Genomic DNA, 70339 nt, shown 5'->3' with positions numbered 1-70339 from the left:
GGAGGGGAGTCCGGCCCGTGGCTGTCCGTGTGAGAGGAGGGGAGTCCGGCCCGTGGCTGTCCGTGTGAGAGGAGGGGAGTCCGGCCCGTGGCTGTCCGTGTGAGAGGAGGGGAGTCCGGCCCGTGGCTGTCCGTGTGAGAGGAGGGGAGTCCTGCCCGTGCCTGTCCGTGTGAGAGGAGGGGAGTCTGGCCCGTGTGAGAGGAGGGGAGTCCGGCCCGTGGCTGTCCGTGTGAGAGGAGGGGAGTCTGGCCGGGGGGAGGGGAGTGTCAGGAAAAACACTTGGTCAGACCTTGCAGCCCTCTGGGGCCCCCTTATCCTGCTGGTCAAACACGGTATTGACCGAGGATAAGCACGGGTGCAGCTGCTCTAATTTATGTTGACTATTGTGGCACGTGATGTGACAGGACGTATATGTACCACCAGTTCCTTCCAGGAACGTATATATACCTCCGTCCAGCCACCCTCAAACCACAATATCACATAAATACTGGTATACTGCCACCACCGATCGCTTAACAGGTGGATCGGGTACCTGGTAGGTAACGTGAATTAGCGGGTGAGGAACGTGTTTGCTCGACATAGGACAAGAAGAACGAAGCTGGTAAATAATAATGATTTACTCCCTAAAGTGGGCAGTGTTTACAAAAGATATAAAAGAGACAATTTACATGTATGCATAAAACAGTTATTAAAATAAAAGGGATAAGTAATAGCAAAACCTGCGCCACAAGGTGATGGTCTCAGATTCTGTGGGGGGGACGGCTCCCCGGAAATTAGATGTGATTCCTCCACACAGCGAGGAGTGCATGCGTCTGACGTCCCGGAGTAAGAATGAAGTAAAATGACCGTTCTGGTTTTTAGTAAGGGGCCAAAACCCTAGGAGACACCCATGTTTACCTCACATGGGGGCTCGGTTTTGTGAACCCACCCAGCTGCCTAAGACCTAAAAATCCTTCAGATTTCATATCTTGGTATGTGGGGGTCCCACATCCAAGATGGAGACATCATGTTTGCCATCACCAATATTCATGAAGATGGATATCAAATATGATATCTCTATGACGCTCAGAACCCATTTCCCAGGTTCCTGATGGTCTTCCAGCCACGAAAACCACACCATCACAATTGGAAAAAGGTGAACATCTCAAAAATGTGGTCCCTGTGTTTGTGACAGTCATGGGCATTATTAAAATCGACATTAAAAGTTTGTACAGTTAGACAATAGGATTTTGGAGGGAATTTCCAGTTTGCACCAGCATGCTTGCTCTAGCTGAGGTTTTATGGCGGTAATAAAAATTCCTAGTTTGGCGGAAAGCAAGAGTGAGTTCTATGTAGCCTCTTCCAAATGAGCAGGGGGTGGAGATTTAAGACATCTCTCATTTTTAAAACTAGGACAAAAATACATTTTGCCTGACAGGGAGTCCGGCCTGTGGCTGTCCGTGTGAGAGGAGGGGAGTCTGGCCCATGTGAGAGGAGGGGAGTCTGGCCTGTGGCTGCCCGTGGGAGAGGAGGGGGTCTGGCCCGTGGGAGAGGAGGGGGGTCTGGCCCGTGTGAGAGTTGGGGGGTCTGGCCCATGGGAGAGGAGCGGGGTCTGGCCCGTGGGAGAGGAGGGGGGTCCGGCCCGTGGGAGAGGAGGGGGGGGTTCGGCCCGTGGGAGAGGAGGGGGAGTCCGGCCCGTGGCTGCCCGTGTGAGAGGAGGGGAGTCCGGCCCGTGGCTGCCCGTGGGAGAGGAGAGGGGTCTGGCCTGTGTGAGAGGAGGGGAGTCCGGCCCATAGCTGTCCGTGTGAGAGGAGGGGAGTCTGGCCTGGGGGAGGGGAGTGTCAGGAAAAACACTTGGTCAGACCTTGCAGCCCTCTGGCGCCCCCTTATCCTGCTGGTCAAACACGGTATTGACGGAGGATAAGCACGGGTGCAGCTGCTCTAATTTATGTCGACTATTGTGGCCCGTGATGTGACAGGACGTATATGTACCACCAGTTCCTTCCAGGAACGTATATATACCTCCGTCCAGCCACCCTCAAACCACAATATCACATAAATACTGGTATACTGCCACCACCGATCGCTTAACAGGTGGATCGGGTACCCGTTAGGTAACGTGAATTAGCGGGTGAGGAACGTGTTTGCTCGACATAGGACAAGAAGAACGAAGCTGGTAAATAATAATGATTTACTTCAGAAAGTGGGCAGTGTTTACAAAAGATATACAAGATATTATAAAAGAGACTATTTACATATATGTATGAAACAGTTATTAAAATAAAAGGGATAAGTAATAGCAAAACCTGCGCCACGAGGTTATGGTATCAGATTCTGTGGGGGGGGGGGCGGCTCCCCGGAAATTAGATGTGATTCCTCCACGCAGCGAGGAGTGCATGCGTCTGACGTACCGGGGTAAGAATGAAGTAAAATGACCGTTCTGGGTTTTAGTAAGGGGCCAAAACCCTAGGAGACACCCATGTTTACCTCACATGGGGGCTCGGTTTTGTTAACCCACCCAGCTGCCTAAGACCTAAAAATACTTCAGATTTCATATCTTGGTATGGGGGGGTCCCACATCCAAGATGGAGACATCATGTTTGCCATCACCAATATTCATGAAGATGGATATCAAATATGATATCTCTATGACGCTCAGAAGCTCAGAACCCATTTCCCAGGTTTCTGATGGTCTTCCAGCCACGAAAACCACACCATCACAATTGGAAAAAGGTGAACATCTCAAAAATGTGGTCCCTGTGTTTGTGACAGTCATGGGCATTATTAAAATTGACATTAAAAGTTTGTACAGTTAGACAATAGGATTTTGGAGGGAATTTCCAGTTTGCACCAGCATGCTTGCTCTAGCTGAGGTTTTATGGCGGTAATAAAAATTCCTAGTTTGGCGGAAAGCAAGAGTGAGTTCTATGTAGCCTCTTCCAAATGAGCAGGGGGTGGAAATTTAAGACATCTCTCATTTTTAAAACTAGGACAAAAATACATTTTGCCTGACAGGGAGTCCGGCCTGTGGCTGTCCGTGTGAGAGGAGGGGAGTCTGGCCTGTGTGAGAGGAGAGGAGTCTGGCCCGTGTGAGAGGAGTGGATTCTGGCCCGTGTGAGAGGAGGGGAGTCCGGCCTGTGGCTGCCCGTGGGAGAGGAGGGGGGTCTGGCCCGTGGGAAAGGAGGGGGGTCTGGCCCGTGTGAGAGGTGGGGGGTCTGGCCCGTGGGAGAGGAGGGGGGTCTGGCCTGTGGGAGAGGAGGGGGGTCTGGCCTGTGGGAGAGGAGGGGGGTCTGGCCTGTGGGAGAGGAGGGGGGTCTGGCCCGTGGGAGAGGAGGGGGGGTTCTGCCCGTGGGAGAGGAGGGGGGGTTCTGCCCGTGGGAGAGGAGGGGGGGTCCGGCCCGTGGGAGAGGAGGGGGGGTCTGGCCCGTGGGAGAGGAGGGGGGGTCTGGCCTGTGGGAGCAGAGGGGGGTCTGGCCTGTGGGAGCTGAGGGGGGTCTGGCCCGTGGGAGCGGAGGGGAGTCCGGCCCGTGGCTGCCCGTGTGAGAGGAGGGGAGTCCGGCCCGTGGCTGTCGGTGGGACAGGAGGGGAGTCTGGCCCGTGGCTGTCGGTGGGACAGGAGGGGAGTCTTGCCCGTGGCTGTCCGTGGGAGAGGAGGGGAGTCTGGCCCGTGGCTGTCCGTGGGAGAGGAGGGGACTCTGGCCCGTGGCTGTCCGTGGGAGAGGAGGGGGAGTCCGGCCCGTGGCTGTCCTTGTGGGAGGAGGGGAGTCTGGCCCGTGTGAGAGGAGGGGAATCCGGCCCGTGGCTGTCCGTGTGAGAGGAGGGGAGTCCGGCCCGTGGCTGTCCGTGTGAGAGGAGGGGAGTCCGGCCCGTGGCTGTCCGTGTGAGAGGAGGGGAGTCCGGCCCGTGGCTGTCCGTGTGAGAGGAGGGGAGTCCGGCCCGTGGCTGTCCGTGTGAGAGGAGGGGAGTCCGGCCCGTGGCTGTCCGTGTGAGAGGAGGGGAGTCCGGCCCGTGGCTGTCCGTGTGAGAGGAGGGGAGTCCGGCCCGTGGCTGTCCGTGTGAGAGGAGGGGAGTCCGGCCCGTGGCTGTCCGTGTGAGAGGAGGGGAGTCCGGCCCGTGGCTGTCCGTGTGAGAGGAGGGGAGTCCGGCCCGTGGCTGTCCGTGTGAGAGGAGGGGAGTCCGGCCCGTGGCTGTCCGTGTGAGAGGAGGGGAGTCCGGCCCGTGGCTGTCCGTGTGAGAGGAGGGGAGTCCGGCCCGTGGCTGTCCGTGTGAGAGGAGGGGAGTCCGGCCCGTGGCTGTCCGTGTGAGAGGAGGGGAGTCCGGCCCGTGGCTGTCCGTGTGAGAGGAGGGGAGTCCGGCCCGTGGCTGTCCGTGTGAGAGGAGGGGAGTCCGGCCCGTGGCTGTCCGTGTGAGAGGAGGGGAGTCCGGCCCGTGGCTGTCCGTGTGAGAGGAGGGGAGTCCGGCCCGTGGCTGTCCGTGTGAGAGGAGGGGAGTCCGGCCCGTGGCTGTCCGTGTGAGAGGAGGGGAGTCCGGCCCGTGGCTGTCCGTGTGAGAGGAGGGGAGTCCGGCCCGTGGCTGTCCGTGTGAGAGGAGGGGAGTCCGGCCCGTGGCTGTCCGTGTGAGAGGAGGGGAGTCCGGCCCGTGGCTGTCCGTGTGAGAGGAGGGGAGTCCGGCCCGTGGCTGTCCGTGTGAGAGGAGGGGAGTCCGGCCCGTGGCTGTCCGTGTGAGAGGAGGGGAGTCCGGCCCGTGGCTGTCCGTGTGAGAGGAGGGGAGTCCGGCCCGTGGCTGTCCGTGTGAGAGGAGGGGAGTCCGGCCCGTGGCTGTCTGTGTGAGAGGAGGGGAGTCCGGCCCGTGTGAGAGGAGGGGAGTCCGGCCCGTGGCTGTCCGTGTGAGAGGAGGGGAGTCCGGCCCGTGGCTGTCCGTGTGAGAGGAGGGGAGTCCGGCCCGTGGCTGTCCGTGTGAGAGGAGGGGAGTCTGGCCCGTGGCTGTCCGTGTGAGAGGAGGGGAGTCTGGCCCATGGCTGTCCGTGTGAGAGGTGGGGGGTCCGGCCTGTGGGAGAGGAGGGGGGGTTCGGCCCGTGGTAGAGGAGGGGGGGTCCGGCCCGTGGGAGAGGAGGGGGGTCTGGCCCGTGGGAGCGGAGGGGTGTCTGGCCCGTGGGAGCGGAGGGGAGTCCGGCCCGTGGCGGCCCATGTGAGAGGAGGGGAGTCTGGCCCGTGGCTGTCGGTGGGACAGGAGGGGAGTCTGGCCCGTGGCTGTCGGTGGGACAGGAGGGGAGTCTTGCCCGTGGCTGTCGGTGGGACAGGAGGGGAGTCTTGCCCGTGGCTGTCCGTGGGACAGGAGGGGAGTCTGGCCCGTGGCTGTCGGTGGGACAGGAGGGGAGTCTTGCCCGTGGCTGTCCGTGGGAGAGGAGGGGAGTCTGGCCCGTGGCTGTCCGTGGGAGAGGAGGGGACTCTGGCCCGTGGCTGTCCGTGGGAGAGGAGGGGGAGTCCGGCCCGTGGCTGTCCTTGTGGGAGTCCGGCCCGTGGCTGTCTGTGTGAGAGGGGGGAGTCCGGCCCGTGTGAGAGGAGGGGAGTCCGGCCCGTGGCTGTCCGTGTGAGAGGAGGGGAGTCCGGCCCGTGGCTGTCCGTGTGAGAGGAGGGGAGTCTGGCCCGTGGCTGTCCGTGTGAGATGAGGGGAGTCTGGCCCGTGGCTGTCCGTGTGAGAGGAGGGGAGTCTGGCCCATGGCTGTCCGTGTGAGAGGTGGGGGGTCCGGCCTGTGGGAGAGGAGGGGGGGTTCGGCCCGTGGGAGAGGAGGGGGGGTCCGGCCCGTGGGAGAGGAGGGGGGTCTGGCCCGTTGGAGCGGAGGGGTGTCTGGCCCGTGGGAGCGGAGGGGAGTCCGGCCCGTGGCGGCCCATGTGAGAGGAGGGGAGTCTGGCCCGTGGCTGTCGGTGGGACAGGAGGGGAGTCTGGCCCGTGGCTGTCGGTGGGACAGGAGGGGAGTCTGGCCCGTGGCTGTCGGTGGGACAGGAGGGGAGTCTGGCCCGTGGCTGTCGGTGGGACAGGAGGGGAGTCTGGCCCGTGGCTGTCGGTGGGACAGGAGGGAAGTCTGGCCCGTGGCTGTCGGTGGGACAGGAGGGGAGTCTGGCCCGTGGCTGTCCGTGGGAGAGGAGGGGAGTCTGGCCCGTGGCGGCCCATGTGAGAGGAGGGGAGTCTGGCCCGTGGCTGTCGGTGGGACAGGAGGGGAGTCTGGCCCGTGGCTGTCGGTGGGACAGGAGGGGAGTCTGGCCCGTGGCTGTCCGTGGGAGAGGAGGGGAGTCTGGCCTGTGGCTGTCCGTGGGAGAGGAGGGGAGTCTGGCCCGTGGCTGTCCGTGGGAGAGGAGGGGAGTCTGGCCCGTGGCTGTCCGTGTGAGAGGAGGGGAGTCTGGCCCGTGGCTGTCCGTGGGAGAGGATGGGAGTCTGGTCTGTGGGAGAGGAGTGGAGTCTGGCACGTGGCTGTCCGTGGGAGGGGAGTCTGGTCCATGGGAGAGGAGGGGACTCTGGCCCGTGGCTGTCCGTGAGAGAGGAGGGGAGTCTGGCCTGTGGCTGTCCATGGGAGAGGAGGGGACTCTGGCCCGTGTGAGAGGAGGGGAGTCTGGCCCGTGTGAGAGGAGGGGAGTCTGGCCCGTGTGAGAGGAGGGGAGTCTGGCCCGTGTGAGAGGAGGGGAGTCTGGCCCGTGTGAGAGGAGGGGAGTCTGGCCCGTGTGAGAGGAGGGGAGTCTGGCCCGTGTGAGAGGAGGGGAGTCTGGCCCGTGTGAGAGGAGGGGAGTCTGGCCCGTGTGAGAGGAGGGGAGTCTAGCCCGTGTGAGAGGAGGGGAGTCTGGCCCGTGTGAGAGGAGGGGAGTCCGGCCTGTGGCTGCCCGTGTGAGAGGAGGGGAGTCTGGCCCGTGTGAGAGGAGGGGAGTCTGGCTCGTGTGAGAGGAGGGGAGTCTGGCCCGTTTGAGAGGAGGGGAGTCCGGCCTGTGGCTGCCCGTGTGAGAGGAGGGGAGTCTGGCCCATGTGAGAGGAGGGGAGTCTGGCCCGTGTGAGAGGAGGAGGGGGTCTGGCCCGTGGGAGAGGAGGGGGTTTGGTCCGTGGGAGAGGAGGGGGGTCTGGCCCGTGGGAGAGGAGGCGGTCCGGCCCGTGTGAGAGGAGGGGGGGTTCAGCCCGTGGGAGAGGAGGGGAGTCCGGCCGTAGCTGCCCGTGTGAGAAGAGGGGAGTCTGGCCCATCACTGTCGGTGGGACAAGAGGGGAGTCTGGCCCGTGGCTGTTGGTGGGACAGGAGGGGAGTCTGGCCCGTGGCTGTCGGTGGGACAGGAGGGGAGTCTGGCCCGAGGCTGTCGGTGGGACAGGAGGGGAGTCTGGCCCGTGGCTGTCGGTGGGACAGGAGGGGAGTCTGGCCCGTGGCTGTCGGTGGGACAGGAGAGGAGTCTGGCCCGTGGCTGTCGGTGGGACAGGAGAGGAGTCTGGCCCGTGGCTGTCGGTGGGACAGGAGGGGAGTCTGGCCCGTGGCTGTCGGTGGGACAGGAGGGGAGTCTGGCCCGTGGCTGTCCGTGGGAGAGGAGGGGAGTCTGGCCCGTGGCTGTCCGTGGGAGAGGAGGGGAGTCTGGCCCGTGGCTGTCCGTGGGAGAGGAGGGGACTGTGGCCCGTGGGAGAGGAGGGGACTCTGGCCCGTGGCTGTCCGTGGGAGAGGAGGGGGACTCTGGCCCGTGGGAGAGAAGGGGAGTCCGGCCCATGGCTGTCCTTGTGGGAGGAGGGGAGTCTGGCCCGTGTGAGAGGAGGGGAGTCCGGCCCGTGGCTGTCCGTGTGAGAGGAGGGGAGTCCGGCCCGTGGCTGTCCGTGTGAGAGGAGGGGAGTCCGGCCCGTGGCTGTCCGTGTGAGAGGAGGGGAGTCCGGCCCGTGGCTGTCCGTGTGAGAGGAGGGGAGTCTGGCCCGTGGCTGTCCGTGTGAGAGGAGGGGAGTCTGGCCCATGGCTGTCCGTGTGAGAGGTGGGGGGTCCGGCCTGTGGGAGAGGAGGGGGGGTTCGGCCCGTGGGAGAGGAGGGGGGGTCCGGCCCGTGGGAGAGGAGGGGGGGTCCGGCCCGTGGGAGAGGAGGGGGGTCTGGCCCGTGGGAGCGGAGGGGTGTCTGGCCCGTGGGAGCGGAGGGGAGTCCGGCCCGTGGCGGCCCATGTGAGAGGAGGGGAGTCTGGCCCGTGGCTGTCGGTGGGACAGGAGGGGAGTCTGGCCCGTGGCTGTCGGTGGGACAGGAGGGGAGTCTTGCCCGTGGCTGTCCGTGGGAGAGGAGGGGAGTCTGGCCCGTGGCTGTCCGTGGGAGAGGAGGGGACTCTGGCCCGTGGCTGTCCGTGGGAGAGGAGGGGGAGTCCGGCCCGTGGCTGTCCTTGTGGGAGGAGGGGAGTCTGGCCCGTGTGAGAGGAGGGGAGTCCGGCCCGTGGCTGTCCGTGTGAGAGGAGGGGAGTCCGGCCCGTGGCTGTCCGTGTGAGAGGAGGGGAGTCCGGCCCGTGGCTGTCCGTGTGAGAGGAGGGGAGTCCGGCCCGTGGCTGTCCGTGTGAGAGGAGGGGAGTCCGGCCCGTGGCTGTCCGTGTGAGAGGAGGGGAGTCCGGCCCGTGGCTGTCCGTGTGAGAGGAGGGGAGTCCGGCCCGTGGCTGTCCGTGTGAGAGGAGGGGAGTCCGGCCCGTGGCTGTCCGTGTGAGAGGAGGGGAGTCCGGCCCGTGGCTGTCCGTGTGAGAGGAGGGGAGTCCGGCCCGTGGCTGTCCGTGTGAGAGGAGGGGAGTCCGGCCCGTGGCTGTCCGTGTGAGAGGAGGGGAGTCCGGCCCGTGGCTGTCCGTGTGAGAGGAGGGGAGTCCGGCCCGTGGCTGTCCGTGTGAGAGGAGGGGAGTCCGGCCCGTGTGAGAGGAGGGGAGTCCGGCCCGTGGCTGTCCGTGTGAGAGGAGGGGAGTCCGGCCCGTGTGAGAGGAGGGGAGTCCGGCCCGTGGCTGTCCGTGTGAGAGGAGGGGAGTCTGGCCCGTGGCTGTCCGTGTGAGAGGAGGGGAGTCTGGCCCATGGCTGTCCGTGTGAGAGGTGGGGGGTCCGGCCTGTGGGAGAGGAGGGGGGGTTCGGCCCGTGGGAGAGGAGGGGGGGTCCGGCCCGTGGGAGAGGAGGGGGGTCTGGCCCGTTGGAGCGGAGGGGTGTCTGGCCCGTGGGAGCGGAGGGGAGTCCGGCCCGTGGCGGCCCATGTGAAAGGAGGGGAGTCTGGCCCGTGGCTGTCGGTGGGACAGGAGGGAGTCTGGCCCGTGGCTGTCGGTGGGACAGGAGGGGAGTCTGGCCCGTGGCTGTCGGTGGGACAGGAGGGGAGTCTGGCCCGTGGCTGTCGGTGGGACAGGAGGGGAGTCTGGCCCGTGGCTGTCGGTGGGACAGGAGGGAAGTCTGGCCCGTGGCTGTCGGTGGGACAGGAGGGGAGTCTGGCCCGTGGCGGCCCATGTGAGAGGAGGGGAGTCTGGCCCGTGGCTGTCGGTGGGACAGGAGGGGAGTCTGGCCCGTGGCTGTCCGTGGGAGAGGAGGGGAGTCTGGCCTGTGGCTGTCCGTGGGAGAGGAGGGGAGTCTGGCCCGTGGCTGTCCGTGTGAGAGGAGGGGAGTCTGGCCCGTGGCTGTCCGTGGGAGAGGAGGGGAGTCTGGCCCGTGGCTGTCCGTGGGAGAGGAGGGGAGTCTGGCCCGTGGCTGTCCGTGGGAGAGGAGGGGAGTCTGGCCCGTGGCTGTCCGTGGGAGAGGAGGGGAGTCTGGCCCGTGGCTGTCCGTGTGAGAGGAGGGGAGTCTGGCCCGTGGCTGTCCGTGGGAGAGGATGGGAGTCTGGTCTGTGGGAGAGGAGTGGAGTCTGGCACGTGGCTGTCCGTGGGAGGGGAGTCTGGCACGTGGCTGTCCGTGGGAGGGGAGTCTGGCCCGTGGGAGAGGAGGGGAGTCTGGTCCATGGGAGAGGAGGGGACTCTGGCCCGTGGCTGTCCGTGAGAGAGGAGGGGAGTCTGGCCTGTGGCTGTCCATGGGAGAGGAGGGGACTCTGGCCCGTGTGAGAGGAGGGGAGTCTGGCCCGTGTCAGAGGAGGGGAGTCTGGCCCGTGTCAGAGGAGGGGAGTCTGGCCCGTGTCAGAGGAGGGGAGTCTGGCCCGTGTCAGAGGAGGGGAGTCTGGCCCGTGTCAGAGGAGGGGAGTCTGGCCCGTGTGAGAGGAGGGGAGTCCGGCCTGTGGCTGCCCGTGTGAGAGGAGGGGAGTCTGGCCCGTGTGAGAGGAGGGGAGTCTGGCTCGTGTGAGAGGAGGGGAGTCTGGCCCGTTTGAGAGGAGGGGAGTCCGGCCTGTGGCTGCCCGTGTGAGAGGAGGGGAGTCTGGCCCATGTGAGAGGAGGGGAGTCTGGCCCGTGTGAGAGGAGGAGGGGGTTTGGCCCGTGGGAGAGGAGGGGGTTTGGCCCGTGGGAGAGGAGGGGGGTCTGGCCCGTGGGAGAGGAGGCGGTCCGGCCCGTGTGAGAGGAGGGGGGGTTCAGCCCGTGGGAGAGGAGGGGAGTCCGGCCGTAGCTGCCCGTGTGAGAAGAGGGGAGTCTGGCCCATCACTGTCGGTGGGACAAGAGGGGAGTCTGGCCCGTGGCTGTTGGTGGGACAGGAGGGGAGTCTGGCCCGTGGCTGTCGGTGGGACAGGAGGGGAGTCTGGCCCGAGGCTGTCGGTGGGACAGGAGGGGAGTCTGGCCCGTGGCTGTCGGTGGGACAGGAGAGGAGTCTGGCCCGTGGCTGTCGGTGGGACAGGAGGGGAGTCTGGCCCGTGGCTGTCGGTGGGACAGGAGGGGAGTCTGGCCCGTGGCTGTCGGTGGGACAGGAGGGGAGTCTGGCCCGTGGCTGTCCGTGGGACAGGAGGGGAGTCTGGCCCGTGGCTGTCCGTGGGACAGGAGGGGAGTCTGGCCCGTGGCTGTCCGTGGGACAGGAGGGGAGTCTGGCCCGTGGCTGTCGGTGGGACAGGAGGGGAGTCTGGCCCGTGGCTGTCGGTGGGACAGGAGGGGAGTCTGGCCCGTGGCTGTCGGTGGGACAGGAGGGGAGTCTGGCCCGAGGCTGTCGGTGGGACAGGAGGGGAGTCTGGCCCGAGGCTGTCGGTGGGACAGGAGGGGAGTCTGGCCCGTGGCTGTCGGTGGGACAGGAGAGGAGTCTGGCCCGTGGCTGTCGGTGGGACAGGAGGGGAGTCTGGCCCGTGGCTGTCGGTGGGACAGGAGGGGAGTCTGGCCCGTGGCTGTCCGTGGGACAGGAGGGGAGTCTGGCCCGTGGCTGTCCGTGGGACAGGAGGGGAGTCTGGCCCGTGGCTGTCGGTGGGACAGGAGGGGAGTCTGGCCCGTGGCTGTCGGTGGGACAGGAGGGGAGTCTGGCCCGTGGCTGTCCGTGGGAGAGGAGGGGAGTCTGGCCCGTGGCTGTCCGTGGGAGAGGAGGGGAGTCTGGCCCGTGGCTGTCCGTGGGAGAGGAGGGGACTGTGGCCCGTGGGAGAGGAGGGGACTCTGGCCCGTGGCTGTCCGTGGGAGAGGAGGGGGACTCTGGCCCGTGGGAGAGAAGGGGAGTCCGGCCCGTGGCTGTCCTTGTGGGAGGAGGGGAGTCTGGCCCGTGTGAGAGGAGGGGAGTCCGGCCCGTGGCTGTCCGTGTGAGAGGAGGGGAGTCCGGCCCGTGGCTGTCCGTGTGAGAGGAGGGGAGTCCGGCCCGTGGCTGTCCGTGTGAGAGGAGGGGAGTCCGGCCCGTGGCTGTCCGTGTGAGAGGAGGGGAGTCTGGCCCGTGGCTGTCCGTGTGAGAGGAGGGGAGTCTGGCCCATGGCTGTCCGTGTGAGAGGTGGGGGGTCCGGCCTGTGGGAGAGGAGGGGGGGTTCGGCCCGTGGGAGAGGAGGGGGGGTCCGGCCCGTGGGAGAGGAGGGGGGGTCCGGCCCGTGGGAGAGGAGGGGGAGTCTGGCCCGTGGGAGCGGAGGGGGGTCTGGCCCGTGGGAGTGGAGGGGGGTCTGGCCCGTGGGAGCGGAGGGGAGTCCGGCCCGTGGCGGCCCATGTGAGAGGAGGGGAGTCTGGCCCGTGGCTGTCGGTGGGACAGGAGGGGAGTCTGGCCCGTGGCTGTCGTTGGGACAGGAGGGGAGTCTGGCCCGTGGCTGTCGGTGGGACAGGAGGGAAGTCTGGCCCGTGGCTGTCGGTGGGACAGGAGGGGAGTCTGGCCCGTGGCTGTCGGTGGGAGAGGAGGGGAGTCTGGCCCGTGGCTGTCCGTGGGAGAGGAGGGGAGTCTGGCCCGTGGCTGTCCGTGGGAGAGGAGGGGAGTCTGGCCCGTGGCTGTCCGTGGGAGAGGAGGGGAGTCTGGCCCGTGGCTGTCCGTGGGAGAGGAGGGGAGTCTGGCCCGTGGCTGTCCGTGTGAGAGGAGGGGAGTCTGGCCCGTGGCTGTCCGTGTGAGGAGGGGAGTCTGGCCCGTGGCTGTCCGTGGGAGAGGAGGGGAGTCTGGCCCGTGGCTGTCCGTGGGAGAGGAGGGGAGTCTGGTCTGTGGGAGAGGAGGGGAGTCTGGCACGTGGCTGTCCGTGGGAGAGGAGGGGAGTCTGGCCCATGGGAGAGGAGGGGAGTCTGGTCCATGGGAGAGGAGGGGACTCTGGCCCGTGGCTGTCCGTGAGAGAGGAGGGGAGTCTGGCCCGTGGCTGTCCGTGGGAGAGGAGGGGACTCTGGCCCGTGGCTGTCCGTGGGAGAGGAGGAGACTCTGGCCCGTGGCTGTCCGTGGGAGAGGAGGGGACTCTGGCCCGTGGCTGTCCGTGTGAGAGGAGGGGGGTCTGGCCAGTGGCTGTCCGTGTGAGAGGAGGGTACTCTGGGCCATGGGAGAGGACGGGAGTCCGGCCCGTGGCTGTCCGTGTGAGAGGACGGGAATCCGGCCCGTGGCTGTCCGTGTGAGAGGACGGGAGTCCGGCCCGTCGCTGTCCGTGTGAGAGGAGGGGGACTCTGGCCCGTGGCTGTCCGTGGGAGAGGAGGGAGTCTGGCCCGTGGCTGTCCGTGGGAGAGGAGGGGACTCTGGCCCATGGGAGAGGAGGGGAGTCCGGCCCCTGGCTGTCCGTGTGAGAGGACGAGAGTCCGGCCCGTGGCTGTCCATGTGAGAGGACGAGAGTCCGACCCGTGGCTGTCCGTGTGAGAGGAGGGGGACTCTGGCCCGTGGGAGAGGAGGGAGGTCCGGCCCGTGGCTGTCCGTGTGAGAGGAGGGGAGTCCGGCCCGTGGCTGTCTGTGAGAGAGGAGGGGAGTCCGGCCCGTGGCTGTCTGTGAGAGAGGAGGGGAGTCCAGCCCGTGGCTGTCTGTGAGAGAGGAGGGGAGTCCGGCCCGTGGCTGTCCATGAGAGAGGAGGGGACTCTGGCCCGTGGGAGAGGAGGGGAGTCCGGCCCGTGGCTGTCCGTGTGAGAGGAGGGGGTCTGGCCGGGGGGAGGGGAGTGTCAGGAAAAACACTTGGTCAGACCTTGCAGCCCTCTGGCGCCCCCTTATCCTGCTGGTTAAACACGGTATTGACGGAGGATAAGCACGGGTGCAGCTGCTCTAATTTATGTTGACTATTGTGGCACGTGATGTGACAGGACGTATATGTACCACCAGTTCCTTCCAGGAACGTATATATACCTCCGTCCAGCCACCCTCAAACCACAATATCACATAAATACTGGTATACTGCCACCACCGATCGCTTAACAGGTGGATCGGGTACCCGTTAGGTAACGTGAATTAGCGGGTGAGGAACGTGTTTGCTCGACATAGGACAAGAAGAACGAAGCTGGTAAATAATAATGATTTACTCCAGAAAGTGGGCAGTGTTTACAAAAGATATAGAAGAGATTATAAAAGAGACAATTTACATATATGCATAAAACAGTTATTAAAATAAAAGGGATAAGTAATAGCAAAACCTGCGCCACGAGGTTATGGTCTCAGATTCTGTGGGGGGGACGGCTCCCCGGAAATTAGATGTGATTTCTCCACGCAGCGAGGAGTGCATGCGTCTGACGTCCCGGGGTAAGAATAAAGTAAAATGACCGTTCTGGTTTTTAGTAAGGGGCCAAAACCCTAGGAGGCACCCATGTTTACCTCACATGGGGGCTCGGTTTTGTGAACCCACCCAGCTGCCTAAGACATAAAAATCCTTCAGATTTCATATCTTGGTATGGGGGGTCCCACATCCAAGATGGAGACATCATGTTTGCAGTCACCAATATTCATGAAGATGGATATCAAATATGATATCTCTATGACGCTCAGAACCCATTTCCCAGGTTCCTGATGGTCTTCCAGCCGCGAAAACCACACCATCACAATTGGAAAAAGGTTAACATCTCAAAAATGTGGTCCCTGTGTTTGTGACAGTCATGGGCATTATTAAAATCGACATTAAAAGTTTGTACAGTTAGACAATAGGATTTTGGAGGGAATTTCCAGTTTACACCAGCATGCTTGCTCTAGCTGAGGTTTTATGGCGGTAATAAAAATTCCTAGTTTGGCGGAAAGCAAGAGTGAGTTCTATGTAGCCTCTTCCAAATGAGCAGGGGGTGGAGATTTAAGACATCTCTCATTTTTAAAACTAGGACAAAAATACATTTTGCCTGACAGGGAGTCCGGCCTGTGGCTGTCCGTGTGAGAGGAGGGGAGTCTGGCCCGTGTGAGAGGAGGGGAGTCTGGCCCGTGTGAGAGGTGGGGAGTCCGGCCTGTGGCTGCCTGTGGGAGAGGAGGGGAGTCTGGCCCGTGGCTGTCCGTGGGAGAGGAGGGGAGTCCGGCCCGTGGCTGTCCGTGGGAGAGGAGGGGAGTCCGGCCCGTGGCTGTCCGTGGGAGAGGAGGGGAGTCCGGCCCGTGGCTGTCCGTGGGAGAGGAGGGGAGTCTGGCCCATGGGAGAGGAGGGGAGTCTGGCCCGTGTGAGAGGAGGGGGGTCTGGCCCATGAGAGCGGAGGTGGGTCTGGCCCGTGGGAGAGGAGGGGGGTCTGGCCCGTGGGAGAGGAGGGGAGTCTGGCCCGTGTGAGTGGAGGGGAGTCCGGCCCGTGGCTGCCCGTGTGAGAGGAGGGGGGGTCTGGCCCGTGGGAGAGGAGGGGGGATCTGGCCCGTGGGAGAGGAGGGGGGGTCTGGCCCGTGGGTGCGGAGGGGGGGTCTGGCCCGTGGGAGAGGAGGGGAGTCCGGCCCGTGTGAGAGGAGGGGAGTCTGGCCCGTGGCTGCCCGTGTGAGAGGAAGGGGGTCTGGCCCGTGGGAGAGGAGGGGGGGTCTGGCCCGTGGGAAAGGAGGGGGGGTCTGGCCCGTGGGAGCGGAGGGGGTCTGGCCCGTGGGAGCGGAGGGGGGTCTGGCCCGTGGGAGCGGAGGGGAGTCTGGCCAATGGGAGCGGAGGGGTTCTGGCCCGTGGAAGAGGAGAGGGGTCTGGCCCGTGGGAGCGGAGAGGGGTCTGGTCCGTGGAAGAGGAGGGGGGTCTGGTCCGTGTCAGAGGAGGGGGGTCTGGCCCGTGGCTGTCCGTGTGAGAGGAGGGGGGTCTGGCCAGTGGCTGTCCGTGTGAGAGGAGGGTAGTCTGGCACGTGGGAGAGGACGGGAGTCCGGCCCGTGGCTGTCCGTGTGAGAGGACGGGAATCCGGCCCGTGGCTGTCCGTGTGAGAGGACGGGAGTCCGGCCCGTGGCTGTCCGTGTGAGAGGAGGGGGACTCTGGCCCGTGGCTGTCCGTGGGAGAGGAGGGGACTCTGGCCCATGGGAGAGGAGGGGAGTCCGGCCCGTGGCTGTCCGTGTGAGAGGACGAGAGTCCGGCCCGTGGCTGTCCATGTGAGAGGACGAGAGTCCGACCCGTGGATGTCCGTGTGAGAGGAGGGGGACTCTGGCCCGTGGGAGAGGAGGGAGGTCCGGCCCGTGGCTGTCCGTGTGAGAGGAGGGGAGTCCGGCCCGTGGCTGTCTGTGAGAGAGGAGGGGAGTCCGGCCCGTGGCTGTCTGTGAGAGAGGAGGGGAGTCCGGCCCGTGGCTGTCTGTGAGAGAGGAGGGGAGTCCGGCCTGTGGCTGTCCATGAGAGAGGAGGGGACTCTGGCCCGTGGGAGAGGAGGGGAGTCCGGCCCGTGGCTGTCCGTGTGAGAGGAGGGGAGTCTGGCCGGGGGGAGGGGAGTGTCAGGAAAAACACTTGGTCAGACCTTGCAGCCCTCTGGCGCCCCCTTATCCTGCTGGTTAAACACGGTATTGACGGAGGATAAGCACGGGTGCAGCTGCTCTAATTTATGTTGACTATTGTGGCACGTGATGTGACAGGACGTATATGTACCACCAGTTCCTTCCCGGAACGTATATATACCTCCGTCCAGCCACCCTCAAACCACAATATCACATAAATACTGGTATACTGCCACCACCGATCGCTTAACAGGTGGATCGGGTACCCGTTAGGTAACGTGAATTAGCGGGTGAGGAACGTGTTTGCTCGACATAGGACAAGAAGAACGAAGCTGGTAAATAATAATGATTTACTCCAGAAAGTGGGCAGTGTTTACAAAAGATATAGAAGAGATTATAAAAGAGACAATTTACATATATGCATAAAACAGTTATTAAAATAAAAGGGATAAGTAATAGCAAAACCTGCGCCACGAGGTTATGGTCTCAGATTCTGTGGGGGGGACGGCTCCCCGGAAATTAGATGTGATTTCTCCACGCAGCGAGGAGTGCATGCGTCTGACGTCCCGGGGTAAGAATAAAGTAAAATGACCGTTCTGGTTTTTAGTAAGGGGCCAAAACCCTAGGAGGCACCCATGTTTACCTCACATGGGGGCTCGGTTTTGTGAACCCACCCAGCTGCCTAAGACATAAAAATCCTTCAGATTTCATATCTTGGTATGGGGGGGTCCCACATCCAAGATGGAGACATCATGTTTGCAGTCACCAATATTCATGAAGATGGATATCAAATATGATATCTCTATGACGCTCAGAACCCATTTCCCAGGTTCCTGATGGTCTTCCAGCCACGAAAACCACACCATCACAATTGGAAAAAGGTGAACATCTCAAAAATGTGGTCCCTGTGTTTGTGACAGTCATGGGCATTATTAAAATCGACATTAAAAGTTTGTACAGTTAGACAATAGGATTTTGGAGGGAATTTCCAGTTTACACCAGCATGCTTGCTCTAGCTGAGGTTTTATGGCGGTAATAAAAATTCCTAGTTTGGCGGAAAGCAAGAGTGAGTTCTATGTAGCCTCTTCCAAATGAGCAGGGGGTGGAGATTTAAGACATCTCTCATTTTTAAAACTAGGACAAAAATACATTTTGCCTGACAGGGAGTCCGGCCTGTGGCTGTCCGTGTGAGAGGAGGGGAGTCTGGCCCATGTGAGAGGAGGGGAGTCTGGCCCGTGTGAGAGGTGGGGAGTCCGGCCTGTGGCTGCCTGTGGGAGAGGAGGGGAGTCTGGCCCGTGTGAGAGGAGGGGAGTCTGGCCCGTGTGAGAGGAGGGGAGTCCGGCCCGTGGCTGCCAGTGGGAGAGGAGGGGGGTCCGGCCCGTAGAAGAGGAGGGGGGTCCGGCCCGTGGGAGAGGAGGGGGTCCGGCCCGTAGGAGAGGAGGGGGGTCTGGCCCGTGTGAGAGGTGGGGGGTCTGGCCCGTGGGAGAGGAGGGGAGTCTGGCCCATGGGAGAGGAGGGGAGTCTGGCCCGCGTGAGAGGAGGGGAGTGTGGCCCGTGGGAGAGGAGGGGGGTCTGGCCGGTGGGAGCGGAGGTGGGTCTGGCCCGTGGGAGAGGAGGGGAGTCTGGCCCGTGTGAGAGGAGGGGAGTCCGGCCCGTGGCTGCCCGTGTGAGAGGAGGGGGGTCTGGCCCGTGGGAGAGGAGGGGGGTCTGGCCCGTGGGAGAGGAGGGGGGACCTGGCCCGTGGGAGAGGAGGGGGGACCTGGCCCGTGGGAGCGGAGGGGAGTCTGGCCAATGGGAGTGGAGGGGGGTCTGGCCCGTGGAAGCGGAGATGGGTCTGGCCCGTGGGAGCGGAGAGGGGTCTGGTCCGTGGGAGAGGAGGGGAGTCCGGCCCGTGGCTGTCCGTGTGAGAGGAGGGGAGTCTGGCCGGGGGGAGGGGAGTGTCAGGAAAAACACTTGGTCAGACCTTGCAGCCCTCTGGCGCCCCCTTATCCTGCTGGTTAAACACGGTATTGACGGAGGATAAGCACGGGTGCAGCTGCTCTAATTTATGTTGACTATTGTGGCACGTGATGTGACAGGACGTATATGTACCACCAGTTCCTTCCCGGAACGTATATATACCTCCGTCCAGCCACCCTCAAACCACAATATCACATAAATACTGGTATACTGCCACCACCGATCGCTTAACAGGTGGATCGGGTACCCGTTAGGTAACGTGAATTAGCGGGTGAGGAACGTGTTTGCTCGACATAGGACAAGAAGAACGAAGCTGGTAAATAATAATGATTTACTCCAGAAAGTGGGCAGTGTTTACAAAAGATATACAAGAGATTATAAAAGAGACAATTTACATATATGCATAAAACAGTTATTAAAATAAAAGGGATAAGTAATAGCAAAACCTGCGCCACGAGGTTATGGTCTCAGATTCTGTGGGGGGGACGGCTCCCCGGAAATTAGATGTGATTTCTCCACACAGCGAAGAGTGCATGCGTCTGACGTCCCGGGGTAAGAATGAAGTAAAATGACCGTTCTGGTTTTTAGTAAGGGGCCAAAACCCTAGGAGGCACCCATGTTTACCTCACATGGGGGCTCGGTTTTGTGAACCCACCCAGCTGCCTAAGACATAAAAATCCTTCAGATTTCATATCTTGGTATGGGGGGGTCCCACATCCAAGATGGAGACATCATGTTTGCAGTCACCAATATTCATGAAGATGGATATCAAATATGATATCTCTATGACGCTCAGAACCCATTTCCCAGGTTCCTGATGGTCTTCCAGCCACGAAAACCACACCATCACAATTGGAAAAAGGTGAACATCTCAAAAATGTGGTCCCTGTGTTTGTGACAGTCATGGGCATTATTAAAATCGACATTAAAAGTTTGTACAGTTAGACAATAGGATTTTGGAGGGAATTTCCAGTTTACACCAGCATGCTTGCTCTAGCTGAGGTTTTATGGCGGTAATAAAAATTCCTAGTTTGGCGGAAAGCAAGAGTGAGTTCTATGTAGCCTCTTCCAAATGAGCAGGGGGTGGAGATTTAAGACATCTCTCATTTTTAAAACTAGGACAAAAATACATTTTGCCTGACAGGGAGTCCGGCCTGTGGCTGTCCGTGTGAGAGGAGGGGAGTCTGGCCCGTGTGAGAGGAGGGGAGTCTGGCCTGTGTGAGAGGAGGGGAGTCCGGCCTGTGGCTGCCTGTGGGAGAGGAGGGGAGTCTGGCCCGTGTGAGAGGAGGGGAGTCTGGCCCGTGTGAGAGGAGGGGAGTCCGGCCCGTGACTGCCAGTGGGAGAGGAGGGGGGTCTGGCCCGTGGGAGAGGAGGGCAGTCTGGCCCGTGTGAGAGGAGGGGAGTCTGGCCTGTGTGAGAGGAGGGGAGTCCGGCCTGTGGCTGCCTGTGGGAGAGGAGGGGAGTCTGGCCCGTGTGAGAGGAGGGGAGTCTGGCCCGTGTGAGAGGAGGGGAGTCCGGCCCGTGACTGCCAGTGGGAGAGGAGGGGGGTCTGGCCCGTGGGAGAGGAGGGGAGTCCGGCCCGTAGAAGAGGAGGGGGGTCCGGCCCATGGGAGAGGAGGGGTCCGGCCCGTAGGAGAGGAGGGGGGTCTGGCCCGTGTGAGAGGTGGTGGGTCTGGCCCGTGGGAGAGGAGGGGAGTCTGGCCCGTGGGAGAGGAGGGGAGTGTGGCCCGTGGGAGAGGAGGGGAGTCTGGCCCGTGGGAGAGGAGGGGGGTCTGGCCGGTGGGAGCAGAGGTGGGTCTGGCCCGTGGGAGAGGAGGGGAGTCTGGCCCGTGTGAGAGGAGGGGAGTCCGGCCCGTGGCTGCCCGTGTGAGAGGAGGGGGGTCTGGCCCGTGGGAGAGGAGGGGGGTCTGGCCCGTGGGAAAGGAGGGGGGTCTGGCCCGTGGGAGCGGAGGGGGGGTCTGGCCCGTGGGAGCGGAGGGGGGTCTGGCCCGTGGGAGCGGAGGGGGGTCTGGCCCGTGGGAGCGGAGGGGGGTCTGGCCCGTGGGAGCGGAGGGGAGTCTGGCCAATGGGAGCGGAGGGGTTCTGGCCCGTGGAAGAGGAGAGGGGTCTGGCCCGTGGGAGCGGAGAGGGGTCTGGTCCGTGGAAGAGGAGGGGGGTCTGGTCCGTGTGAGAGGAGGGGGGTCTGGCCCGTGGCTGTCCGTGTGAGAGGAGGGGGGTCTGGCCAGTGGCTGTCCGTGTGAGAGGAGGGGGGTCTGGCCCGTGGGAGAGGAGGGGAGTTCGGCCCGTGGCTGTCCGTGTGGGAGGAGGGGAGTCTGGCCGGGGGGAGGGGAGTGTCAGGAAAAACACTTGGTCAGACCTTGCAGCCCTCTGGCGCCCCCTTATCCTGCTGGTTAAACACGGTATTGACGGAGGATAAGCACGGGTGCAGCTGCTCTAATTTATGTTGACTATTGTGGCACGTGATGTGACAGGACGTATATGTACCACCAGTTCCTTCCCGGAACGTATATATACCTCCGTCCAGCCACCCTCAAACCACAATATCACATAAATACTGGTATACTGCCACCACCGATCGCTTAACAGGTGGATCGGGTACCCGTTAGGTAACGTGAATTAGCGGGTGAGGAACGTGTTTGCTCGACATAGGACAAGAAGAACGAAGCTGGTAAATAATAATGATTTACTCCAGAAAGTGGGCAGTGTTTACAAAAGATATACAAGAGATTATAAAAGAGACAATTTACATATATGCATAAAACAGTTATTAAAATAAAAGGGATAAGTAATAGCAAAACCTGCGCCACGAGGTTATGGTCTCAGATTCTGTGGGGGGGACGGCTCCCCGGAAATTAGATGTGATTTCTCCACGCAGCGAGGAGTGCATGCGTCTGACGTCCCGGGGTAAGAATAAAGTAAAATGACCGTTCTGGTTTTTAGTAAGGGGCCAAAACCCTAGGAGGCACCCATGTTTACCTCACATGGGGGCTCGGTTTTGTGAACCCACCCAGCTGCCTAAGACATAAAAATCCTTCAGATTTCATATCTTGGTATGGGGGGGTCCCACATCCAAGATGGAGACATCATGTTTGCAGTCACCAATATTCATGAAGATGGATATCAAATATGATATCTCTATGACGCTCAGAACCCATTTCCCAGGTTCCTGATGGTCTTCCAGCCACGAAAACCACACCATCACAATTGGAAAAAGGTGAACATCTCAAAAATGTGGTCCCTGTGTTTGTGACAGTCATGGGCATTATTAAAATCGACATTAAAAGTTTGTACAGTTAGACAATAGGATTTTGGAGGGAATTTCCAGTTTACACCAGCATGCTTGCTCTAGCTGAGGTTTTATGGCGGTAATAAAAATTCCTAGTTTGGCGGAAAGCAAGAGTGAGTTCTATGTAGCCTCTTCCAAATGAGCAGGGGGTGGAGATTTAAGACATCTCTCATTTTTAAAACTAGGACAAAAATACATTTTGCCTGACAGGGAGTCCGGCCTGTGGCTGTCCGTGTGAGAGGAGGGGAGTCTGGCCCATGTGAGAGGAGGGGAGTCTGGCCCGTGTGAGAGGTGGGGAGTCCGGCCTGTGGCTGCCTGTGGGAGAGGAGGGGAGTCTGGCCCGTGTGAGAGGAGGGGAGTCTGGCCCGTGTGAGAGGAGGGGAGTCCGGCCCGTGGCTGCCAGTGGGAGAGGAGGGGGGTCCGGCCCGTAGAAGAGGAGGGGGGTCCGGCCCGTGGGAGAGGAGGGGGTCCGGCCCGTAGGAGAGGAGGGGGGTCTGGCCCGTGTGAGAGGTGGGGGGTCTGGCCCGTGGGAGAGGAGGGGAGTCTGGCCCATGGGAGAGGAGGGGAGTCTGGCCCGCGTGAGAGGAGGGGAGTGTGGCCCGTGGGAGAGGAGGGGGGTCTGGCCGGTGGGAGCGGAGGTGGGTCTGGCCCGTGGGAGAGGAGGGGAGTCTGGCCCGCGTGAGAGGAGGGGAGTGTGGCCCGTGGGAGAGGAGGGGGGTCTGGCCGGTGGGAGCGGAGGTGGGTCTGGCCCGTGGGAGAGGAGGGGAGTCTGGCCCGTGTGAGAGGAGGGGAGTCCGGCCCGTGGCTGCCCGTGTGAGAGGAGGGGGGTCTGGCCCGTGGGAGAGGAGGGGGGTCTGGCCCGTGGGAGAGGAGGGGGGACCTGGCCCGTGGGAGAGGAGGGGGGACCTGGCCCGTGGGAGCGGAGGGGAGTCTGGCCAATGGGAGTGGAGGGGGGTCTGGCCCGTGGAAGCGGAGATGGGTCTGGCCCGTGGGAGCGGAGAGGGGTCTGGTCCGTGGGAGAGGAGGGGAGTCCGGCCCGTGGCTGTCCGTGTGAGAGGAGGGGAGTCTGGCCGGGGGGAGGGGAGTGTCAGGAAAAACACTTGGTCAGACCTTGCAGCCCTCTGGCGCCCCCTTATCCTGCTGGTTAAACACGGTATTGACGGAGGATAAGCACGGGTGCAGCTGCTCTAATTTATGTTGACTATTGTGGCACGTGATGTGACAGGACGTATATGTACCACCAGTTCCTTCCCGGAACGTATATATACCTCCGTCCAGCCACCCTCAAACCACAATATCACATAAATACTGGTATACTGCCACCACCGATCGCTTAACAGGTGGATCGGGTACCCGTTAGGTAACGTGAATTAGCGGGTGAGGAACGTGTTTGCTCGACATAGGACAAGAAGAACGAAGCTGGTAAATAATAATGATTTACTCCAGAAAGTGGGCAGTGTTTACAAAAGATATACAAGAGATTATAAAAGAGACAATTTACATATATGCATAAAACAGTTATTAAAATAAAAGGGATAAGTAATAGCAAAACCTGCGCCACGAGGTTATGGTCTCAGATTCTGTGGGGGGGACGGCTCCCCGGAAATTAGATGTGATTTCTCCACACAGCGAAGAGTGCATGCGTCTGACGTCCCGGGGTAAGAATGAAGTAAAATGACCGTTCTGGTTTTTAGTAAGGGGCCAAAACCCTAGGAGGCACCCATGTTTACCTCACATGGGGGCTCGGTTTTGTGAACCCACCCAGCTGCCTAAGACATAAAAATCCTTCAGATTTCATATCTTGGTATGGGGGGGTCCCACATCCAAGATGGAGACATCATGTTTGCAGTCACCAATATTCATGAAGATGGATATCAAATATGATATCTCTATGACGCTCAGAACCCATTTCCCAGGTTCCTGATGGTCTTCCAGCCACGAAAACCACACCATCACAATTGGAAAAAGGTGAACATCTCAAAAATGTGGTCCCTGTGTTTGTGACAGTCATGGGCATTATTAAAATCGACATTAAAAGTTTGTACAGTTAGACAATAGGATTTTGGAGGGAATTTCCAGTTTACACCAGCATGCTTGCTCTAGCTGAGGTTTTATGGCGGTAATAAAAATTCCTAGTTTGGCGGAAAGCAAGAGTGAGTTCTATGTAGCCTCTTCCAAATGAGCAGGGGGTGGAGATTTAAGACATCTCTCATTTTTAAAACTAGGACAAAAATACATTTTGCCTGACAGGGAGTCCGGCCTGTGGCTGTCCGTGTGAGAGGAGGGGAGTCTGGCCCGTGTGAGAGGAGGGGAGTCTGGCCTGTGTGAGAGGAGGGGAGTCCGGCCTGTGGCTGCCTGTGGGAGAGGAGGGGAGTCTGGCCCGTGTGAGAGGAGGGGAGTCTGGCCCGTGTGAGAGGAGGGGAGTCCGGCCCGTGACTGCCAGTGGGAGAGGAGGGGGGTCTGGCCCGTGGGAGAGGAGGGGAGTCTGGCCCGTGTGAGAGGAGGGGAGTCTGGCCTGTGTGAGAGGAGGGGAGTCCGGCCTGTGGCTGCCTGTGGGAGAGGAGGGGAGTCTGGCCCGTGTGAGAGGAGGGGAGTCTGGCCCGTGTGAGAGGAGGGGAGTCCGGCCCGTGACTGCCAGTGGGAGAGGAGGGGGGTCTGGCCCGTGGGAGAGGAGGGGAGTCCGGCCCGTAGAAGAGGAGGGGGGTCCGGCCCATGGGAGAGGAGGGGTCCGGCCCGTAGGAGAGGAGGGGGGTCTGGCCCGTGTGAGAGGTGGTGGGTCTGGCCCGTGGGAGAGGAGGGGAGTCTGGCCCGTGGGAGAGGAGGGGAGTGTGGCCCGTGTGAGACGAGGGGAGTGTGGCCCGTGGGAGAGGAGGGGAGTCTGGCCCGTGGGAGAGGAGGGGGGTCTGGCCGGTGGGAGCAGAGGTGGGTCTGGCCCGTGGGAGAGGAGGGGAGTCTGGCCCGTGTGAGAGGAGGGGAGTCCGGCCCGTGGCTGCCCGTGTGAGAGGAGGGGGGTCTGGCCCGTGGGAGAGGAGGGGGGTCTGGCCCGTGGGAAAGGAGGGGGGTCTGGCCCGTGGGAGCGGAGGGGGGGTCTGGCCCGTGGGAGCGGAGGGGGGGTCTGGCCCGTGGGAGCGGAGGGGGGTCTGGCCCGTGGGAGCGGAGGGGGGTCTGGCCCGTGGGAGCGGAGGGGGGTCTGGCCCGTGGGAGCGGAGGGGAGTCTGGCCAATGGGAGCGGAGGGGTTCTGGCCCGTGGAAGAGGAGAGGGGTCTGGCCCGTGGGAGCGGAGAGGGGTCTGGTCCGTGGAAGAGGAGGGGGGTCTGGTCCGTGTGAGAGGAGGGGGGTCTGGCCCGTGGCTGTCCGTGTGAGAGGAGGGGGGTCTGGCCAGTGGCTGTCCGTGTGAGAGGAGGGGGGTCTGGCCCGTGGGAGAGGAGGGGAGTTCGGCCCGTGGCTGTCCGTGTGGGAGGAGGGGAGTCCGGCCCGTGGGAGAGGAGGGGGGTCTGGCCCGTGGGAGAGGAGGGGGGTCCGGCCCGTGGGAGAGGAGGGGGGTCTGGCCCGTGGGAGAGGAGGGGGGTCCGGCCCGTGGGAGAGGAGGGGGGTCTGGCCCGTGGGAGAGGAGGGGAGTCCGGCCCGTGGGAGAGGAGGGGGGTCCGGCCCGTGGGAGAGGAGGGGGGTCTGGCCCGTGGGAGCGGAGGGGGGTCTGGCCCGTAGGAGCGGAGGGGGGTCTGGCCCGTGGGTGAGGAGGGAGTCCGGCCCGTGGCTGTCCGTTGAATACTAACGCACGGCACAATGATCAGATTTATATTTGTATAATAATTAGTACACCCTGAGTCATTTCCTTTACTCGTCACTAATACTCGTTACTTTGTGTCACAGAAAATCCCAATGACATTTAAGTTTGTGGCTGTAACGTGAAAAATGTGGAGAAGGAGACGGGGTGTGAAGACTTTTTCCAGGCCGTGTAAATCTCTCTGGGCCTCTTCTCAGATTGCAGGGTCTGGATTCATTACTACGAGGCAGAAAACTTGATTTATTTTCTTTATTATGTATAAAAACATTGTGTAGAGCACAACGAGAGATACAAATATACAGTCACAAGGTGACGACGAGACCACAGTGTCACAAACACCATCTATACAACCAGCAGGGGGCAGTATGGACACTTCCCCATCACAGGATTCTGGCAGGGGCTTGTCCCTGGATTGCACCGGTAGGGTGGTATTCTGACACCTCGTCCCTTGAGACCCTCCTCAGATACATTGGTGATGTGGAGCCACGTTTTGCTCTTTGGCCCTTGTGGTCACAGCACAATCACCAGTAATGTCCCGATGTTTCCGGAGAACGTTACATTGTATCACGTGATTACCGCGAGCGATCCCATAATAAATCCCCTCCAACCTCGCATTGTTTCACATCATTGTGACAGACATTACATCGCGTCCACCACCATCATCATCGCAGGGCAGCAGCCATTCATTTTACATATGATGAGCCCCCCGCTGCTCCAGAAAATGAGTTTCTCCATCACCCCTGCCAGCAGCCTGCACGGAGAAGGGGGGTTCATATACTTACAAGGGTTATCTGATATTAGGAAGCTGGGTCTCGGCCATATTTCCAGACACAGCCAAGGTTTAAGGGGGCACCGAGTCCTCCATCTAATCTCACACAACCCCAGGAAGCCCCCCGGCAGTAACATGAAGGACAAAGTACACACTGAGATAGACCAGAGACACACAAGACACGACACTGGACATTGTGCAGACGAAATCCAGACCCCACCACTGCCGAGCCCCCCGAAGAGCTGACAATCACAGCCTAGCCATAGACTTTGTGGGCTCGTGTTACTGCGTCACTCCGCTCCTGATTTACTATCCTCCGAGCGTCACAAACTGAAAGCAGGATGTATGCGGGGATGGGGAAAGGGTTAAATGCGATATGTCCGACAAGACGCTAAGAAGTGACTCTGGCGACTCTGCGGCTTGTAGCGTTCTCTTACCTTCTGAGCCAGGAGCGGTCACTATATGTCTTCACCCAACAGAGGCCAAAATAGTGACTTGTTGGTCAGACCACCATTGTAAAGAGACTATAATCCTGGAATAAATATATCCTCCAATTTATTCCAGCAGACGACAGATGGCACTGACTGCGATGGGTGCTACCGGACACCGATGCTGCCAATAACAATGGACGATGAATGCTGTCGCATACTTTGGCCGATGGATGCCACCAATAACAATGGACGATGAATGCTGTCGCATACTATGGCCGATGGATGCTGTCAATAACCGTGAGCGATGGGTGCCACCCATAACCATGGGCGATAGATGCCACCGCATACGATGGATGCTGTCAATAAACATGGGCTATGGATGCCACCGCATATGATGGGTGCCACCAATAACCATGGGCGATGGATGTCACCGCATACGATGGATGCTGTCAGTAACCATGGGCTATGGATGCCACCGCATACAATGGACGATGAATGCTGCCGCATATTATGGCCGATGGATGCGGTCAATAACCGTGGGCAATGGATGCCTATATATAATTGGGGATGGATGCCGTCAATAACCGTGGGCGATGGATGCCGTCAATAACCGTGGGCGATGGATGCCGATATATATAATTGGCGATAGATGCCACTTCATACAATGGGCGATGGATGCCACCGCATACGATGAGTGCCACCAATAACAATGGGCGATGGATGGCAATATATATAATTGGCGATAGATGCCAGCAATAATGATGGGCGATGGATGCCACCAATAACAATGGGCGATGGATGCCGCCGATAACAATGGGTGATGGATGCCATCTCATACAATGGGCGATGGATGCCGCCGTTTACAATAGGCGACGGATGCCGCCGCATACAATGGGCGATGGATGCCACCGCATACGATGGGTGCCACCAATAACAATGGGTGATGGATTCCACCATATATAATGGGCGATAGATGCCACCAAATACAATGGGTGACGGATGCAACTTCATATAATGGGTGATGGATGCAGCCACATACAATGGACGATGGATGCTGCCATACATAATGGGCGATAAATGCCGCCAATAACAATGGGCAACAGATACCGCCACGTACAATGGGCGACGAATGCCGCCACATACAATGGGCGATGGATGCCGCCAATAACAATGGATGCTGCCAATAACAATGGGGATGGATGCCGCCGCATACAATGGGTGATGTATGCCGCCATATATAATGCCGCCAATAACAATGGGCGACGGATGACGCTGCATACAACGGGCGATGGATGTCGCTGCATACAATGGATGATGGATGTCGCCACATACAATGGGCGATGGATTCCTCCAATAACAATGGGCGATGGATTCCTCCAATAACAATGGGCGATGGGTGCAGTCCCATACAATGGGCGATGGATGTCGCCACATATGATGGGCGATGGATTCCTCCAATAACAATGGGCGATGGATTCCTCCAATAACAATGGGCGATGGATGCCACCGTATACGATGGGTGATGGATGCCGCTCTGTACTACCTGTCAGGTATACCCTCAAACCGAGTGAAAAACCCTAAAAACTATCCGTTTAATTGATGCGTCTGCGGTCCGATCTCGTCTTAGCGGCTGTACCGAGGTGCAATGTGGTGGACAATCGATTGTCTACATTGGGATTGCGTCAGCCTGTTTAACCCCTTAAAGACGGGGGTCATATGACTGCTTGTTCATAGCAGGACGAGTCGTAGTTTTCATTGACGCCAGTCATTTTATCAAGTGTGGTGAAATGGGGGAAAAAGAAAAACCGCAAGTCTTCCTTGTTTTTCGGGTTTTGTTTTTCCGATGGTCATTCTGCAGGAACAATCGCCTGGTAGCGAGATTCTCCAGGTCCGTACGATTACGGGGATAAGAAACCAAAGGGTTTTACTTTATATTTAAGAAAATCTCTTGTATCCATTTTCTTGTACCTTTTAACATTTTTTTTTTCCCGAGCTGAGGGTTTGCTTTTTTGAGCGTCGTGCCGTTTATCTTGATATTATCTTTGGGGTACATACAGTATTTTGATATCTTTTTATTTTTTCTATCATTCAGGACGGCTGATCGATGAGGAGCCGCAGATGGCGGCAGGTGAGAAGCGCCTCTCAGGGTTGCCGTCCAGCGGCCACAGATTACTGATGTGACCGCTGGGCCGGCTCCTGCAAATCAATTCACATCATCTCTGCTGATAATTAGTTTTATACTTTACATTTTGCCATTTACATTTGGGGAAAAGAGGAGGCGATTGCATCACTTTTATATTTTGGTTTTTTTTTTCAGAAAAAAAACAATTAAATGTTGATTGGAACTCTCTCTGTAACGCAGCTCTTGAGCCCGCTCTACATCGTGATAGCACACGGCCGCCGTACATAGACGGCATCATCGCTAAAGGGCTCATTAATTTTCCATGCAAACATTTTTAGAGATGGTCCGGCTTATCGACTTGCAGCTCCGGCATTCAGGACTTCGTCACTATGACAAACCGTCCGATTCTGACATCTGGGGCCTGAAACGTGTTATGTATCCCGAGTGATCAGTTCTGCTCTACACCGGAGCAGAGTACATCTACAACCTGCTGGTAGAGCAGAATTTGGAATTTCCTTGTGAACATTGCTCCCCCGTGCCGATTAGCTTACAGCTCGTCCTATTCTGTTTTTACAGATCAGACTCGGCCATTCAAGTCTATAGAGATTGGTCGAACATGGATGCAAAATGGAAGACGTCAATTTTCCATCTCTATTTCATTTGTTTTTAACTGATTCGTTGCAAAGTGTCAATGGGAAAAAAATAATTCCGGCAGTTTCTACCGCCTTCAGTTTTTAAAAGCATAAACTCGGCACATTTTTGATGGATGAATGTAGGCTGCGTGCTTTCCTGACGAGACCCGCCGATGCTGAGAGTTTCCTCTGCAGCTCAGGACTTAAGACTAGTTGGTATTTTTGGCTGCTGGACCCACACATGCGGCTCTGTGGGGTGGCAGTCAGCCTGTGGGGTGGCAGTCAGTCTGTGGGGTGTGGATTTCGGTCACACTCGGAAAGACTCTTGTAAACACAATCTTTCATCACAACATGTAGGAGGTGGCTGCCGGTGTGGAGATGACCTCCGTGCCTACAGCAATGGAAGTAACCGTTCCCCCCGTGTCATCATTGAGTGGCCGGCGCTGGCGTTAATTTTAGGCCAAACCAATATTTAGGATCAACAGTTCACATTGAACAATTATTACACACGACACAAATAATTTAACAATGAGCAACGATCATCCCAGACTACAGAAGTGGGACATCTCTTTATGAATCCTCCCATCTACGACCTCCACATTACATGAAGGGTCAACAAACACGCTCCGACCATCGTAAATATGAAAAGGAAGTCATCAGGACATGGTTTGGTCATTGCCATCAGCCAGATTGGTATAACCAGAACTTCCTCACTGCAAATCCTCACCCAAGACCTCGAATCAGCACCATGAGGTGCTAAGGACTGAGAGGAGCAGGACATTATTAAAAGCCCATTCCCAAGTGATTGGGAGAATTGTAGCCCAATTGTCCTACGTGAACTCAGCCTTGGAGCTTAGGTTTATTCCTTTCTGGCATCCGGTCACAGCAATACAAACCATCTTCATGAGACTCGTTCCTCAAATTTATGGCCAGGAAAGACCAGAGTCTTCTCAAAGAGGCCAACGTCAAACCTTCAGGAGACTGAGGGACCTGGAGCCCGACATCTTCTAATCTGCACCCAAAATTATGAGGCACGAGCATGAAGTATTGAGCAGTATTACAGTCTTCCATGCCACCCTCCTCGCATTCTCGTCTCAGCCTTGGCTTCTGTTTCTGAATCTTACATTCGGTATAATGTTGGAGTCCAGTTACCACTGGGTGACGCTCGGCCTGCAGAGGTCACATCACAGCCGGCAGTCAGGCTCACACACGCACGCATACGACAGACGTCACATTAAAGCTCTCACATCACATGACACAATAGATTGCACAACATCTGACCAAGGAGGGAGCTCACATTATATGGCGTCACAGCGGTGATGGGACATCACGCTTCACTTTGGAATGTTGGCAGAACGCTGCATAGGTGAAGTGGAAGGTGGAACCAGAAGTGGAACCAGAGCTGGAACCAGAGGTGGAACCAGAGGTGGACAACTGGACTTGATTCACTGCCATATCATGGGGGACAGATGGATGGAAAATGGAGAAACCCCAATCCAGAGAGTGGATCGCAGAGAGTGATGGCACTTGGAGAGAGGATTTTACTGACTCTGCACTGAAGAGGGAAAAAAATGAAGGCTAACTGGGAAAATGGATTGTTCTCTCCAAAGCCTGGATCATGCATCTCACTTGCTGAACACAGCGGAGGCACCATGAGAAAGTGATACCAAGGAGTTGGTGCCCTAACTGCTTAGTGCTTTTGGGTTTTGTAGTCAAAACAACCAAGAGAGGCACCTTCATGGAATTTGGGTTTTCTTCAAGGTCTCCATTTTACTCCCAAACTCCAGAAATCTGTTGTAGATTAAACATCTTTCAATGAAATCTGCCACTGTGGGAAGGATTAGTATATTATGGATGGAAATATGGTACCTTATGCCTTTTGGTGTCTAAAGCTTGAAGCCACTAACTTCTCGTATTCGGTAGATGAGATGACGTGGAACATGGTGATATATGGCGAAGGAAAACCAGGGCCGCTTTGCTTTCAGATTCCTGAAGGACTTGGTTGAAAATTGTCTACTGAGCAAAAAACTAAAAAGTAGGCAGAAATGAGGAGAAACTAAAAATAATGGTTGAACATTCGTTTTCTGCCCTAGATGGTAGAGCCTCTCTGGTAATTATTTCTACATTATCTTAGACATTATGTATATTGCAGAATTGATCTGTGAGATCTCGAATGTTGCTCCTTCGAGAGTTTTGCTGGGATCTTAGACAAGTCTTTCCATTCTCTATATTAGGAAGAAGGACATCTATCTAATTTCTGAATCAATCATGAATGAATGACCGATGGAAGCCCATGTGTTTGTGACAAATGTCCAGCACCTTCCAGTATCTGGTTCCACTCTGATTGGTGAATGAGGAGGTTTAGAGAAGGCATTTGGTCATCCGATTGGGTCCTGGCACTGTGGGCACACGGCCATGTCTTCTACATATTTCTCCACTTGGATTGTGCTGATAAAGAACTCAAATTTGGTCTGAAGAAGTTCTGTGGCCTCCTGAAGCACAATGTCGGCCTCACGAGTCTCATCTGCAAGTAGAAATGGAGAATCAAGACAAAAAAAAAGACCGATCAGGAAGAAGAATTGTGTAATTGTTCTCATCTAATCACAATATTACTGGTTAGATGCAAAGACGACACAGTCCTCCAAAAGTGAAGGTGGCAATGGAATAACAGTCATGGTGGGCTATTTCAGAATTCTCCCAACAATAGGGTCTAAGCTTAAGATCATAGTAAATTCTTGAAAGATGCAGGTAGTTGAACTTACCAATCGCCAAATGCACAGACACTGCGTTCTGATTTAAGGTCAGAGCCCAAAGTCGTAGACTGTGCACAGACCGGACCCCCGGAACAGATATAAGGACTTCCTTCACTGTGCCATGTGCAATACTGCGGGGTCTGCCTGGTACCAGAGACAAAGACAAAAGTCACCTGAAAATGCCCGAGTGGAGAGACATCAGTCATTTTAACGATGAGGAGACCCGAATGTCTTGGAGTCACCACATTCACCTGATGGTAGAGGGATATTCAACAGTGGACTAATGCACATAAGATAAAGGCAAGCCGTGAAGATGGAAGTGGCACCATCCCTGTTCCTACAAGGGGGCCAGAACCTAATAATAAGCTTTCATCTCCCTGAAAGCCAGGACAAAAGAGGCCCATCATTGGTGGAGGACAATTTTTCTAATTCCCTAATTATCGTATATCAGGAGGTCGCTCATAAACAGTATAAAGGGGGAAAAAAAAAAAAAAACTTGATGCCTACCATTATTACCACTCCAAAGCTGGCCACTGACAAAACTAGCAGAAGTCACTTGGAAAAATCTCAGACCCCATACAGAATTACGATCTATTAGGTCTTGTCAACCAAGTCATCTCCCATAACAATATTCCCCCAATACAATCCATAAATAAAGAAAATTACAGCAGGACCACCGAGATGTCCAACAATTCCTGGCGGCACAAGCCACAGGCAGAGTCTTCAGGTAGGACAGAGTCTAGCGCCAACCTGGATCATACTGGCCCTCTCATTACCTAACGCCCAGTTTTGATCAGAGAACCCTTGGAGTACAATGGACTGTCTGTATATTCATTATCTTCACGTGCCCAATAAACAGTGCCAGCCTATACAAGGGTCTGCATGGTCTTTATCATCCATAGTAGAAAGCTGCAGCTGGCGTTGGAGGATCTAACCTTGGTTGGACATGTCAGTGATCTTATTGGATCGTTGGCCTGGAGATCTTTTTCCTGGCGCACTTATACTACCCATCTACATGGGTGCCGTAAGTCAGTGGATTCTACTACCCATCTACATGGGTGCCGGAAGTCAGTGGATTCTACTACCCATCTACATGGGTGCCGGAAGTCAGTGGATTCTACTACCCATCTACATGGGTGCCGGAAGTCAGTGGAATCAGGTGGAGCCTTCATGTAAGAACCAACACAGCTGCCTCCATTATTTTTAATGTCTCCACATTCTGGGTTTGACTAAGCATGGGGGATATGGACTCAAATGCAATAACTATATCTGTCTTTTATCTTCCTTCCCCTCAGAATCACAACATTTCTCCTTTTTTTCACGAGCAGTTTTTGCTTTTCTCCTATTATCAGGCTTACCTTCCATCAGAACCCAAAACACGTCACGTAAAATGGTGACTGTTGTCGCCAGTACAAAGATGGAGAAGAGAAAGGTGCAGACGGGATCGGCAATCTTGTACTGAGGCTGCAATGAGAAGATAAATACAGCTCCACCATCAGCTCTGGAACCAGATGGGTCATAGACTAGAAAGATAAAGCTTTACCCTCCACCCTTCCTCTTCATTATTCCCCTTACTCTCCTCCTATTCCTTATTTGCTCTATTACCACCCTCCCTCCTTCCTACTCAATCCTCTATCCCATTATTTGCCTCTTTCCTTGCACCACTTTTGGCTTCAGCCCCCGATCACCTCCCTTGCTCCTTGTTATTGTTTCCATTCCATCTCCCGAATATCCCCATCACTCCTTGTTACCTCTGCTCCATTACGCCTTCCCTCGTGGTCTTCCTTTTCTCCTTGCTCCTTGTTCCCATCTCCTTTCCATCGGCTCCTGATTATCTCCATGCCTCCTCCTTGAGTCACCTCAGCTCCATTACGCCTTCCCTCGTGGGTGGTCTTCCTTCTCTGTTCCCATCTGCTCCTGATTACCTCCGTGCCTCCTCCTTGGGTCACCTCTGCTCTTACTCCCTCTTCATCTTCCTTCTCTGCCATCTTTTCCTCTCACTCCTACCTTCCCTCTCTGCTCCATTTCCTAGTTTTTATCTATGCCGCTGGGGCCCATTGTACCACCGTCCACCCTCGCTTATTCCACTCACTTTGAAATAAATAACTATGGCTGCCACCATGACTCCGATGCTCTGCAGTAGATCTCCAATCACATGAATGAACGCCGCTCGGACACTTGTGTTTCCATGCTGACCCAGGTGCAGAGACAGCCCGCTGCTTTGACTATCTCCTATCTTCTCATATCCTGACCCATGGCTGTGCCCATGGAAGGTGGTAGACTGGTGGAGGATATAGGCCATACTGGGAAATAAAGACAAAACACTTCCGGTATCATTATTATGGAATGACCCTAACTCCTGCAACATTCCTGGCACCATCAGACCTTTATCCCCATCAGACCTTTATCCCCACATATAATTGATGATAAATGTCGCCATCTTGTGTGGGGAGCATCGATGATATGCATCAAATGGTCTAAAGTTCAGACAGAAGATGGAGATGGACCAGGATCATCTTCTGAACATATACAATGGGCAAATACCAGGACTAAGGTGATGATGACCCATAAATTACCAAAAAATTAAGTCACCAAGACTCCACAAACCAAAATCTGAGAATAGAAAATGTAATGCAGCTCCAGGGATCGACTAGTCCTGGTCTTGATATGCAATCTCAGCCATTTTATAACTTCGAGAAAACCATAGGCCTGTCAGCCATGAGTTAATATCAACTGAAAGGCCCCAGAGGTGGCAGAGAAGAGGGGGATGTGCTCTAGAGGCTTTATGATGGCCCCCCGTGGACTCCCGATGTAGAGCTCTACAGTCACCTGATATACGGCGTATATGATACTTACATGATGTTGACAACAACAGCACAGCCGGAAGTAATGAGCATGACATGTCCATCAATATCATAGTCATTATTGATGATCCGTGCGGTGGCCAGGTACAGCAGAATACCAGTCACGATCCAGATCGAGAAGACGGAAGCCAATGCCCCCAGGATTTCTAGAGATCATATGATGACATCACATTACAACAAACACCAGGAGTAATAAAAACTGATGGCGCTGATATGACTACGGCATGGCGTTCCCTAATGATCTCGATTGAAAGAAGGACATTTTACATCCCGGGACATTAAGGATTCTGTTCCTTCTTATGTGGGTGAAGCCAAGGTCCCCATGTGGATGTGTCTGTAGGCTCACCAGGCTCCAGCCTATAACCGGTAATGGTTGATGGAGCTAATAAAGGCTGTAAGTGACAAGATGGACCATGCACAGTGGTCACTTTGTTTTTTTACTCTTGAAATCACTGAGAGAAGTGAAACAAGTCTTCGGTATGAAATTATAACTATTGTGGAAGAACTAGTCATTATACGGAGCAAATCCCCACGAGAAACGCAGCATCCTTGGTGGAAATCTCACTGTTCCAAGCGTTGCACTTTACGCTAAGTTCACATGATGTTATGTAAAGCCTGGTGGCAACTATAATACGGAAGAGCTGCGCCATGGACGTCCTACAGTAGGAGGCAGACATCTACAGGCTGCAGTGGTGCAGATCACTCCGGGGCCAGCATGTGGACCCTGATGTGTGGGGTCATGAGAGACGCCCTACAGTAGGAGGTGGACATCTACAGGCTGCAGTGGTGCAGATCACTCCGGGGCCGGCATGTGGACCCTGATGCGTGAGGTCATGAGACGCCCTACAGTAGGAGGTGGACATCTACAGACTGCAGTGGTGCAGATCACTTCAGGGCCGGCATGTGGACCCTGATGTGTGAGGTCATGAGACGCCCTACAGTAGGAGGCGGACATCTACAGGCTGCAGTGGTGCAGATCACTCCGGGGCCGGCATGTGGACCCTGATGCGTGAGGTCATGAGACGCCCTACAGTAGGAGGTGGACATCTACAGACTGCAGTGGTGCAGATCACTTCAGGGCCGGCATGTGGACCCTGATGTGTGAGGTCATGAGACGCCCTACAGTAGGAGGTGGACATCTACAGGCTGCAGTGGTGCAGATCACTCCGGGGCCGGCATGTGGACCCTGATGCGTGAGGTCATGAGACGCCCTACAGTAGGAGGTGGACATCTACAGGCTGCAGTGGTGCAGATCACTCCGGGGCCGGCATGTGGATCCTGATGTGTGAGGTCATGAGAGACGCCCTACAGTAGGAGGTGGACATCTACAGACTGCAGTGGTGCAGATCACTTCAGGGCCGGCATGTGGACCCTGATGTGTGAAGTCATGAGAGACGCCCTACAGTAGGAGGCGGACATCTACAGACTGCAGTGGTGCAGATCACTTCAGGGCCGGCATGTGGACCCTGATGTGTGAGGTCATGAGAGACGCCCTACAGTAGGAGGCGGACATCTACAGACTGCAGTGGTGCAGATCACTCCGGGGCCGGCATGTGGACCCTGATGTGTGAGGTCATGAGACGCCCTACAGTAGGAGGCGGACATCTACAGGCTGCAGTGGTGCAGATCACTCCGGGGCCGGCATGTGGACTCTGATGTGTGAGGTCATGAGACGCCCTACAGTAGGAGGCGGACATCTACAGACTGCAGTGGTGCAGATCACTCCGGGGTCGGCATGTGGACCCTGATGTGTGAGGTCATGAGAGACGCCCTACAGTAGGAGGTGGACATCTACAGACTGCAGTGGTGCAGATCACTCCGGGGCCGGCATGTGGACCCTGATGTGTGAGGTCATGAGAGACGCCCTACAGTAGGAGGCGGACATCTACAGGCTGCAGTGGTGCAGATCACTCCGGGGTCGGCATGTGGACCCTGATGTGTGAGGTCATGAGAGACGCCCTACAGTAGGAGGCGGACATCTACAGGCTGCAGTGGTGCAGATCACTCCGGGGTCGGCATGTGGACCCTGATGTGTGGGGTCATGAGAGACGCCCTACAGTAGGAGGCGGACATCTACAGGCTGCAGTGGTGCAGATCACTCCAGGGTCGGCATGTGGACCCTGATGTGTGAGGTCATGAGAGACGCCCTACAGTAGGAGGCGGACATCTACAGACTGCAGTGGTGCAGATCACTCCGGGGCCGGCATGTTGACCCTGATGTGTGGGGTCATGAGAGACGCCCTACAGTAGGAGGCGGACATCTACAGGCTGCAGTGGTGCAGATCACTCCGGGGCCGGCATGTTGACCCTGATGTGTGAGGTCATGAGAGACGCCCTACAGTAGGAGGCGGACATCTACAGACTGCAGTGGTGCAGATCACTCCGGGGCCGGCATGTGGACCCTGATGTGTGAGGTCATGAGAGACGCCCTACAGTAGGAGGCGGACATCTACAGACTGCAGTGGTGCAGATCACTCCGGGGCCGGCATGTGGACCCTGATGCGTGAGGTCATGAGACGCCCTAGAGTAGGAGGCGGACATCTACAGGCTGCAGTGGTGCAGATCACTCCGGGGCCGGCATGTGGACCCTGATGTGTGAGGTCATGAGAGACGCCCTACAGTAGGAGGTGGACATCTACAGGCTGCAGTGGTGCAGATCACTCCGGGGCCGGCATGTGGACCCTGATGTGTGAGGTCATGAGAGACGCCCTACAGTAGGAGGTGGACATCTACAGACTGCAGTGGTGCAGATCACTTCAGGGCCGGCATGTGGACCCTGATGTGTGAGGTCATGAGAGACGCCCTACAGTAGGAGGTGGACATCTACAGGCTGCAGTGGTGCAGATCACTCCGGGGCCGGCATGTGGATCCTGATGTGTGAGGTCATGAGAGACGCCCTACAGTAGGAGGCGGACATCTACAGACTGCAGTGGTGCAGATCACTCCGGGGCCGGCATGTGGACTCTGATGTGTGGGGTCATGAGAGACGTCCTACAGTAGGAGGTGGACATCTACAGGCTGCAGTGGTGCAGATCACTCCGGGGCCGGCATGTGGACCCTGATGTGTGAGGTCATGAGAGACGCCCTACAGTAGGAGGCGGACATCTACAGGCTGCAGTGGTGCAGATCACTCCGGGGCCGGCATGTGGACCCTGATGTGTGGGGTCATGAGAGACGCCCTACAGTAGGAGGTGGACATCTACAGACTGCAGTGGTGCAGATCACTCCGGGGCCGGCATGTGGACCCTGATGTGTGGGGTCATGAGACGCCCTACAGTAGGAGGCGGACATCTACAGACTGCAGTGGTGCAGATCACTCCGGGGCCGGCATGTGGACCCTGATGTGTGAGGTCATGAGAGACGCCCTACAGTAGGAGGCGGACATCTACAGACTGCAGTGGTGCAGATCACTTCAGGGCCGGCATGTTGACCCTGATGTGTGAGGTCATGAGAGACGCCCTACAGTAGGAGGCGGACATCTACAGGCTGCAGTGGTGCAGATCACTCCGGGGCCGGCATGTGGACCCTGATGTGTGAGGTCATGAGAGACGCCCTACAGTAGGAGGCGGACATCTACAGACTGCAGTGGTGCAGATCACTCCGGGGCCGGCATGTGGACCCTGATGTGTGAGGTCATGAGAGACGCCCTACAGTAGGAGGTGGACATCTACAGACTGCAGTGGTGCAGATCACTTCAGGGCCGGCATGTTGACCCTGATGTGTGAGGTCATGAGAGACGCCCTACAGTAGGAGGCGGACATCTACAGGCTGCAGTGGTGCAGATCACTCTGGGGCCGGCATGTGGACCCTGATGTGTGAGGTCATGAGAGACGCCCTACAGTAGGAGGCGGACATCTACAGGCTGCAGTGGTGCAGATCACTCCGGGGCCGGCATGTGGACCCTGATGTGTGGGGTCATGAGAGACGCCCTACAGTAGGAGGTGGACATCTACAGACTGCAGTGGTGCAGATCACTCCGGGGCCGGCATGTGGACCCTGATGTGTGAGGTCATGAGAGACGCCCTACAGTAGGAGGTGGACATCTACAGACTGCAGTGGTGCAGATCACTTCAGGGCCGGCATGTTGACCCTGATGTGTGAGGTCATGAGAGACGCCCTACAGTAGGAGGCGGACATCTACAGGCTGCAGTGGTGCAGATCACTCCGGGGCCGGCATGTGGACCCTGATGTGTGAGGTCATGAGAGACGCCCTACAGTAGGAGGCGGACATCTACAGACTGCAGTGTTGCAGATCACTCCGGGGCCGGCATGTGGACCCTGATGTGTGAGGTCATGAGAGACGCCCTACAGTAGGAGGTGGACATCTACAGACTGCAGTGGTGCAGATCACTTCAGGGCCGGCATGTTGACCCTGATGTGTGAGGTCATGAGAGACGCCCTACAGTAGGAGGCGGACATCTACAGGCTGCAGTGGTGCAGATCACTCTGGGGCCGGCATGTGGACCCTGATGTGTGAGGTCATGAGAGACGCCCTACAGTAGGAGGCGGACATCTACAGGCTGCAGTGGTGCAGATCACTCCGGGGCCGGCATGTGGACCCTGATGTGTGAGGTCATGAGAGACGCCCTACAGTAGGAGGCGGACATCTACAGGCTGCAGTGGTGCAGATCACTCTGGGGCCGGCATGTGGACCCTGATGTGTGAGGTCATGAGAGACGCCCTACAGTAGGAGGCGGACATCTACAGGCTGCAGTGGTGCAGATCACTCGGGGGCCAGCATGTGGACCCTGATGTGTGAGGTCATGAGAGACGCCCTACAGTAGGAGGCGGACATCTACAGACTGCAGTGGTGCAGATCACTTCAGGGCCGGCATGTGGACCCTGATGTGTGAGGTCATGAGACGCCCTACAGTAGGAGGTGGACATCTACAGGCTGCAGTGGTGCAGATCACTTCAGGGCCGGCATGTGGACCCTGATGTGTGAGGTCATGAGACGCCCTACAGTAGGAGGTGGACATCTACAGGCTGCAGTGGTGCAGATCACTTCAGGGCCGGCATGTGGACCCTGATGTGTGAGGTCATGAGACGCCCTACAGTAGGAGGCGGACATCTACAGGCTGCAGTGGTGCAGATCACTCCGGGGCCGGCATGTGGACCCCGATGTGTGAGGTCATGAGAGACGCCCTACAGTAGGAGGTGGACATCTACAGGCTGCAGTGGTGCAGATCACTCCGGGGCCGGCATGTGGACCCTGATGTGTGGGGTCATGAGAGACGCCCTACAGTAGGAGGCGGACATCTACAGACTGCAGTGGTGCAGATCACTCCGGGGTCGGCATGTGGACCCTGATGTGTGAGGTCATGAGAGACGCCCTACAGTAGGAGGCGGACATCTACAGACTGCAGTGGTGCAGATCACTCCGGGGTCGGCATGTTGACCCTGATGTGTGAGGTCATGAGAGACGCCCTACAGTAGGAGGCGGACATCTACAGACTGCAGTGGTGCAGATCACTCCGGGGCCGGCATGTGGACCCTGATGTGTGAGGTCATGAGAGACGCCCTACAGTAGGAGGTGGACATCTACAGACTGCAGTGGTGCAGATCACTCCGGGGTCGGCATGTTGACCCTGATGTGTGAGGTCATGAGAGACGCCCTACAGTAGGAGGTGGACATCTACAGACTGCAGTGGTGCAGATCACTCCGGGGCCGGCATGTGGACCCTGATGTGTGAGGTCATGAGAGACGCCCTACAGTAGGAGGTGGACATCTACAGGCTGCAGTGGTGCAGATCACTTCAGGGCCGGCATGTTGACCCTGATGTGTGAGGTCATGAGAGACGCCCTACAGTAGGAGGCGGACATCTACAGGCTGCAGTGGTGCAGATCACTCCGGGGCCGGCATGTGGACCCTGATGTGTGGGGTCATGAGAGACGCCCTACAGTAGGAGGTGGACATCTACAGGCTGCAGTGGTGCAGATCTCTTCAGGGCCGGCATGTTGACCCTGATGTGTGAGGTCATGAGAGACGCCCTACAGTAGGAGGCGGACATCTACAGGCTGCAGTGGTGCAGATCACTCCGGGGCCGGCATGTGGACCCTGATGTGTGGGGTCATGAGAGACGCCCTACAGTAGGAGGTGGACATCTACAGACTGCAGTGGTGCAGATCACTCCGGGGCCGGCATGTGGACCCTGATGTGTGAGGTCATGAGAGACGCCCTACAGTAGGAGGCGGACATCTACAGGCTGCAGTGGTGCAGATCACTCCGGGGCCGGCATGTGGACCCTGATGTGTGGGGTCATGAGAGACACCCTACAGTAGGAGGTGGACATCTACAGGCTGCAGTGGTGCAGATCACTCCGGGGCCGGCATGTTGACCCTGATGTGTGAGGTCATGAGAGACACCCTACAGTAGGAGGCGGACATCTACAGACTGCAGTGGTGCAGATCACTCCGGGGCCGGCATGTTGACCCTGATGTGTGAGGTCATGAGAGACACCCTACAGTAGGAGGCGGACATCTACAGACTGCAGTGGTGCAGATCACTCCGGGGCCGGCATGTGGACCCTGATGTGTGAGGTCATGAGAGACGCCCTACAGTAGGAGGCGGACATCTACAGGCTGCAGTGGTGCAGATCACTCCGGGGCCGGCATGTGGACCCTGATGTGTGAGGTCATGAGAGACGCCCTACAGTAGGAGGTGGACATCTACAGGCTGCAGTGGTGCAGATCACTCCGGGGCTGGCATGTGGACCCTGATGTGTGGGGTCATGAGAGACGCCCTACAGTAGGAGGTGGACATCTACAGACTGCAGTGGTGCAGATCACTCCGGGGCCGGCATGTGGACCCTGATGTGTGAGGTCATGAGAGACGCCCTACAGTAGGAGGCGGACATCTACAGGCTGCAGTGGTGCAGATCACTCCGGGGCCGGCATGTGGACCCTGATGTGTGAGGTCATGAGAGACGCCCTACAGTAGGAGGTGGACATCTACAGGCTGCAGTGGTGCAGATCACTCCGGGGCCGGCATGTGGACCCTGATGTGTGGGGTCATGAGAGACGCCCTACAGTAGGAGGTGGACATCTACAGACTGCAGTGGTGCAGATCACTCCGGGGCCGGCATGTGGACCCTGATGTGTGAGGTCATGAGAGACGCCCTACAGTAGGAGGCGGACATCTACAGGCTGCAGTGGTGCAGATCACTCCGGGGCCGGCATGTGGACCCTGATGTGTGGGGTCATGAGAGACGCCCTACAGTAGGAGGCGGACATCTACAGGCTGCAGTGGTGCAGATCACTCCGGGGCCGGCATGTGGACCCTGATGTGTGGGGTCATGAGAGATGCCCTACAGTAGGAGGTGGACATCTACAGACTGCAGTGGTGCAGATCACTCCGGGGCCGGCATGTGGACCCTGATGTGTGAGGTCATGAGAGACGCCCTACAGTAGGAGGAGGACATCTACAGGCTGCAGTGGTGCAGATCACTCCGGGGCCGGCATGTGGACCCTGATGTGTGGGGTCATGAGAGACGCCCTACAGTAGGAGGTGGACATCTACAGACTGCAGTGGTGCAGATCACTCCGGGGCCGGCATGTGGACCCTGATGTGTGAGGTCATGAGAGACGCCCTACAGTAGGAGGAGGACATCTACAGGCTGCAGTGGTGCAGATCACTCCGGGGCCGGCATGTGGACCCTGATATGTGAGGTCATGAGACGCCCTACAGTAGGAGGTGGACATCTACAGGCTGCAGTGGTGCAGATCACTCCGGGGCCGGCATGTTGACCCTGATGTGTGAGGTCATGAGACGCCCTACAGTAGGAGGTGGACATCTACAGACTGCAGTGGTGCAGATCACTCCGGGGCCGGCATGTGGACCCTGATGTGTGAGGTCATGAGAGACGCCCTACAGTAGGAGGCGGACATCTACAGGCTGCAGTGGTGCAGATCACTCCGGGGCCGGCATGTGGACCCTGATGTGTGGGGTCATGAGAGACGCCCTACAGTAGGAGGCGGACATCTACAGACTGCAGTGGTGCAGATCACTCCGGGGCCGGCATGTGGACCCTGATGTGTGAGGTCATGAGAGACGCCCTACAGTAGGAGGCGGACATCTACAGGCTGCAGTGGTGCAGATCACTCCGGGGCCGGCATGTTGACCCTGATGTGTGAGGTCATGAGAGACGCCCTACAGTAGGAGGCGGACATCTACAGACTGCAGTGGTGCAGATCACTCCGGGGCCGGCATGTGGACCCTGATGTGTGAGGTCATGAGAGACGCCCTACAGTAGGAGGCGGACATCTACAGACTGCAGTGGTGCAGATCACTCCGGGGTCGGCATGTGGACCCTGATGTGTGAGATCATGAGAGACGTCCTACAGTAGGAGGCGGACATCTACAGACTGCAGTGGTGCAGATCACTCCGGGGCCGGCATGTGGACCCTGATGTGTGAGATCATGAGAGACGTCCTACAGTAGGAGGCGGACATCTACAGACTGCAGTGGTGCAGATCACTCCGGGGCCGGCATGTGGACCCTGATGTGTGAGATCATGAGAGACGTCCTACAGTAGGAGGCGGACATCTACAGACTGCAGTGGTGCAGATCACTCCGGGGCCGGCATGTGGACCCTGATGTGTAAGGTCATGAGAGACGCTCTACAGTAGGAGGTGGACATCTACAGACTGCAGTGGTGCAGATCACTCCGGGGCCGGCATGTGGACCCTGATGTGTAAGGTCATGAGAGACGCCCTACAGTAGGAGGCGGACATCTACAGACTGCAGTGGTGCAGATCACTTCAGGGCCGGCATGTTGACCCTGATGTGTGAGGTCATGAGAGACGCCCTACAGTAGGAGGTGGACATCTACAGACTGCAGTGGTGCAGATCACTTCAGGGCCGGCATGTTGACCCTGATGTGTGAGGTCATGAGAGACGCCCTACAGTAGGAGGTGGACATCTACAGACTGCAGTGGTGCAGATCACTCCGGGGCCGGCATGTGGACCCTGATGTGTGAGATCATGAGAGACGCCCTACAGTAGGAGGCGGACATCTACAGACTGCAGTGGTGCAGATCACTCCGGGGCCGGCATGTGGACCCTGATGTGTGAGGTCATGAGAGACGCCCTACAGTAGGAGGTGGACATCTACAGGCTGCAGTGGTGCAGATCACTCCGGGGCCGGCATGTGGACCCTGATGTGTGAGGTCATGAGAGATGCCCTACAGTAGGAGGCGGACATCTACAGGCTGCAGTGGTGCAGATCACTCCGGGGCCGGCATGTGGACCCTGATGTGTGAGGTCATGATAAGACGCCCTACAGTAGGAGGTGGACATCTACAGGCTGCAGTGGTGCAGATCACTCCGGGGCCGGCATGTGGACCCTGATGTGTGAGGTCATGAGAGATGCCCTACAGTAGGAGGCGGACATCTACAGGCTGCAGTGGTGCAGATCACTCCGGGGCCGGCATGTGGACCCTGATGTGTGAGATCATGAGAGACGTCCTACAGTAGGAGGAGGACATCTACAGGCTGCAGTGGTGCAGATCACTCCGGGGCCGGCATGTGGACCCTGATGTGTGGGGTCATCAGAGACGCCCTACAGTAGGAGGCGGACATCTACAGACTGCAGTGGTGCAGATCACTCCGGGGTCGGCATGTGGACCCTGATGTGTGAGGTCATGAGAGACGCCCTACAGTAGGAGGTGGACATCTACAGGCTGCAGTGGTGCAGATCACTCCGGGGCCGGCATGTGGACCCTGATGTGTGAGGTCATGAGAGACGCCCTACAGTAGGAGGCGGACATCTACAGGCTGCAGTGGTGCAGATCACTCCGGGGCCGGCATGTGGACCCTGATGTGTGAGGTCATGAGAGACGCCCTACAGTAGGAGGCGGACATCTACAGGCTGCAGTGGTGCAGATCACTCCAGGGCCGGCATGTAGACCCTGATGTGTGAGGTCATGAGAGACGCCCTACAGTAGGAGGCGGACATCTACAGACTGTAGTGGTGCAGATCACTCCGGGGCTGGCATATGGACCCTGATGTGTGGGGTCATGAGAGACGCCCTACAGTAGGAGGCGGACATCTACAGACTGCAGTGGTGCAGATCACTTCAGGGCCGGCACGTTGACCCTGATGTGTGAGGTCATGAGAGACGCCCTACAGTAGGAGGCGGACATCTACAGGCTGCAGTGGTGCAGATCACTCCGGGGCCGGCATGTGGACCCTGATGTGTGAGGTCATGAGAGACGCCCTACAGTAGGAGGCGGACATCTACAGGCTGCAGTGGTGCAGATCACTCCGGGGCCGGCATGTGGACCCTGATGTGTGGGGTCATGAGAGACGCCCTACAGTAGGAGGTGGACATCTACAGACTGCAGTGGTGCAGATCACTCCGGGGCCGGCATGTGGACCCTGATGTGTGAGGTCATGAGAGACACCCTACAGTAGGAGGTGGACATCTACAGACTGCAGTGGTGCAGATCACTCCGGGGCCGGCATGTGGACCCTGATGTGTGAGGTCATGAGAGACGCCCTACAGTAGGAGGAGGACATCTACAGGCTGCAGTGGTGCAGATCACTCCGGGGCCGGCATGTGGACCCTGATGTGTGGGGTCATGAGAGACGCCCTACAGTAGGAGGTGGACATCTACAGACTGCAGTGGTGCAGATCACTCCGGGGCCGGCATGTGGACCCTGATGTGTGAGGTCATGAGAGACGCCCTACAGTAGGAGGAGGACATCTACAGGCTGCAGTGGTGCAGATCACTCCGGGGCCGGCATGTGGACCCTGATGTGTGGGGTCATGAGAGACGCCCTACAGTAGGAGGAGGACATCTACAGACTGCAGTGGTGCAGATCACTCCGGGGCCGGCATGTGGACCCTGATATGTGAGGTCATGAGACGCCCTACAGTAGGAGGTGGACATCTACAGGCTGCAGTGGTGCAGATCACTCCGGGGCCGGCATGTGGACCCTGATGTGTGAGGTCATGAGAGACGCCCTACAGTAGGAGGCGGACATCTACAGGCTGCAGTGGTGCAGATCACTCCGGGGCCGGCATGTGGACCCTGATGTGTGGGGTCATGAGAGACGCCCTACAGTAGGAGGCGGACATCTACAGACTGCAGTGGTGCAGATCACTCCGGGGCCGGCATGTGGACCCTGATGTGTGAGGTCATGAGAGACGCCCTACAGTAGGAGGCGGACATCTACAGACTGCAGTGGTGCAGATCACTCCGGGGCCGGCATGTGGACCCTGATGTGTGAGGTCATGAGAGACGCCCTACAGTAGGAGGCGGACATCTACAGGCTGCAGTGGTGCAGATCACTCCGGGGCCGGCATGTTGACCCTGATGTGTGAGGTCATGAGAGACGCCCTACAGTAGGAGGCGGACATCTACAGACTGCAGTGGTGCAGATCACTCCGGGGCCGGCATGTGGACCCTGATGTGTGAGGTCATGAGAGACGCCCTACAGTAGGAGGCGGACATCTACAGACTGCAGTGGTGCAGATCACTCCGGGGTCGGCATGTGGACCCTGATGTGTGAGATCATGAGAGACGTCCTACAGTAGGAGGCGGACATCTACAGACTGCAGTGGTGCAGATCACTCCGGGGCCGGCATGTGGACCCTGATGTGTGAGATCATGAGAGACGTCCTACAGTAGGAGGCGGACATCTACAGGCTGCAGTGGTGCAGATCACTCCGGGGCCGGCATGTGGACCCTGATGTGTAAGGTCATGAGAGACGCTCTACAGTAGGAGGTGGACATCTACAGACTGCAGTGGTGCAGATCACTCCGGGGCCGGCATGTGGACCCTGATGTGTAAGGTCATGAGAGACGCCCTACAGTAGGAGGCGGACATCTACAGACTGCAGTGGTGCAGATCACTCCGGGGCCGGCATGTTGACCCTGATGTGTGGGGTCATGAGAGACACCCTACAGTAGGAGGCGGACATCTACAGACTGCAGTGGTGCAGATCACTTCAGGGCCGGCATGTTGACCCTGATGTGTGAGGTCATGAGAGACGCCCTACAGTAGGAGGTGGACATCTACAGACTGCAGTGGTGCAGATCACTTCAGGGCCGGCATGTTGACCCTGATGTGTGAGGTCATGAGAGACGCCCTACAGTAGGAGGTGGACATCTACAGACTGCAGTGGTGCAGATCACTTCAGGGCCGGCATGTTGACCCTGATGTGTGAGGTCATGAGAGACGCCCTACAGTAGGAGGTGGACATCTACAGACTGCAGTGGTGCAGATCACTCCGGGGCCGGCATGTGGACCCTGATGTGTGAGATCATGAGAGACGCCCTACAGTAGGAGGCGGACATCTACAGACTGCAGTGGTGCAGATCACTCCGGGGCCGGCATGTGGACCCTGATGTGTGAGGTCATGAGAGACGCCCTACAGTAGGAGGTGGACATCTACAGGCTGCAGTGGTGCAGATCACTCCGGGGCCGGCATGTGGACCCTGATGTGTGAGGTCATGAGAGATGCCCTACAGTAGGAGGCGGACATCTACAGGCTGCAGTGGTGCAGATCACTCCGGGGCCGGCATGTGGACCCTGATGTGTGAGGTCATGATAAGACGCCCTACAGTAGGAGGTGGACATCTACAGGCTGCAGTGGTGCAGATCACTCCGGGGCCGGCATGTGGACCCTGATGTGTGAGGTCATGAGAGATGCCCTACAGTAGGAGGCGGACATCTACAGGCTGCAGTGGTGCAGATCACTCCGGGGCCGGCATGTGGACCCTGATGTGTGAGATCATGAGAGACGTCCTACAGTAGGAGGAGGACATCTACAGGCTGCAGTGGTGCAGATCACTCCGGGGCCGGCATGTGGACCCTGATGTGTGGGGTCATCAGAGACGCCCTACAGTAGGAGGCGGACATCTACAGACTGCAGTGGTGCAGATCACTCCGGGGTCGGCATGTGGACCCTGATGTGTGAGGTCATGAGAGACGCCCTACAGTAGGAGGTGGACATCTACAGGCTGCAGTGGTGCAGATCACTCCGGGGCCGGCATGTGGACCCTGATGTGTGAGGTCATGAGAGACGCCCTACAGTAGGAGGCGGACATCTACAGGCTGCAGTGGTGCAGATCACTCCGGGGCCGGCATGTGGACCCTGATGTGTGAGGTCATGAGAGACGCCCTACAGTAGGAGGCGGACATCTACAGGCTGCAGTGGTGCAGATCACTCCAGGGCCGGCATGTAGACCCTGATGTGTGAGGTCATGAGAGACGCCCTACAGTAGGAGGCGGACATCTACAGACTGTAGTGGTGCAGATCACTCCGGGGCTGGCATATGGACCCTGATGTGTGGGGTCATGAGAGACGCCCTACAGTAGGAGGCGGACATCTACAGGCTGCAGTGGTGCAGATCACTCCGGGGCCGGCATGTGGACCCTGATGTGTGAGGTCATGAGAGACGCCCTACAGTAGGAGGCGGACATCTACAGGCTGCAGTGGTGCAGATCACTCCAGGGCCGGCATGTGGACCCTGATGTGTGGGGTCATGAGAGACGCCCTACAGTAGGAGGTGGACATCTACAGACTGCAGTGGTGCAGATCACTCCGGGGTCGGCATGTGGACCCTGATGTGTGAGGTCATGAGAGACGCCCTACAGTAGGAGGCGGACATCTACAGGCTGCAGTGGTGCAGATCACTCCGGGGCCGGCATGTGGACCCTGATGTGTGAGATCATGAGAGACGCCCTACAGTAGGAGGCGGACATCTACAGGCTGCAGTGGTGCAGATCACTCCGGGGCCGGCATGTAGACCCTGATGTGTGAGGTCATGAGAGACGCCCTACAGTAGGAGGCGGACATCTACAGACTGCAGTGGTGCAGATCACTCCGGGGCTGGCATATGGACCCTGATGTGTGGGGTCATGAGAGACGCCCTACAGTAGGAGGCGGACATCTACAGACTGCAGTGGTGCAGATCACTTCAGGGCCGGCATGTTGACCCTGATGTGTGAGGTCATGAGAGACGCCCTACAGTAGGAGGCGGACATCTACAGGCTGCAGTGGTGCAGATCACTCCGGGGCCGGCATGTGGACCCTGATGTGTGGGGTCATGAGAGACGCCCTACAGTAGGAGGCGGACATCTACAGGCTGCAGTGGTGCAGATCACTCCGGGGCCGGCATGTGGACCCTGATGTGTGAGGTCATGAGAGACGCCCTACAGTAGGAGGTGGACATCTACAGGCTGCAGTGGTGCAGATCATTTCAGGGCCAGCATGTGGACCCTGATGTGTGAGGTCATGAGAGACGCCCTACAGTAGGAGGTGGACATCTACAGACTGCAGTGGTGCAGATCACTCCAGGGCCGGCATGTGGACCCTGATGTGTGAGGTCATGAGAGACGCCCTACAGTAGGAGGTGGACATCTACAGGCTGCAGTGGTGCAGATCACTCCGGGGCCGGCATGTGGACCCTGATGTGTGAGGTCATGAGACGCCCTACAGTAGGAGGCGGACATCTACAGGCTGCAGTGGTGCAGATCACTCCGGGGCCGGCATGTGGACCCTGATGTGTGAGGTCATGAGACGCCCTACAGTAGGAGGTGGACATCTACAGGCTGCAGTGGTGCAGATCACTCCGGGGCCGGCATGTGGACCCTGATGTGTGAGGTCATGAGAGACGCCCTACAGTAGGAGGTGGACATCTACAGGCTGCAGTGGTGCAGATCACTCCGGGGCCGGCATGTGGACCCTGATGTGTGAGGTCATGAGAATATCCCAGACATTTCCCATCACATTGATTACCCTCAGATCTCCTCGCCCTCTGTAGAGATGAGACCCACTACACCCAATATGTGCAGGACTGGGGGGATATCTCAGGTGGGGAATGTTATGTCTCTGCTTGGACACGTCCTTAGCCGGTGGTTGTGTGGCTGTTACAGTAATGTTAATATCTACTGGTCAATCCTATAGAAAGGGTGACTATAGTTGATGGTATCTCTTCACTTAAGAGCCCTTGATGATAATCATGGCTATGTCTGTGGTCACCTCTCCATGATAGACTATGACCTTGTCCAGATGGCAGTATCACCCACCTGAGCGGTGCCAGCCGAACGTCATGTCCTTGGTTGGTGGTCGACTGGATATCCACAGAGAGAAGAGGCTGACACACATACTACCCAGGTCAGTTAGTAGATGGGCAGCATCTGTCATTATGGCCAGACTATGAGCAATGTACCCACCTAAAAGACAGAGGCATCATGGGACCACACATTCACAATGCACAGACTTCACTCAAGGTCCTGAAGTTACCTGTAACCTCTCCGATCATGAAGATAAAACACACCACACAGGCGAAGTACAACTTCTTCCGAGCTTGCAGCTTCAGTTGATTATCAGAGGATGAGCAGGGACCATGGCAGTGCTGAGCCACAGGACGCTCCAGCTCAATGGACACGGCAGAGCCACCATTCTGGAACGGGAACCCTGGGAAGAGGTCCTTGGTACCTGTGAAAAGACTGCGGCAGAGCAAAAGTTACTGGACATCCACGTAAGGACTACAATGAGGGAGAAACGTGTCGAAGTATGATGAGTATTGTGAAGGAACCGGTGACCGTCCGTCCTGGTGATACTGTGTTTAGACTGACCAGCCAGAACGTTACAACCACTGAGTGGTGATTTGTACACTGATTAGCGGGAGACAATGGCTTCTATTGGGGACGAGGAGATATCAGCAGTGAACAGTCTCTTCTTGAAGTTGCTGAAATAATGGGAAACGGAGTGACAAAGGTCAAATGATGTATAGACAACAGGGTCAGAGCATCCCCAAAATGTCAAGTCTTTGAGGTATTCCGAATATACGGGTCATCCTGTGGGGTGTTCCCAGTATACCGCGCATCTTGTGGGGTGTTCCCAGTATACCGCGCATCTTGTGGGGTGTTTCCAGTATACCGCGCATCCTGTGGGGTGTTTCCAGTATACAGTGCATCTTGTGGGGTGTTCCCAGTATACCGCGCATCTTGTGGGGTGTTTCCAGTATACCGCGCATCCTGTGGTGTGTTCCCAGTATACAATGCATCTTGTGGGGTGTTCCCAGTATACCGTGCATCTTGTGGGGTGTTCCCAGTATACCGTGCATCTTGTGGGGTGTTCCCAGTATACCGCGCATCGTGTGGGGTGTTCCCAATATACCGCGCATCGTGTGGGGTGTTCCCAGTATACCGCGCATCTTGTGGGGTGTTCCCAGCATACCGCGCATCTTGTGGGGTGTTCCCAGCATACCGCGCATCCTGTGGGGTGTTCCCAGTATACCGCGCATCTTGTGGGGTGTTCCCAGTATACCGCGCATCTTGTGGGGTGTTCCCAGTATACCGCGCATCTTGTGGGGTGTTCCCAGTATACCGCGCATCTTGTGGGGTGTTCCCAGTATACCGTGCATCTTGTGGGGTGTTCCCAGTATACCGTGCATCTTGTGGGGTGTTCCCAGTATACAGCGCATCTTGTGGGGTGTTCCCAGTATACCGCGCATCTTGTGGGGTGTTCCCAGTATACCGCACATCTTGTGGGGTGTTCCCAGTATACCGCGCATCCTGTGGGGTGTTCCCAGTATACCGCGCATCCTGTGGGGTGTTCCCACTATACCGCGCATCTTGTGGCGTGTTTCCAGTATACTGCGCATCCTGTGGAGTGTTCCCAGTATACCGCGCATCTTGTGTGGTGTTCCCAGAATACCGCACATCTTGTGGGGTGTTTCCAGTATACTGTGCATCCTGTGGGGTGTTCCCAGTATACCGCGCATCCTGTGGAGTGTTCCCAGTATACCGCGCATCTTGTGTGGTGTTCCCAGAATACCGCACATCTTGTGGGGTGTTTCCAGTACACTGCGCATCCTGTGGGGTGTTCCCAGTATACCGCGCATCTTGTGGCGTGTTTCCAGTATACCGCGCATCCTGTGGGGTGTGCCCAGTATACCGCGCATCTTGTGGGGTGTTTCCATTACACTGCGCATCCTGTGGGGTGTTCCCAGTATACCGCACATCTTGTGGGGTGTTTCCAGTACACTGCGCATCCTGTGGGGTGTTCCCAGTATACCGCGCATCTTGTGGCGTGTTTTCAGTATACCGCGCATCTTGTGGGGTGTTCCCAATATACCGTGCATCCTGTGGGGTGTTCCCAGTATACCGCGCATCTTGTGGGGTGTTCCCAATATACCGTGCATCCTGTGGGGTGTTCCCAGTAAACAGATGGTCTTATGGGGTGTTTCCAGTGTACAGTGGGCATTGTGGGGTGTTCCCAGTATACCGCGCATCTTGTGGGGTGTTGCCAGTATACCTCACATCTTGTGAGGTGTTCCCAGTATACCGCGCACCCTGTGGGGTGTTCCCAGTATACCACGCATCCTGTGGGGTGTTTCCAGTATACCGCGCATCTTGTGAGGTGTTCCCAGTATACCGTGGACCCTGTGGGGTGTTCCCAGTATACCACGCATCCTGTGGGGTGTTCCCAGTATACCGCGCATCTTGTGGGGTGTTTCCAGTATACTGCACATCCTGTGGGGTGTTCCCAGTATACCGCGCATCTTGTGGCGTGTTTCCAGTATACTGCGCATCCTGTGGGGTGTTCCCAGTATACCGCGCATCTTGTGGGGTGTTCCCAATATACCGTGCATCCTGTGGGGTGTTCCCAGTATACCGCACATCTTCTGGCGTGTTTCCAGTATACCGCGCATCTTGTGGGGTGTTCCCAGTATACCGCGCATCTTGTGGGGTGTTCCCAATATACCATACATCCTGTGGGGTGTTCCCAGTATACCGTGCATCCTGTGGGGTGTTCCCAGTATACCGCACATCTTGTGTGGTGTTCCCAGTATATTGCGCATCTTGTGGTGTGTTCCCAGTATACCACGCATCTTGTGGGGTGTTTCCAGTATACCGCGCATCTTTTGAGGTGTTCCCAGTATACCGTGGACCCTGTGGGGTGTTCCCAGTATACCGCGCATCTTGTGGGGTGTTCCCAATATACCATACATCCTGTGGGGTGTTCCCAGTATACCGTGCATCCTGTGGGGTGTTCCCAGTATACCGCACATCTTGTGTGGTGTTCCCAGTATATTGCGCATCTTGTGGTGTGTTCCCAGTATACCACGCATCCTGTGGGGTGTTCCCAGTATACCGCACATCTTGTGGGGTGTTTCCAGTATACTGTGCATCCTGTGGGGTGTTCCCAGTATACCACGCATCCTGTGGGGTGTTCCCAGTATACCGCGCATCTTGTGGGGTGTTTCCAGTATACCTCACATCTTGTGAGGTGTTCCCAGTATACCGAGCACCCTGTGGGGTGTTCCCAGTATACCGCGCATCTTGTGGGGTGTTTCCAGTATACTGCGCATCCTGTGGGGTGTTCCCAGTATACCGCGCATATTATGGCGTGTTTTCAGTATACCACGCATCTTGTGGGGTGTTCCCAATATAGCGTGCATCCTGTGGGGTGTTCCCAGTAAACATATGGTCTTGTGGGGTGTTTCCAGTGTACAGTGGGCATTGTGGGGTGTTCCCAGTATACCACGCATCTTGTGGGGTGTTTCCAGTATACCGCGCATCTTGTGAGGTGTTCTCAGTATACCGTGGACCCTGTGGGGTGTTCCCAGTATACCACGCATCCTGTGGGGTGTTCCCAGTATACCGCACATCTTGTGGGATGTTTCCAGTATACCGCGCATCCTGTGGGGTGTTCCCAGTATACCGCACATCTTGTGGCGTGTTTCCAGTATACTGCGCATCCTGTGGGGTGTTCCCAGTATACCGCGCATCTTGTGTGGTGTTCCCAGTATACCGTGCATCCTGTGGGGTGTTCCCAGTATACCGTGCATCTTGTGGGGTGTTCCCAGTATACCGCGCATCTTGTGGGGTGTTTCCAGTATACCGCGCATCTTGTGGGGTGTTTCCAGTATACCGCGCATCTTGTGGGGTGTTCCCAGTATACCGCGTATCCTGTGTGGTGTTCCCAGTAAACAGATGGCCTTGTGGGGTGTTTCCAGTGTACAGTGGGCATTGTGGGGTGTTCCCAGTATACCACGCATCTTGTGGGGTGTTTCCAGTATACCGCGCATCTTGTGAGGTGTTCTCAGTATACCGTGGACCCTGTGGGGTGTTCCCAGTATACCACGCATCCTGTGGGGTGTTCCCAGTATACCGCACATCTAGTGGGATGTTTCCAGTATACCGCGCGTCCTGTGGGGTGTTCCCAGTATACCGCGCATCTTGTGGCGTGTTTCCAGTATACTGCGCAACCTGTGGGGTGTTCCCAGTATACCGCGCATCTTGTGTGGTGTTCCCAGTATACCGTGCATCCTGTGGGGTGTTCCCAGTATACCGTGCATCTTGTGGGGTGTTTCCAGTATACCGCGCATCTTGTGGGGTGTTTCCAGTATACCGCGCATCTTGTGGGGTGTTCCCAGTATACCGCATATCCTGTGTGGTGTTCCCAGTAAACAGATGGCCTTGTGGGGTGTTTCCAGTGTACAGTGGGCATTGTGGGGTGTTATGGGTATACAATGTGTGTAGAATTATTAGGACATTTGTATTTTTGGCGAGAATGTTATTACTGATCGCCTCTGATGTTATCAGTCTAAAATATGAAGAAACATAAATATGTACGAAAGTCACAGCGCGGATTTGTGTCCAGAATCATTGGGCAAATAAATGAAATTTGAAAATTTCCCATCTCACTTGTTTCTTCCCATCTCTTACAGTGCGAATAAGAACCAATCATCAATGTACAAAATCCATTTCGGACATATCCACAGATCTCAGGGCGATATAGTAATTGTCAGGGAAATATTGAATATATTCTTACTTTCTTCCCCTGTATATTTTTCTTAAACACTGCCTCCCTTTTGGATTAAATATAAAATGTAATAGTTCTGTTTCTTTTGTCCTGTATTCGTTCCCTCCCCCGAAGCCATATACGCTACCAGAACGCAGGCGTCCGGCCAGGCCTGTATTATATTTCAAATCTGGCCAGCAGTGGCAGAGAATAATAATAATTGGGCTATCGTGAAGCAGACAGTGACCGTACGGGGCGTATACAACTATTCCATGCGTTGGAATCCGGAAGTGTGACGCCATACGCTCACTGGTCTCTTACCAGTAGTGAGTAGTCGGGATCGTGTGCTCGCGATTCCAGATGAAATCCGTGACACAGTGACGGCATGGTGAGATATTGTGTGATCTCCCCGGTGTCGTCGCTGTGGAATCCCTGACAAATTGGTGGCAGCGGTGGGATATTACAGAACATCAGTGGCTGGATTGAGCAATCATTCCTGTCACTGAAAACTTGCACGGTTCTTGCAAGAATTCTGTGCAGAGTTTTAAGAAATCAGACTGTGTTTTCATATTTTTTATCTGGGACATTACTATACGTGTAGCAGTTGCATCCTCTCCCCTTCTCTTGTTTTTCTATCCTATCTTTTATTTGGCAATGATGGCTACATGTGAAGAGCCCTGGTATCAACAGCAGACGAAGACCACTATCACTGCCCTCTGTGAGCTGAGGCAGATTGACCCCACGGGCAAAACCAAGGCCCAAATGATTGCTGAACTGTTGCAACGTACTGCAGAGCCAGTCCGACAGCAGAGCCATGATGATGGGGCGGCCAACCAAGGCCCAGATGGCGCTGCTGCAGGGGTTATGTGGCGCCCCTGATGGTTCAGTCGCCACAGAGGTACTGCATCTCACCCAGAGGTGTGGTATCTCACTCTCAGGTAAGGAAGGAGTACTGCCCGGGACCCAAACACCTGCATCCAACATTACACTACTCCAGACCAGCAGGAGGGGCAAGATGCGCTGCTCCTCTGCTGAGCCCTGTCCCTGGCTGGAGTGGGGGGAACCAAGAGAGGGGGAACCATGTAGTGGGTGTGGGTGGAGGAAGGAGATCAGGGGAGCACTTCAGCAAGTGTATAAAAAGGGATGGAACCATCTAGAAGGGTTCCAGTCAGAGGAGGACAGTGAGTGGGAGCAGGAGCTCTGCTCAGGTGGAGCGGGCCTAGTAAGAGGCCCAGGAGGCGAGACTGACTGAAGAGAGGAGAGGAGCAGGAAGGAAGGCTCCAGAAGGAAAGAGGGGATCCTAGGGGTACGGGAAGTGCTGGAGGCCACCCGTACGCCCGAATCTACCAGGACGTGGAGGGATCAGGCCGCCGAGGGGACCGGTCCCTAACTAGTGAGAATTGCAACATTCAACTAGGTAACCGGAGGGTGCAGCATTTCAGGTGCTGCAGCCAACAGCCACATCTAACTCACCAAAAAGGTGGCCATAGAGGACCCAGGGGACAGAGAAAACGTCGCCCGACAAGGTCCATGGTCACTGGCTTGGGACACTGGGTGTGAGGTGCAGGGAGACGGCCAGAAGGAAAACACAGAAGGGGGTCCCGTCACGTACTCCGGAGGTACCTGAGGGTTTGCTGAACCCCTCCCTGAGTAAGCACAGGACGACGTGGGCGGTTATAATCCAGAAAGTGTAACCTCAGGAACTTCACAACTGTGAGTAAACCCTAAAGACGGCACCCCACTGTTTCTGTGAATTATTGCTGCGCCATCATCCCCCTGCACCATACTGCACCGCAACATCTATCTCATACAACATCTACACTGCCCTGGAGCTAAGCTCTACCTGTGGAGAGCTGAACCAACTCTGCTGCATCAACAACAGCTCCAGAGGATCTGCTCCGCAATGGTGGCGTCAGGAACATTAAAAGAACTTTAAATCCCCTTTATTAATCATTCCCATTTTCATTGACTGCCCTGGGTCACGGAGCGGGTCACTGCCACTGTGACATCCCCAGCCCCAACGACCGGCCCGGCTACCGAGTACCCCATGGCCCAGGGGGCGAGTCATTTTTGGCGTCACGAACAGGATATGAACCCACCCGTTATCACCGGGTATTGTGCGCCTAGAGACTGTGTTCTATACTGAATGTGGCACCCGCCCCAGAAGAACGGGCGCCATTATGTGCGTTATCAAGGACAACAAAGAGCCTCCCATCGTGGGCCGGGTCCAAGAATGGCACCAAAAGCGCAACCCGCCCCATGCGCCTGTGGCCATATACCTGGATCTGTCCATCAGTCTGGGGAAGCCGCCTCTTGGTGTGGCCGACAGCAAGCAGCCATGGAACCGCCCCAGAAAGGGGAGAGGAGAGAAGAAACCTTGGAGACAGGGCGGAGTCTCCAGCAGTCTAGACAGACCGCACCCAGCAGGCAAGATGGAGAGAGGTCAGCCATAAGCTCCATCTTGTGGCCTGCAGCCCACAGCAGAACCCCTCACCGTGGAGGGGGTGCTATCAAAGTTGTCCCTGGAGGACACCAGCTTCATCCGGGATGAGATGCAGGAACTGGGCAGGAGGATGGAAGTGGCCCAGCAAGCTGCGATCGCTGCCTGGAAAGCAGAGCTGGTGGAGAAGCTGGCGACCCGGCAGCGGTGGAGCCGCACACAGACCAGGAGGTGTCAGTCGCAGGAGCAGGTAGGAGCGAAGTCCCTGTCCCGGACGCGGCTGACGCTGCCCCATCCCTGGTCCCCCTGCCGGAACCTCCATCCCCGGGCGCTCACGCCCCAGATCTGCTCCTGGGCCCGGAACTATCAACCCCGGGCGCTGGTAATGTGGACCCGCTCGTAGGCCCCCTTCAAGAGCCTCCTGCTCCCACACCCGAATGGGTGTACGGGGGCACGGCCTGGGACTGGTCCGCGGAGGTAGAGGATCAGAGCCTCCCATTGCTGCCCGCTCCTGATTCCTTGGTCACCAGCAGGGGAGAGGAAAACCAATTCCTGTGGGATAACCCGGGGGGGGGGGGGGGGGGGGGGGCCTCATGGGTTTTCCCCAGGAGACACGGAAGGAAGCTGCACGTCGGGCGGAGCACTGTAGGCGGGAGCTCCTGCAGCTGGAGAAGGAGCGGAGGGTGCAGCATTTCAGGTGCTGCAGGCAACAGCCACATCTAACTCACCAAAAAGGTGGCCATAGAGGACCCAGGGTACAGAGAAAACGTCGCCCGACAAGGTCCGCGGTCACTGGCTTGGGACACTGTGTGTGAGGTGCAGGGAGACGGCCAGAAGGAACACACAGAAGGGGGTCCAGTTACATACTCCGGAGGTACCTGAGGGTTTGCTGAACCCCTCCCTGAGTAAGCACAGGACAACGTCGGCGGTTATAATCCGGAAAGTGTAACCTGAGGAAGTTCACAATTGTGAGTAAACCCTGAACACTGCACACCACTGTCTCTGTGAATTATTGCTGGCCATCATCCCCCTGCACCATACTGCACAGCAACATCTACCTCATACAACATCTACACTGCCCTGGAGCTAAGCTCTACCTGTGGAGAGCTGAACCAACTCTGCTGCATTAACAACAGCTCCATAGGATCTGCTCCGCAATGGCGGCTCCCTTTAGCCGCATACCACAGGTGGCGTCACGAACATTAAAAGAACTTTAAATTCCCTTTATTAAATCATTTCCCTTTTCATAGACTGCCCTGGGTCACGGAGCGGGTCACTGCCACTGTGACATCCCCAGCCCCAACGACCGGCCCGGCTACCGAGTACCCCACGACCCTGGGGGCGAGTCAGTTACACCTGTGATTGCCAGCCAGACCCGCAGCCAGGGTAGTGTGGACCCCCACCTGCAGATGGCCTTGGAGCAGCTCACTGCAGATGACCGAGACGGACGACTGCAGCTGATCCTGAAATTCCAGGAGTGAGAGGCTGAAAGAGCTGAGTGCCAGGCCCTGGCAGACCGAGAAGAGCACCAGGCCCTGGCAGACCGAGAAGAGCACCAGGCCCTGGCTGACCGAGAGGTTGCTGAGCAAAAGTGGCAAGGTGAACAGCGGCACCAGCTGGAGCTAGCCCAGCTTCAGAAGAAGCCATCCACCCTGCAGATACGTTAGTCTAACAGCAACAACAGCTTTAAACCCGTCCTGAGCATTTCCCTCTAATGGAACAGGACGGAGACTTGGACATATTTTTGCGGGGACCTATCCTCTGCCTTTTACATTACCCTGTGCTCTTCCTCCTACACCTGTCCACTGCCTTCTACATTACTCTGTGCTCCTCCTCCTAGACCTGTCCTCTGCCTTCTACATTACTCTGTGCTCCTCCACCTAGACCTGTCTTCTGCCCTCTACATTACTCTGTGCTCCTCCTCCTAGACCTGTCCTCTGCCTTCTACATTACTCTGTGCTTATCCTCCTAGACCTGTCCTCTGCCTTCTACATTACTCTGTGCTCCTCCTCCTAGACCTGTCCTCTGCCTTCTACATTACTCTGTGCTCCTCCACCTAGACCTGTCTTCTGCCCTCTACATTACTCTGTGCTCATCCTCCTAGACCGGTCCTCTTCCTTCTACATTACTCTGTGCTCCTCCTCCTAGACCTGTCCTCTGCCTTCTACATTACTCTGTGCTTCTCCTCCTAGACCTGTCCTCTGCCGTCTACATTACTCTGTGCTCCTCCTCCTAGACCGGTCCTCTGCCTTCTACATTACTCTGTGCTCCTCCTCCTAGACCTGTCCTCTGCCTTCTACATTACTCTGTACTCCTCCTCCTAGACCCGTCCTCTGCCTTCTACATTACTCTGTGCTCCTCCTCCTAGACCCGTCCTCTGCCTTCTACATTACTCTGTGCTCCTCCTCCTAGACCGGTCCTCTGCCTTCTACATTACTCTGTGCTCCTCCTCCTAGACCTGTCCTCTGCCTTCTACATTACTCTGTGCTTCTCCTCCTAGACCTGTCCTCTGCCGTCTACATTACTCTGTGCTCCTCCTCCTAGACCGGTCCTCTACCTTCTACATTACTCTGTGCTCCTCCTCCTAGACCTGTCCTCTGCCTTCTACATTACTCTGTGTTTCTCCTCCTAGACCTGTCCTCTGCCTTCTACATTACTCTGTGCTCCTCCTCCTAGACCTGTCCTCTGCCTTCTACATTACTCTGTGCTTCTCCTCCTAGACCTGTCCTCTGCCTTCTACAATACTCTGTGCTCCTCCTCCTAGACCTGTCCTCTGCTTTCTACATTACTCTGTGCTCCTCCTCCTAGACCCGTCCTCTGCCTTCTACATTACTCTGTGCTCCTCCTCCTAGACCCGTCCTCTGCCTTCTACATTACTCTGTGCTCCTCCTCCTAGACCCGTCCTCTGCCGTCTACATTACTCTCTGCTCCTCCTCCTAGACCCGTCCTCTGCCTTCTACATTACTCTGTGCTCCTCCTCCTAGACCTGTCCTCAGCCTTCTACATTACTCTCTGCTCCTCCTCCTAGACCTGTCCTCTGCCTTCTACATTAGTCTGTGCTCCTCCTCCTAGACCTGTCCTCTGCCTTCTACATTACTCTGTGCTCCTCCTCCTAGACCCGTCTTCTGCCTTCTACATTACTCTGTGCTCCTCCTCCTAGACCCGTCCTCTGCCGTCTACATTACTCTGTGCTCCTCCTCCTAGACCCGTCCTCTGACGTCTACATTACTCTGTGCTCCTTCTCCTAGACCTGTCCTCTGCCTTCTATATTACTCTGTGCTCCTCCTCCTAGACCTGTCCTCTGCCTTCTACATTACTCTGTGCTCCTCCTTCTAGACCTGTACTCTGCCTTCTACATTACTCTGTGCTCCTTCTCCTAGACCTGTCCTCTGCCTTCTACATTACTCTATGCTCCTCCTCCTAGACCTGTCCTCTGCCTTCTACATTACTCTCTGCTCCTACTCCTAGACCTGTCCTCTGCCTTCTAAATTACTCTGTGCTCCTCCTCCTAGACCCATCCTCTGCCTTCTACATTACTCTGTGCTCCTCCTCCTAGACCCGTCCTCTGCCGTCTACATTACTCTGTGCTCCTCCTCCTAGACCTGTCCTCTGCCTTCTACAATACTCTGTGCTCCTCCTCCTAGACCTGTCCTCTGCCTTCTACATTACTTTCTGCTCCTCCTCCTAGACCTGTCCTCTGCCTTCTACATTACTCTGTGCTCCTCCTTCTAGACCTGTCCTCTGCCTTCTACATTACTCTGTGCTCCTCCTCCTAGACCTGTCCTCTGCCTTCTACATTACTCTGTGCTCCTCCTCCTAGACCCGTCCTCTGCCTTCTATATTACTCTGTGCTCCTTCTTCTAGATCTGTCCTCTGCCTTCTACATTACTCTGTGCTCCTCCTCCTAGACCTGTCCTCTGCCTTCTACATTACTCTCTGCTCCTCCTCCTAGACCTGTCCTCTGCCTTCTACATTATTCTGTGCTCCTCCTTCTAGACCTGTCCTCTGCCTTCTACATTACTCTCTACTCCTCCTCCTAGACCCGTCCTCTGCCTTCTACATTACTCTGTGCTCCTTCTCCTAGACCTGTCCTCTGCCTTCTACATTACTCTGTGCTCCTCCTCCTAGACCCGTCCTCTGCCGTCTACATTACTCTGTGCTCCTCCTCCTAGACCCGTCCTCTGCCTTCTACAGTATTCTGTGTTCCTCCTCCTAGATCCGTCCTCTGCCCCCTACATTACTCTGTGCTCCTCCTCCTAGACCCATCCTCTGCCTTATACATTATTCTGTGCTCCTCCTCCTAGACCCGTCTTCTGCCCCCTACATTACTCTGTGCTCCTCCTCCTAGACCCATCCTCTGCCTTCTACATTATTCTGTACTCCTCCTCCTCCCGTCCTCTGCCTTCTACATTACTCTGTGCTCCTTCTCCTAGACCTGTCCTCTTCCTTCTATATTACTCTGTGCTCCTCCTCCTAGACCCGTCCTCTGCCTTCTACATTAGTCTGTGCTCTTCCTCCTAGACCCGTCCTCTGCCTTCTACATTACTCTGTACTCCTCCTCCTAGACCTGTCCTCTGCCTTCTACATTATTCTGTGCTCCTCCTTCTAGACCTGTCCTCTGCCGTCTACATTACTCTGTGCTCCTCCTCCTAGACCTGTCCTCTGCCTTCTACAATACTCTGTGCTCCTCCTCCTAGACCTGTCCTCTGCCTTTTACATTACTCTGTGCTCCTCATCCTAGACCTGTCCTCTGCCTTCTACATTACTCTGTGCTCCTCCTCCTAGACCGGTCCTCTGCCTTCTACATTATTCTGTGCTCCTCCTCCTAGACCTGTCCTCTGCCGTCTACATTACTCTGTGCTCCTCCTCCTAGACCCGTCCTCTGCCTTCTACATTACTCTGTGCTCCTCCTCCTAGACCTGTCCTCTGCCTTCTACAATACTCTATGCTCCTCCTCCTAGATCTGTCCTCTGCCTTCTACATTACTCTGTGCTCCTCCTTTTAGACCTGTCCTCTGCCTTCTACATTACTCTGTGCTCCTCCTCCTAGACCTGTTCTCTGCCTTCTACATTACTCTATGCTTCTCCTTCTAGACCTATCCTCTGCCTTCTACATTACTCTGTGCTCCTCCTCCTAGACTTGTCCTCTGCCTTCTATATTACTCTGTGCTCCTCCTCCTAGACTGGTCCTCTGCCTTCTACATTACTCTGTGCTCCTCCTCCTAGACCCGTCCTCTGCCTTCTACATTATTCTGTGCTCCTCCTCCTAGACCCATCCTCTGCCTTATACATTATTCTGTGCTCCTCCTCCTAGACCCGTCTTCTGCCCCCTACATTACTCTGTGCTCCTCCTCCTAGACCCATCCTCTGCCTTCTACATTATTCTGTACTCCTCCTCCTCCCGTCCTCTGCCTTCTACATTACTCTGTGCTCCTTCTCCTAGACCTGTCCTCTTCCTTCTATATTACTCTGTGCTCCTCCTCCTAGACCCGTCCTCTGCCTTCTACATTAGTCTGTGCTCTTCCTCCTAGACCCGTCCTCTGCCTTCTACATTACTCTGTACTCCTCCTCCTAGACCTGTCCTCTGCCTTCTACATTATTCTGTGCTCCTCCTCCTAGACCCGTCCTGCCTTCTACATTACCCTGTGCTCCTTCTCCTAGACCCGTCCTCTGCCTTCTACATTACTCTGTGCTCCTCCTTCTAGACCTGTTCTCTGCCTTCTACATTACTCTGTGCTCCTCCTCCTAGACCTGTCCTCTGCCTTCTACATTACTCTGTGCTCCTCCTCCTAGACCCGTCCTCTGCCTTCTACATTACTCTGTGCTCCTCCTCCTAGACCTGTCCTCTGCCTTCTACAATACTCTGTGCTCCTCCTCCTAGACCTGTCTTCTGCCTTCTACATTACTTTCTGCTCCTCCTCCTAGACCTGTCCTCTGCCTTCTACATTACTCTGTGCTCCTCCTTCTAGACCTGTCCTCTGCCTTCTACATTACTCTGTGCTCCTCCTCCTAGACCTGTCCTCTGCCTTCTACATTACTCTGTGCTCCTCCTCCTAGACCCGTCCTCTGCCTTCTATATTACTCGGTGCTCCTTCTCCTAGATCTGTCCTCTGCCTTCTACATTACTCTGTGCTCCTCCTCCTAGACCTGTCCTCTGCCTTCTACATTACTCTCTGCTCCTCCTCCTAGACCTGTCCTCTGCCTTCTACATTATTCTGTGCTCCTCCTTCTAGACCTGTCCTCTGCCTTCTACATTACTCTCTACTCCTCCTCCTAGACCCGTCCTCTGCCTTCTACATTACTCTGTGCTCCTTCTCCTAGACCTGTCCTCTGCCTTCTACATTACTCTGTGCTCCTCCTCCTAGACCCGTCCTCTGCCTTCTACGTTACTCTGTGCTCCTCCTAGACCTGTCCTCTGCCTTCTACATTACTGTGTGCTCCTCCTCCTAGACCTCTCCTCTGCCTCCTACATTACTCTGTGCTCCTCCTCCTAGACCTGTCCTCCGCCTTCTACATTACTCTGTGCTCCTCCTCCTAGACCCGTCCTCTGCCGTCTACATTACTCTGTGCTCCTCCTCCTAGACCCGTCCTCTGCCTTCTACAGTATTCTGTGCTCCTCCTCCTAGATCCGTCCTCTGCCCCCTACATTACTCTGTGCTCCTCCTCCTAGACCCATCCTCTGCCTTATACATTATTCTGTGCTCCTCCTCCTAGACCCGTCTTCTGCCCCCTACATTACTCTGTGCTCCTCCTCCTAGACCCATCCTCTGCCTTCTACATTATTCTGTACTCCTCCTCCTCCCGTCCTCTGCCTTCTACATTACTCTGTGCTCCTTCTCCTAGACCTGTCCTCTTCCTTCTATATTACTCTGTGCTCCTCCTCCTAGACCCGTCCTCTGCCTTCTACATTAGTCTGTGCTCTTCCTCCTAGACCCGTCCTCTGCCTTCTACATTACTCTGTACTCCTCCTCCTAGACCTGTCCTCTGCCTTCTACATTATTCTGTGCTCCTCCTCCTAGACCCGTCCTGCCTTCTACATTACCCTGTGCTCCTTCTCCTAGACCCGTCCTCTGCCTTCTACATTACTCTGTGCTCCTCCTCCTAGACCTGTCCTCTGCCTTCTACATTACTCTGTGCTCCTCCTCCTAGACCTCTCCTCCGCCTTCTACATTACTCTCTGCTCCTCCTCATAGAACGGTCCTCTGCCTTCTACATTATTCTGTGCCCCTCCTTCTAGACCTGTCCTCTGCCGTCTACATTACTCTGTGCTCCTCCTCCTAGACCTGTCCTCTGCCTTCTACAATACTCTGTGCTCCTCCTCCTAGACCTGTCCTCTGCCTTTTACATTACTCTGTGCTCCTCATCCTAGACCTGTCCTCTGCCTTCTACATTACTCTGTGCTCCTCCTCCTAGACCGGTCCTCTGCCTTCTACATTATTCTGTGCTCCTCCTCCTAGACCTGTCCTCTGCCGTCTACATTACTCTGTGCTCCTCCTCCTAGACCCGTCCTCTGCCTTCTACATTACTCTGTGCTCCTCCTCCTAGACCTGTCCTCTGCCTTCTACAATACTCTATGCTCCTCCTCCTAGATCTGTCCTCTGCCTTCTACATTACTCTGTGCTCCTCCTTTTAGACCTGTCCTCTGCCTTCTACATTACTCTGTGCTCCTCCTCCTAGACCTGTTCTCTGCCTTCTACATTACTCTATGCTTCTCCTTCTAGACCTATCCTCTGCCTTCTACATTACTCTGTGCTCCTCCTCCTAGACTTGTCCTCTGCCTTCTATATTACTCTGTGCTCCTCCTCCTAGACCCGTCCTCTGCCTTCTACATTATTCTGTGCTCCTCCTCCTAGATCCGTCCTCTGCCCCCTACATTACTCTGTGCTCCTCCTCCTAGACCCATCTTCTGCCTTATACATTATTCTGTGCTCCTCCTCCTAGACCCGTCTTCTGCCCCCTACATTACTCTGTGCTCCTCCTCCTAGACCCATCCTCTGCCTTCTACATTATTCTGTACTCCTCCTCCTCCCGTCCTCTGCCTTCTACATTACTCTGTGCTCCTTCTCCTAGACCTGTCCTCTTCCTTCTATATTACTCTGTGCTCCTCCTCCTAGACCCGTCCTCTGCCTTCTACATTACTCTGTGCTCTTCCTCCTAGACCCGTCCTCTGCCTTCTACATTACTCTGTACTCCTCCTCCTAGACCTGTCCTCTGCCTTCTACATTATTCTGTGCTCCTCCTCCTAGACCCGTCCTGCCTTCTACATTACCCTGTGCTCCTTCTCCTAGACCCGTCCTCTGCCTTCTACATTACTCTGTGCTCCTCCTCCTAGACCTGTCTGCTGCCTTCTACATTACTCTGTGCTCCTCCTTCTAGACCTGTTCTCTGCCTTCTACATTACTCTGTGCTCCTCCTCCTAGACCTGTCCTCTGCCTTCTATATTACTCTGTGCTCCTCCTCCTAGACCTGTCCTCTGCCTTCTACATTACTCTGTGCTCCTCCTTCTAGACCTGTCCTCTGCCTTCTACATTACTCTGTGCTCCTCCTCCTAGACCTGTCCTGTGCCTTCTACATTACTCTGTGCTCCTCCTCCTAGACCCGTCCTCTGCCTTCTACATTACTCTGTGCTCCTTCTCCTAGACCTGTCCTCTGCCTTCTACATTACTCTCTGCTCCTACTCCTAAACCTGTCCTCTGCCTTCTAAATTACTCTGTGCTCCTCCTCCTAGACCCATCCTCTGCCTTCTACATTACTCTGTGCTCCTCCTCCTAGACCCGTCCTCTGCCGTCTACATTACTCTGTGCTCCTCCTCCTAGACCTGTCCTCTGCCTTCTACAATACTCTGTGCTCCTCCTCCTAGACCTGTCCTCTGCCTGCTACATTACTGTGCTCCTCCTCATAGACCCATCCTCTGCCGTCTACATTACTCTGTGCTCCTCCTCCTAGACCCGTCCTCTGCCGTCTACATTACTCTGTGCTCCTTCTCCTAGACCTGTCCTCTGCCTTCTACATTACTTTCTGCTCCTCCTCCTAGACCTGTCCTCTGCCATCTACATTACTCTGTGCTCCTCCTTCTAGACCTGTCCTCTGCCCTCTACATTACTCTGTGCTCCTCCTCCTAGACCTGTCCTCTGCCTTCTACATTACTCTGTGCTCCTCCTCCTAGACCCGTCCTCTGCCTTCTACATTACTCTGTGCTCCTTCTCCTAGACCTGTCCTCTGCCTTCTACATTACTCTGTGCTACTCCTCCTAGACCTGTCCTCTGCCTTCTACATTACTCTCTGCTCCTCCTCCTAGACCTGTCCTCTGCCTTCTACATTATTCTGTGCTCCTCCTTCTAGACCTGTCCTCTGCCTTCTACATTACTGTGTGCTCCTCCTCCTAGACCCGTCCTCTGCCTTCTACATTACTCTGTGCTCCTCCTCCTAGACCCGTCCTGCCTTCTACATTACCCTGTGCTCCTTCTCCTAGACCCGTCCTCTGCCTTCTACATTACTCTGTGCTCCTCCTCCTAGACCTGTCTGCTGCCTTCTACATTACTCTGTGCTCCTCCTTCTAGACCTGTCCTCTGCCTTCTACATTACTCTGTGCTCCTCCTCCTAGACCTGTCCTCCGCCTTCTACATTACTCTCTGCTCCTCCTCCTAGAACGGTCCTCTGCCTTCTACATTATTCTGTGCCCCTCCTTCTAGACCTGTCCTCTGCCGTCTACAATACTCTGTGCTCCTCCTTCTAGACCTGTCCTCTGCCGTCTACAATACTCTGTGCTCCTCCTCCTAGACCCGTCCTCTGCCTTCTACAATACTCTGTGCTCCTCCTCCTAGACCCGTCCTCTGCCTTCTACAATACTCTGTGCTCCTCCTCCTAGACCCGTCCTCTGCCTTCTACAATACTCTGTGCTCCTCCTCCTAGACCTGTAGTCTGCCGTCTACATTACTCTGTGCTCCTCCTCCTAGACCCGTCCTCTGCCTTCTACATTACTCTGTGCTCCTCCTCCTAGACCTGTCCTCTGCCTTCTACAATACTCTATGCTCCTCCTCCTAGATCTGTCCTCTGCCTTCTACATTACTCTGTGCTCCTCCTTTTAGACCTGTCCTCTGCCTTCTACATTACTCTGTGCTCCTCCTCCTAGACCTGTTCTCTGCCTTCTACATTACTCTATGCTTCTCCTTCTAGACCTACCCTCTGCCTTCTACATTACTCTGTGCTCCTCCTCCTAGACCTGTCCTCTGCCTTCTATATTACTCTGTGCTCCTCCTCCTAGACTGGTCCTCTGCCTTCTACATTACTCTGTGCTCCTCCTCCTAGACCTGTCCTCTGCCATCTACATTACTGTGTGCTCCTCCTCCTAGACCCGTCCTCTGCCTTCTACATTACTCTGTGCTCCTCCTCCTAGACCCGTCCTCTGCCTTCTACATTACTCTGTGCTCCTCCTCTTAGACCTGTCCTCTGCCTTCTACATTATTCTGTGCTCCTCCTCCTAGACCTGTCCTCTGCCGTCTACATTACTCTGTGCTCCTCCTCCTAGACCCGTCCTCAGCCTTATACATTACTCTGTGCTCCTCCTCCTAGACCCGTCCTCTGACTTCTACATTACTCTGTGCTCCTCCTCTTAGACCTGTCCTCTGCCTTCTACATTAATCTGTGCTCCTCCTCTTAGACCTGTCCTCTGCCTTCTACATTACTCTGTGCTCCTCCTCCTAGACCTGTCCTCTGCCTTCTACATTACTCTGTGCTCCTCCTTCTAGACCTGTCCTCTGCCTTCTACATTACTCTGTGCTCCTCCTCCTAGACCTGTCCTCTGCCTTCTACATTACTCTGTACTCCTCCTCCTAGACCTGTCCTCTGCCTTCTACATTATTCTGTGCTCCTCCTCCTAGACCCGTCCTGCCTTCTACATTACCCTGTGCTCCTTCTCCTAGACCCGTCCTCTGCCTTCTACATTACTCTGTGCTCCTCCTCCTAGACCTGTCTGCTGCCTTCTACATTACTCTGTGCTCCTCCTTCTAGACCTGTCCTCTGCCTTCTACATTACTCTGTGCTCCTCCTCCTAGACCTGTCCTCCGCCTTCTACATTACTCTCTGCTCCTCCTCCTAGAACGGTCCTCTGCCTTCTACATTATTCTGTGCCCCTCCTTCTAGACCTGTCCTATGCCGTCTACATTACTCTGTGCTCCTCCTCCTAGACCTGTCCTCTGCCTTCTACAATGCTCTGTGCTCCTCCTCCTAGACCTGTCCTCTGCCTTTTACATTACTCTGTGCTCCTCCTCCTAGACCGGTCCTCTGCCTTCTACATTATTCTGTGCTCCTCCTCCTAGACCTGTCCTCTGCCGTCTACATTACTCTGTGCTCCTCCTCCTAGACCCGTCCTCTGCCTTCTACATTACTCTGTGCTCCTCCTCCTAGACCTGTCCTCTGCCTTCTACAATACTCTATGCTCCTCCTCCTAGATCTGTCCTCTGCCTTCTACATTACTCTGTGCTCCTCCTTTTAGACCTGTCCTCTGCCTTCTACATTACTCTGTGCTCCTCCTCCTAGACCTGTTCTCTGCCTTCTACATTACTCTATGCTTCTCCTTCTAGACCTATCCTCTGCCTTCTACATTACGCTGTGCTCCTCCTCCTAGACCTGTCCTCTGCCTTCTATATTACTCTGTGCTCCTCCTCCTAGACTGGTCCTCTGCCTTCTACATTACTCTGTGCTCCTCCTCCTAGACCTGTCCTCTGCCATCTACATTACTCTGTGCTCCTCCTCCTAGACCCATCCTCTGCCTTCTACATTACTCTGTGCTCCTCCTCCTAGACCCGTCCTCTGCCTTCTACATTACTCTGTGCTCCTCCTCTTAGACCTGTCCTCTGCCTTCTACATTATTCTGTGCTCCTCCTCCTAGACCTGTCCTCTGCCGTCTACATTACTCTGTGCTCCTCCTCCTAGACCCGTCCTCAGCCTTATACATTACTCTGTGCTCCTCCTCCTAGACCCGTCCTCTGACTTCTACATTACTCTGTGCTCCTCCTCTTAGACCTGTCCTCTGCCTTCTACATTAATCTGTGCTCCTCCTCTTAGACCTGTCCTCTGCCTTCTACATTACTCTGTGCTCCTCCTCCTAGACCTGTCCTCTGCCTTTTACATTACTCTGTGCTCCTCCTTCTAGACCTGTCCTCTGCCTTCTACATTACTCTGTGCTCCTCCTCCTAGACCTGTCCTCTGCCTTCTACATTACTCTCTGCTCCTCCTCCTAGACCTGTCCTCTGCCTACTACATTACTCTGTGCTCCTCCTTCTAGACCTGTCGTCTGCCTTCTACATTACTCTGTGCTCCTCCTCCTAGACCTGTCCTCTGCCTTCTACATTACTCTGTGCTCCTCCTCCTAGACCGGACCTCTGCCTTCTACATTACTCTGTGCTCCTCCTCCTAGACCTGTCCTCTGCCGTCTACATTACTCTGTGCTCCTCCTCCTAGACCTGTCCTCTGCCTTCTACATTACTCTGTGCTCCTCCTCCTAGACCCGTCCTCTGCCTTCTACATTACTCTGTGCTCCTCCTCCTAGACCTGTCCTCTGCCTTCTACATTACTCTGTGCTCCTCCTCCTAGACCCGTCCTCTGCCTTCTACATTAATCTGTGCTCCTTCTCCTAGACCCGTCCTCTGCATTCTACATTACTCTGTGCTCCTTCTCCTAGACCCGTCGTCTGCCTTCTACATTACTCTGTGCTCCTCCTCCTAGACCCGTCCTCTGCCTTCTACATTACTCTGTGCTCCTCCTCCTAGACCCGTCCTCTGCCCCCCACATTACTCTGTGCTCCTCCTCCTAGACCCATCCTCTGCCTTCTACATTATTCTGTGCTCCTCCTCCTAGACCCATCCTCTGCCCCCTACATTACTCTGTGCTCCTCCTCCTAGACCCATCCTCTGCCTTCTACATTATTCTGTGCTCCTGCTCCTAGACCCGTCCTCTGCCTTCTACATTACTCTGAGCTCTTTCTCCTAGACACGTCCTCTGCCTTCCACATTACTCTGTGCTCCTCCTCCTAGACCCGTCCTCTGCCTTCTACATTACTCTGTGCTCCTTCTCCTAGACCTGTCCTCTGCCTTCTACATTATTCTGTGCTCCTCCTCCTAGACCCGTCCTCTGCCTTCTACATTACTCTGAGCTCTTTCTCCTAGACCCGTCCTCTGCCTTCTACATTACTCTGTGCTCCTCCTCCTAGACCCGTCCTCTGCCTTCTACATTACTCTGTGCTCCTCCTCCTAGACCCGTCCTCTGCCGTCTACATTACTCTCTGCTCCTCCTCCTAGACCCGTCCTCTGCCTTCTACATTACTCTGTGCTCCTCCTCCTAGACCTGTCCTCAGCCTTCTACATTACTCTCTGCTCCTCCTCCTAGACCTGTCCTCTGCCTTCTACATTACTCTGTGCTCCTCCTCCTAGACCTGTCCTCTGCCTTCTACATTACTCTGTGCTCC

The 70339-nt window shown here is 56.4% G+C and overlaps 1 protein-coding gene across 1 annotated transcript; it reads right to left on the bottom strand.

Annotated features, from left to right (window-relative positions):
• Positions 1-25281: 25281 nt before the first annotated feature.
• Positions 25282-56977, bottom strand: SLC30A3 (solute carrier family 30 member 3). Its single transcript, XM_073672884.1, has 9 exons — positions 56930-56977; positions 54215-54237; positions 49924-50129; positions 49707-49853; positions 34658-34811; positions 33894-34104; positions 33160-33265; positions 31811-31945; positions 25282-31572 (listed from the first exon to the last, which is right to left on the bottom strand). The coding sequence occupies exons 1-9, from the start codon at positions 56975-56977 to the stop codon at positions 31427-31429; spliced, it is 1176 nt and encodes a 391-aa protein (XP_073528985.1). The 3' UTR covers positions 25282-31426.
• Between the last annotated feature and the right edge of the window lie 13362 nt (positions 56978-70339).

The sequence above is a fragment of the Phyllobates terribilis genome, unplaced genomic scaffold (genome assembly GCF_046119375.1).
Source record: "Phyllobates terribilis strain yellow unplaced genomic scaffold, ASM4611937v1 Scaffold_3__8_contigs__length_932513732, whole genome shotgun sequence".
NCBI lineage: Eukaryota > Metazoa > Chordata > Amphibia > Anura > Dendrobatidae > Phyllobates > Phyllobates terribilis.
Note: the sequence above shows the minus strand (reverse complement) of the source record. Positions and strands in the feature narration are given on the sequence as shown.

Coding starts and splice junctions, on each gene's coding strand:
- SLC30A3 (XM_073672884.1), bottom strand. CDS start 56,977: ATGAAGCTGGTGTCCTCCAGGGACAACTTTGATAGCACCCCCTCCACG. Junction 34,812..49,706: donor GTTCGGCTGGCACCGCTCAG/GTGGGTGATACT, acceptor TATGATCTCTAG/AAATCCTGGGGGCATTGGCT. Junction 31,946..33,159: donor GTTTTGGGTTCTGATGGAAG/GTAAGCCTGATA, acceptor CTCTGGTACCAG/GCAGACCCCGCAGTATTGCA.